This window comes from Microcebus murinus, chromosome 10 (genome assembly GCF_040939455.1).
Source record: "Microcebus murinus isolate Inina chromosome 10, M.murinus_Inina_mat1.0, whole genome shotgun sequence".
NCBI lineage: Eukaryota > Metazoa > Chordata > Mammalia > Primates > Cheirogaleidae > Microcebus > Microcebus murinus.
The window spans coordinates 69539610-69611698 of record NC_134113.1 but is presented as its reverse complement, the minus strand read 5'-3'; the positions used below and the strand labels follow the sequence as shown (position 1 = coordinate 69611698).

Here is a 72089-nt window from a genome sequence, read left to right as displayed (position 1 = left end):
AAGCAGAAAGCTTAGGAGAAAATTAACATACTTCACCTTACCTCTACCCCTGAGAATTTCCATAGAAAGTAGCAAAGTATTCTGAGTTCCTCTTTTACATGTTCAAGAGGATCACGAGCCTTTTTTTTTTTTTTCTAATGAGACAGGGCCTTGCTCTGTCACCCCAGCTAGAGTGCAGTGGCGTCATCATAGCTCACAGCAACCTCAAATTCCTGGGCTCAAGGGATCCTTCTGCTCCAGCCTCCTGAGTAGCTGGGACTACAGGCACACACCACCATGCCCGGCTAATTTTTCTATTTTTTGTAGAGATGAGGATCTTACTCTTGGTCAGGCTGGTCTTAAACTTCTAACCTCAAATGATCCTCCAACCTCAGCCTCCCAGAGTGCTGGTTTAAGCACTGGATTACAGGCTTTAAGGTGTTGGATTACAGATGTGAGCCACAGAACCTGGACTCAAGCCATTTTTCTTTGAATACTAATGGTTGGGGTGATCGATAAGACTAGCAGAATTGGGGAACACCCAGAGAGAAGACATCTGGATTATATTAAATAAATGTCATCTCCTCTGCTGCAAAAATTTGCTCTTATTAAAGATTAGGTAGCATCACTACCTTTCCTGAAGCTGTGCCATCATCAACACATTCTAATATTCATTAGGAAAACAGCTGGTGAAATTCAAATATAGCCTTTACACCTAGAAAAAAATGGTTTTATCTCAAAAGTGATTACTCAAGAATGCAGCTTCCAAAGTGTGAGTTCCTCTTTTATATATGGAGAAAACTTTCCAGCTGGGCGCGGTGGCTCACGCCTGTGATCCTAGCACTCTGGGAGGCCGAGGCGGGCGGATTGCTCGAGGTCAGGAGTTCGAAACCAGCCTGAGCAAGAGCAAGACCCCGTCTCTACTCTAAATAGAAAGAAATTAATTGGCCAACTAATATATATAGAAAAAATTAGCCGGGCATGGTGGCGCATGCCTGTAGTCACAGCTACTCGGGAGGCTGAGGCAGCAGGATTGCTTGAGCCTAGGAGATTGAGGTTGCTGTGAGCTAGGGGTGCCGTACGCCACAGCACTCACTCTAGCCTGGGCAACAAAGCGAGACTCTGTCTCAAAAAAAAAAAAAAAGAAAGAAAGAAAAGAAAACTTTCCTATGAGCTTTTGCAGTGGCAATGGAAAGAGGAGTGAATCTACAAGTCCTGGAAGTCTGCATGATTTTGACAACGACATGATTTTAAGGGGATAGCTGAGTTGCTCTTCACACCCACCTTGATACTCTGGAAGTGACGCCCTTTGACATCAGTGGGTTGTAAAGGTTCAAACTCTACTCAAGGCACCTGGCTGCAGGGCTGAGATTGCTGAGAACAATTGTTTCCTTAGGATTTCTGCAGATGTGATGGAGGAACTATTACCCAAAGTTCTGACAGCAACGGTGTGTCCAACTGTTTAGCCACAGTCTCTTGTAGACAGTTGTAAAGAATAGTTTTTCAATATGCACCTGGGCCAAGTTCTGAGCCAGTCCTCCAGGAAGCCTTCCTTAACCCTCCCCAATAGGAAGTAGGGTCCCCTCTGTGCTTAACATAATCCTGCAGATGACTGGATAAGAGGGCTAGTGAAACAAACCTCTCACACACACACCTCAGAAATTAGAATCGAACATGATAACCGCGGGGGCTGCAGTCTCAGCAGGGCCAATCTGGAAATTGGGAGGGGTTCCGTGGGCGTGGCTTCGTAGAGTCCCCAATATCCCATGAGAGGCCTACTCAGGTCGGGGGTATTGGTGTTTGCCTGTCCAGCATGAGGTCTGTTAAAAGGCAAACTTAAGGCACATTAAAATTTAAAGGGTTTACCTAAGCAGACAGCAATTCCTGAACCAGGCAGCTCCAAACCAGAAGTGGTTCAGGACTCACCCAAAGAAGTGTGAGGGAGAAGCTTTTATAGAGTGAATGAAAAAGGGAGGCAAAGAATATATTTAATTGGTGAAGATCAGATGGTTGTCTTATTTGGATTATCTCAGCAGAAAACCCCTGGTAGTACAACCAATGCTCAGTTGGCTTGTAATGGCCGAGCTTAAGTTTCAATCTGTTTACACAAGAACCCAGGGCAATGGCACCATCTCAGCCTGATGGCCTCTCCTTAAGTTGTTTTACTGGTTCCCACAAGTGACGGTGAGATATGGGTGGGGCCCTACCAGCCTCTTCTAACCCAACCACATCACTCTGAAAATCCAGCACAGTTAATTTACGTTGTTCACAAAGCAGCCTCCTGCATGTGTCTCCCTTGTTCTTGCTGGTCTTGCCACCTTCCATCACCTGTGGCCGTGGTGTTGCAGCCGGGTGAGGGTGACCACTCTGTGGATATGCAGGGTCAGCTCCCCCTCCACTGTCATGGGAGCAGCACTGCAGGCTGGCAGGGGCTATGGCAGCGTTCCCACAGAACCCTAATTATTCTAATGCATGAGATACACGCTAATCTGTTACAGCATTGAGTCATAATGGCCTGAGAGTTGCATTACTTTTATTTCTTGTCCATCAGTTCCTTGAAAGCGGAAGCCATGTTTCAGTCAACTTTGTATCTTAATGAATTTTGCTTGATAAGCATCCAATAAACTTTCGGCAAAGGCATGAATGAAACTTGAAGGGGATCAGAATATGCCACCCCCAAATATGCCACTTTGGCATAAAGATTACTTTGAGCTGAAGACATTTGAGATTCTACAGATGCAGAAAGAAGCCTTGCCAAAGCTTCCCTTATCTGACTAAAAGCAGAAACTCCTGAGAAATGAGGACTGCCATAAATTCCCTCTCCCAGCCAAGTCTGAAGGCCATGAAGAATTACTGAAAGTTGAAAACCAAGTTGGGCCTAAACAAGCAACCCTTGCCAAGACGGCTTTTGTCTTCTACTAGTTTTCCCATTGCTGCCCTTGGAAGCCCAAAACTCTTTTGTCTTATAATGTCTCCACAATTTATTGTTCTTTGTTAAAAATAGTACACAAGCTCTTGGGCCTATCTGCTTCTTTAGGTCTTCGCTTCTTTTCTAGAAAATTCCCAAGTTGTGTAAAAATTAAATTTGTATGCATTTTCTCCTATTAATATATGTTTTGTCAGTCTAATTTGTAGGGTCCTAGTCAATGAATCTAAAAGGGAAGAGGGAAAAGTGTTTTTTCTTCCCTTACAAACTGAACTATAAACTTCATTAGGACAGGATCCAGGTCTTTGTATATTTCCAGCACTTGACACAATGCCAAAGTTTAATAGGTCAGATGTGCCCAATTTAGGGTCTCCAAAGGCAGATCCTCCAAAAACAGACAGACACACACACACACACACACACATTGTTCATGTACAATATTTACAGTATATATAATATTGCAAAAATCCTAACAAACATTTATGATTCCTTAAGATAACATTACATTTAAGATTACTGCTTATAGCAGACATTATATCAATTCTGTGTAGAAATGCTGGTTTTAGCAAATCTTAAGCAGTTCTTATCAATTGCTTTGTTTGTATTTATTTACCTCCTGTGGTAAAAACAAATCCATAATTATTTAGAAAGTGTGGGTTTTGTAAATAAAACATTTCACATAGAAAATAAATAAAAGGTGTGTTTGGTGATGAATAGTTTGGGAACTAGTGCAGTGCAATTCAATTTCAAAAAATTAAGTATCTATTAATTGTTATTTTAATCAAAAGCTGTGGTCACGACAACTCTGTCCTCAGTTGTATAGATGTGGCCTACACCAAATGGCAGGAGAAGAATCAGGAGACTGACTAAGCAATTTTCAGTTACTTTGTGACAACTTCATATTGGCAAAAATCCACGAACAAAAATAAGTACTGATTCATTCATAATTGATACCAGGAGACCATTGACTGGCCCGCATGAGATCTTCCCTGGAAGAGGACCTATACGGAAGGTAAATGAATCCTATTTCACCACTTCCTATTTGTTCGACCAAAAATTTTGACCTATGTTGTTGTATTAGTCAAGACACTTTCAGATTCAGGTGACAAAACCCCAACTCAAACTTGTTTTGAGTCAAACAGGAATGTATTGGTTCTCATAACTGAAAAGTTAAAAAGTAGGTTTCCAGTTTAGGTATGGCTGGATCCAGGACATGGGATATTTCATTAAGATGCAATCATTCCACCTTCCTCTTCAGGCTCTGCTTTCCTCCTCCTCAAACAAGTTTCCTCCACCAGGCAGCACAAACTACCTTTGCAGCTTCAGATTTTAAGTGGTTCTTTGATCTTGCAGTCTTCAGAAGGGGGGAACGTCCCACTGCCAGCCCCACATCAATGCCCCTGCAAGGACTCTGAATGCTTCTGCTTGAGTTAGTTACCTACCACAGGACACATCACTGTGGTGGTGTTGGGCAGGGACCAAATCTGCAGGTGACAAGCGTAGGCCAGGAGGGCAGTTCCTAGGGGCGGAGACAGGAGGGAGGGGCCGGGAGGAGGGACTGCAGGATAACACAGTTAAGAAAAAATCAGGAATCTGTGGTTTTGAGGTTCACACACCTGTGGAGCATAGGCAGCTGCAACCTTGTTATATAAGAACACCTGTCAATCATTTGGTAATATTCTATACCTCCCATAATTCCTCCCCTGGACCAGGTTAATAAAAGGAAACCACTTGGGGGTCCTCAACATCTTCCCCAACTCATGGAGACTGACCTGCTCCTCTATCTGGAACGCATTTTCACTTTGTATAGCTATAGCTTCCTTCTTCACTTTCGCTTTGGATATCACTCCCTTTGTTTTCTGTAATAAGAGCTGTTGGTGTGGGATTGCTTCTTGTCTGTGGTCGCTCTGTCATACCGGTTCCGCTTGTGATTCTTCCAAGCAGACAGCCAAAGAACCAGGGCAATTGTCCACCAAAAGGCAGAGGATGGAGTTTGATTGTCCAGTCTGGCTCAAATGTCCAGCCGCCGGGAGGTGACCACATGTGTGGCAGCCCCACCAGACATGGGAGGGGATTTGCCAACAGAAGGATGCTCAGCAGACAGAAGAAGAGTTGTTTATGCACTAAGAGTAAGATCTCTTCCACAATTCAATCCACAAAGTCCCCATATATGGCCTAATTTTATCTTTTTGCTGAAAGGCCCCCAAAATTTCCTCCACTTCAAAAATGAAACAAAACAAAGCCCAAAAGACAAAACCTTGTCTCATGGTTCTCATGGTTGGAGAAGCCATGAGATTCCTAACACTGTATTAAGTTAAAAGGCTTCTGAATTGTCCAACTTCTAATGAATGACTCACTTAACCTCAATGCCTTTGTTTCAGCAAAAAGCACCAGTCCTTTAAAATATATTTACCTCTTCAGCTGAGGTGGAAATTCTAACGCAGTATAATTTAAGAGCAGGAAAGAGCCAAATAATGGTTTTCATCAAGAGAATGAAGTAGCGTCAATTCTCTGGTTTGGACACCATCCAAGAAAAGCCATTACCCAGCGGTGACATGTGAAATATCTGCTTTGATTTCATGTGGGAGATTATTTAGCAATGTTAAGACAAAACGTGTCAATTCCCATTGGTTGTCAAAATGTCATTATAAGTATAACCCTGACAAAAACCAATCCACTCCCTTGCAAATGTCACCAAGCTTCTGATGGAAAATGGATACGTTTGCTAGTTTAGGAAAATAAAGAAAGGCTGGAATAAAGAAAATAAAGGAAGAAAATAGAAGGAAAGGGAAGAAGGGAGAAAGAGAGAGGAGAGGGAAGGAAGGGAGAGTGACCTTTCAGCTCATGCCCTCCTTCAGAGTTATGCTGAAAAGTGTAACAGTAGAGAGTACAGGCTTTGGAATCAGGGAGATGTGAGACCAAGTCAGGCCCTGACACCTAACAGTTGCCTACCCTTGGTTACTTAACCTGGGTCTCAGATTCTTCATCTGAAAAACAAGGAAAAAAATCATAGCACCATCAATACTGATTAAAAGAAGCAACAGGTGTACAGCGCTAAGCCTGGTGCCACTGCCAGCCAGTAGTAAGTCCCCAATAAATGACACTATAGGCCTATGAAAAACAGTGTACCCTGGTGCTCCTTAGAAAACATTTCCTGCATTTAAATTCATCAAGCTAAAGATACCTAGACAGAAATCATAAAGAGGCTATGCCTCTTTATTTCACAGATGAATGGCAAACCTAGACTACAAGTACCCTCTTATTTGACAAATGGAAAATAGAAAGAGGCACTTTAAGAATGTCAGCATTGGCCGGGCGCGGTGGCTTACGCCTGTAATCCTAGCACTCTGGGAGGCCAAGGCGGGCGGATTGCTCGAGGTCAGGAGTTCGAAACCAGCCTGAGCAAGAGCGAGGCCCCGTCTCTACTATAAATAGAAAGAAATTAATTGGCCAACTAATACATACATAGAAAAAATTAGCCGGGCATGGTGGCACATGCCTGTAGTCCCAGCTACTTGGGAGGCTGAGTCAGGAGGATCGCTTGAGCCCAGGAGTTTGAGGTTGCAGTGAGCGAGGCTGACGCCACGGCACTCACTCTAGCCTGGGCAACAAAGTGAGACTCTGTCTCAAAAAAAAAAAATAAATAAATAAATAAAAAAAAATAAAAAAAAAAAAAAAGTCAGCATTACGGAGTCTGAAATGTTGCAGAACACTAGAGGTCCCTCTTGGCACTGAATCTTCAGCCCTGCTTCAGCAGCACTCAGAGCGACAATTTTCTGCCTCGGCCCCACTAGATGTCTCCTGGATAAAGTTCTGAGATGATCAGCGCCCTGGCATTGATTCAGGGTCTGGGAATCATCGCAGGGAAAGAACACAGTTTTAAATAACCAAACGGTTTTCCTGAGGGCTCACACATTCCAGAAGCACCTTCCCCTGCCGCACAGGCAGTGCTAACAGAAGATGTCTTTTGTTTTCCAGAACCAGTGCCCGGGATTAAGATGATAAGGGGGGAGGAGACAAAGGTGACAATGAAGGTATTTCAACTCATTGTGAACCACAGATGGTACCTGAAAGCCATGAGGGTGTCAATGGAAAAGAAGCCAAACTCTGTAAAATAATTTTTTTTGTTTTTGAGACAGAGTCTCGCTTTGTTGCCCAGGCTAGAGTGAGTGCCATGGCATCAGCCTAGCTCACAGCAACCTCAAACTCCTGGGCTCAAGCAATCCTCCTGCCTCAGCCTCCTGAGTAGCTGGGACTACAGGCATGCACCACTATGCCCAGCTAATTTTTTCTATATATATTGGTTGGCCAATTAATTTCTTTCTATTTATAGTAGAGATAGAGTCTCACTATTGCTCAGGCTGGGTTCGAACTCCTGACCTCAAGCAATCCGCCCGCCTCGGCCTCCCAGAGTGCTAGGATTACAGGCATGAGCCACCACGCCCAGCCTGTAAAATAATTTTAAAGAGATTTATCCCAAGTCAAATTTGAGGACCATGACCCAGAACCACACCCAGGAAGCCTTGAGAAAGTGGACTGTGTGGCTGGGTCACAGTTTGGTTTTATACATTTCAGGGAGACAGGGGTTACAAGTAAAGTCATAAATCAGTACATGGAAGGCATACATTGGTTTGGCCCAAAAAGGTGGGCTATCTTAAAACGTGGAAGTCCCAGGCTTACAGGTTATAGGTGGATTTAAAGATTCTTTGACTTGTAATTGGTTAAAGACATGAAGCTTTGTCTAAAGGCCTAGAATGTTTTAAGTAAGGAGGTCCCTTAATCAGAGACAAGCCACAGGACATAGATTTGTTGTGTAAATTGAGGACCTGCAGGTGTGTCTTGCATACCCTTAGGCCTGTTAATGGGTTACAAAGGATGTCCCCAAGAAGGGAGGGGGACATGATGAGCCATGTCTGACCTCCTTCCTCCTCCTCGTGGCAGGCAATTTATTTTAAGGACATCCCCTTGGCCAAGAGGGGGTCCATTCAGTCAGCCGGGTGCGGAAACCTTAAGATTTTATTTTAGTTCACAGGGGAGATGTTCTCTAAGAATTTAAAAATAAGGTTGCTCCCTCAGAGTTAAATCACCAAATCAACCGAGGTGTTAGAGATGTACGGTTATCTTAATGAAATAAAGCAGCTCGCAGGCTGGAGCAAGACTTGGCTCAGTGTTGTTGGGAGGAATTGATCCATCAACAGAAAAACACAGTTTCTGCTGGCAGCTGTCACTAGGGAGAGTGGGAGAAGGCAGAGTGACAAAGGCACACATGGGCTGTGCTCAGCCAGCAGGGAAAGGGCTTCCCGGCCCTGGTGCTGTGGCAGATAAACCCACATCCTGGGGATCACACTAAGGGAGCCTAAATGCCTGAGTGGTCACATCACCAGATTCCATCCTCACCCACAAGGCTTCTGAAACATCTCACCAAAGCAATTCTATCTGTGAGATGTTTCTGTAGGCTGTGAGCTAGCCCTTGGGAATCCCTCCTGCAAATACATGGCTTCTGTATTTTGGTTTCCAATTTACCTGGAGTCCTGCATCGTGTTTTGCTGTTAAAGCGAATTGTTTCTCAGTGTAACTAAACCTTGTACATTGTTGAGTGCTCAGCACTGCCCATGCATGCCATCCAGGACTGTGTTGAGCGAGGAGATTTCCTAGAAAAAAAGGCTAAAGAATTGTATAAGATATGCATTCTCGGGGCCTTTCTTATTGACAGAGGATAATAACTCTAATACACTCTTGGCTAGCACCAACAGTTAAATAACAGTGACTGGAAATGTATTCATTCATTAAGCATGCGCTTGCTCCATGATAGATGTGGTCCTGAACTAGGCATGCAGCAGTGAGTTAGACCAAAATGCCTGCCTTTGGGGAACCCACAGGAAGTAAACAAATACATAACTGAAGTGTAGAACACGCCCCACAGTGACGGGTGCAGTGGAGAAAAGCCATGCAAGGAAGGAGCCCCAGAATTGCAGGGCATTGATGAGAGTGACCACTGAGAAGCTGCACTGCGGAGGTGACAGTTGGGTTAGCAGTGGCAGGAGGTGAGGGAGTCAGCCACATGGTTCCCTGGGAGAAGACTGCTCCAGGCAGAGGGAACAGCAATGCCAGAGCCCTGGGGTGAAAGCGTGTCTGGAGAGTTGGGGGAACACCAAGGAGTCCAGTGTGGCCGGAGCGGAACAAATGACAGGGACAAGTTAATGTCACAGACGTAAGGTTGGGAATTGATCAAGATGGCATTTTGGAAATGTAAACTTAATCCTAAGTAAAGAAGATACTAATCCTTTTTCTTACTTCATAATCAAGCCTAGATTTGTCACGTGCACACGCACACATGGAGAAAGTGTGTGGTTACCATGTTTCAATGGAATATTCAGGACTGTCATCAGCCCACGGAGGAACGCCAGTGTGCAGGTAGGTGTCTGGAGTGAGGGTCTCTTCTCTGTGGCTCCTCCCCACTCAGCCCAGGATGCTTCATGTCCATGGCGTGGCTCTCTTCACATTGTCATTCAATTACTTGTCTGCTGGTCTGTCTTGCCCTTCACCTGTGAGTGCTTTTGGGGCAAGGACTTCGCTCATTTTTGCAATTCCAAGTCAAGCACAGCGTAAGCCACAAAACAGAAACTCAATAAACTTCTTCTCACTTTAAACTGAACTCAGTGGTTTTTTTACATTTGGTCCAATATCTACACACTTTCCTCGAAGCCCTTAGTATACCAAAAATTTCTTTAAGAAATTCTTTTTAATCTATAACTACTCCTAGAAGCAAAAGTATGAATAACACAATGAATCACTTTAACAAGCTCAACACACTTTATTTTAATGAGGTCATGGGGGGAGCAGAATTTGGATCAATGAACCGACCAAAATGTTGAAAACTGAAGTTAGAATACAGAGATAATATGATTATGTTTTAAGATAGCAAATTACAGTTCAAGACATCGGTTGATTTCTTTAGATTAACTACACATACAAGCACAATCAACAGAAAGCTCCACCTACTTTGCATGGACCCTGTGGCCTAAGGACTTAAGGCTCACTGGAGCCAGACAGACCTGGATTCCACTCTTAGCTCTATCATTTATTATCCAGGTAACCTTGGGCAAGTTACTTACCTCCTCTGAGCCTCAGTTTCCTCACCTATAAAAAGGGATAATAACAGTACCCTCGTAAGCACCCTTGTAAGCTCCTTGAGTGCAATAAATTACATAATTGATGGAAACTGCCTAGCATGATTCCTCACAAAGTTCACCGCCAAGATGCTGTCTGTTGTAATAGGATAAGTCAGTGTTACGTATTTTATTACACTCCCCTCACTGTGCAACTTTGATCCCCAACTTTCCCTCGGCTTTCTGAATTTTCATAACTATAACTCTTCTTTGAAAAACTGTGTTACGGAGCAATACAGACTAAAATCCACTGTAGAAGACACTTGGAGAGGTCCATAATGCCTCCTCTGCAATTCCAGAAATACAGAAAGCCTTGAAAATGTCCAAGTTTTTTCACAACTCCTTTGGAAGTCAAAATCGACTTGACCTAAATCTTGTGGCTGTAAACCCTAACCAGAACTCATGAGAGAATGTGTTTATTCTTTGTTTATCCCATTTGATTATGACTATTCATAGTTTTACTGCAGGAATATTAATGTATTTGACTATGCTGCGGTATAGCCCAAACTCTCCAGGGCTGTTGCAAATCACATGGCGTATGGTCTGTATTGCTTTTCTAAAATCCAGCAACGTGTGAGTCCTGAAACACATCTGGCCACAGAGTGTCAGGTAAGAACCCGTGGGCTCGCAGTCTAGAAGCCCTGAGACGCAGGTAGTGTGCACTGTGTGTGTGTGTGTATTAAGACTGACAAGAGCCTTCATTTATGTTGACAGTGGCTCTAATGTCCTAGATTCCAGTTTAGCAGGAGTCAGACTTCTAACCTCCAAGCAACCAATTTCCTCAAAACACAAGGAGAGAGAATGCCTTTCTGACCGAAGGCAGTTTCTGTCAGTTGCATCTAACCAACACTGCATTGTGTTGCCACGGGCTGCTGCTTTCCTAGGGCACATTGAGTTCTGGGATGGTGAGAACTTGATTCTCACCATCTACAGGCACCACCTCCTTCATTTCTGGGAGTATTTCTTGACACAAACCAATTCAGCAGTATTGCTGCAGGTAGTTTAAAAGGCGATATTTTGTCCCATGTTTAACAAGCTTAAAAGCCCACGTGGCATTTCTAAACAGCATTTATCCATTTGCCTGAAGGGATGATGTATTTCCTCAGAAGCACAATAACTAACTGTGGCTGCGTTGCCTGGCATGCCTGAGTATTCTGGTAGGGAAATGGGAGGCCTCAACCTGCAAGGACATGGTAGCAGCTATGGGCGAGGCAGAGAGAAGCTGAGGGTGGCTGTGTATGTGTGACTACAAAACAGGCTGGTACTGCAGGTTTATGACATTTCAGTTTAAATGTCTTCAGGCAGGTGGGCACTCACCCCAGGTAGCCACAACTCCCACCATCGTCCATTGTTTCCTACTGTCTTCGGCCTGGGTCATTTAATAAACATCTGGCCCCTTTAGCCTGAGCCAGAACGTCTTTCATTGAGGATGTGCTATAAAGGAAAAGACTGGGACAATTAGACAGATTTGAACAAGACCTGTAGATTAGATAACATGATTGTAACAAGGTTAATGTACTGACTTTGATCATTGTACTGTGATTAGGTAAGAGAATTGTCTTACTTTTAGGAAACAAGCACTGACCGTGTATAGGGGTAAAGGAGTAAAGATAAAAATAAGTCCAGATGACTCTGTCACCTTCCAGATCTGCTAAATAAGACTCTCTAGAAGTGAGGCCCAGAAATGCTCATGGACCAGGATCCCCCAGAGATTCCTATGAGCCTGACCCTAACACCTGCTGAGGAATGACACCTATCACCAAATAAAGACAAACGCTTCTCTTTGCTGCTGTCCGTGGTTGCTCTCCAGGCCAGGAAGAAGGGAGGGTAGGGAGGTCAGCCTCAGCGGACACACTGAGGTCATTCATAACCACCGTGGCTGCCTGGCCAGCTAAAGTGGGAAATGTACTGCTCTTGTACTGCTCTTGTTGTGTAGTCCATCAGGGCAGTACTCTATGTTCCTCCTTCCCGATTTATGGTGCGGGTGAAACCTATTGCCCCCAGACGGACACACAGGATGCTGCTGCCCCCAGACAGCCCCCTAGAGCTGGTGCGGCGGTCCCTACCACCAAGCTAGAACAGCATGTTCAGTCAGTACGGGGGGTGGGGGGGTCTGCTGCTGATTCTAAAAACTCACTTGGCCTTTCAGTAAAAGCATGTTATGAAACAAAACTAGATTATCCTATGGCCAAAAAACAAAACAAAACAACAACAACAACAACAAAACCCCAAAATCTACCCCTTCTTGCCTCAAAATATGTAAATAAGAACCAAATTTCAATGCTAAGGACAGGGCTGCCGTAGTCACGATGCAGCATCCTTTCCCAAAGAATGTGTCATAGAACACTAGCCTACTAGATGCTCCTGCCTAAAAGGACCCCAGGACTAAATAGCTTTAGAAAATGTCATGGTTTTGATCTCCCCTCTTGGAAACTGAAGATGCACATTAAAATAGTAAATGCTCTGAGAAGTCCTACATTGAAGAAGGAACAAGTCTGACTGTTATCTAGCCCAGTGTTTCCCTAATATATTCTCCAATGAGACTCCTTTCTCATCTAGTACATATTAATATTTTCTAGAATAAGTTTTAAGGGAAAAAACTGAGGAATCACTATAGAGGAAAATTTATACTCAAAAGGAGAACTCATTTAGTTCCATAAATGGAAAGTTAAATGGATAAAGAATGGCAGGTGTGAAGTGCATCTAAAAATATTGGCAGAGCCTCTGAAGGACTTGGAAAGTGGACCTCCCTTCCTTACCAGGAAAATTCCTTAGGGATAAAGAGACTCCTTTGGTACTGAACAGAAAAGAAACAATATTCTTTGTCTGCATTAGAGTGGAATGTTGGGATGATTAATAAGCTACCAGAAGAGTCATCTTTAATCTTTTCCATTTCTTCAATCCCATATCCACTCCACCAGAAACTCTACTCTCTAAATCTCCCCTTCTTACTTATCCACAGCCCCAACTCCAGGCTACTGCGATAGTCTATCAACCGGTTTCCCTACTTTCACTTTCATTCTCCTACTATGCCCTGAATGTTTGCATCCCTATAAAATCCATATGTTGAAATCCTAACACCCAAGGTGACAGCATAACGAGGTGGGGCCTTTGGGAAGTGATTAGATCATGAGGGTGACACCTTTGTGATTGGGATTAGTGCCTTTATAAAAGAGGCCCAAAAGAGATCCCTGGAGGACTCAGTGAGAAGACAGCCATGGTATGAACCATGAAACGGGCTTTCACCAGACATGGAATCTGCCTGTACCTTGATCTTGGGCTTCTTAGCCTCCAGAACTGTGAGAAATATGTTCTTGTGTATAAGCCACCCGGTATTTTGTTGTAGCAGCCCAAACAGACTGAGACACCCAGTGCATTGTCCACATTGCAGCAGGGTTATCTTAACACCTTGAATCTCATCAAATCACACTGTTCAGAGCATTCCAAAAGCTGTCCCTTGCCATGGAGAAAATATGAAGATAACATAGGCCTGGCACTGCATTTCCCATCTGACTCATCTTGATTCATCTCCCACTCATTTGCCTGCTCCAAACACACTGGTCTTCTGTATTCATTCATTCCTTCTACCTGGAATTCTCCTTCCCATCTCAATTTTGCCTAGCCATCTTTCAGATCACTATGCAAAAATCATTTCCTCCAGGAAGGCTTTCTTGATTGGACAGTCTAGGTCAGGAGTCCTCAAACTACGGCCCGAGGGCTGCCTAGCAGGTGTTTTTGCCACCACTGCCTGTCCTGCTTAGCAGCCGACTCGTCCCGGGCCCACAGTGCACACTCTCAACGGTCTGAGGGACAGTGAACTGGCCCCCTGTTTAAAAAGTTTGAGGACCCCTGGTCTAGGTCATAGCTATTCAAAATGCCATCCAGAGCTCAGTGCCAAGCCACAAACTGCTCTCAGTGTGATAAATGCTAAGATTGAGAAATAAGCATTTAGAAACATTTACAGTACTTTAATATTACCATGACACCCAAGCACATGATCAGTAGACTCCTCTGTTGAGCAGGGTAAAGAGCAGTTCAGGTGTTGTCAGACTCACGTGGTTAGTCACAAGTAGCATGATCCGTGTGCTAGTCCTGGTCCTCGGCAGGGGGATTGGGGGAGGGAAGTGGTCTTTCAAATTTGAGAAGCACTGGTCTAGGTCACATTGTCACCTTATACACACTCCCAGCACCATGTGCCGTCTTTTCAAAGCATTTACCACAATTGGTAATTTTATGTATATTTTTGTGATTTTTTTTTTCTTGCTGTCTGTCTCCCACACAAGAGTGCTAGCTTCCCCACGGCAGGGCCAGGCTTGTGCTACTCACTGTCATACCCTCCTACTCCTGCACAGTGCCCGGGACACAGCTGGTACTCAATAATTGTGTCTAATTAATAAGTGAAAGAGCATATGCAGTGAGCTTTGGGCCAATTGTAGTAATGTGTCTCCTCAACACAATTCTTAGTGTTTAGCCACTCACCTGTGGCTTGTACACGCGGACGGGGGTGCACATGGAGAGGGAGATGGGACAATAATCATTCTATTTCGTGAACTCAACCAGACCCTTTCAGATCATGTTTCAATGGCATAATGGGTGTAAAATGAAAAGTGGACAATGTTGTTCTAAGGGTACAAAGGAACACTGTGTCTTTGGTAACGCGTCTCTCTAACCTTCCTATTGTCACACATCACTGCTGTTTTGTTTTGCTTGATGTTTATATTTGACTCTAATTAAGCAACATCATAAAACATTATTGCCCTCACAGGCACAGAGCTCAGTACATGCCAGCTTCCTGTGGTGTTGTATTTCCTCACCCGGCTCTACCCTCCAAGCCTTTGTTCCCAGCTGTTTTGCTGATAAAATAGAGAGAAAGGGAGCTGGTAGTAAGCTGACAGCTTGCTTCTGGCAGCTGCTGGACCTCAGAGCATAATTTCCTCCCTGGTGGGTTATCAGAATCAAACACCCTCAACTAATCAGAATTTCAAAGGCAGCAGATACCCAGTTTAATTTAAGAGGATTATTCCGAAACAGCTCTGAGTAGGACATTTGGACTTTGGGCTCCCTAACTGTTGCTCAAACAGGCATCACAGGCAGCTGGAGTCTTGAATTTTTTCCAGGAAAGGGAAGACATTTTAATATTGTAAAATTTAAAATATTGTAAAATATTGTAAAAGGCACCTAATCTCCCTGGATTGATTTTCTCATATGTTGAAAAGGAGGATTTGACCAGATGATCTCTTAGATCTCTTCTAGCTCTGAAATTATGGGACTGAATGATTCACTTTTCTCTCGACCACAGGGTTCAAGAATACTAACAAACATGGTACCTGTTCCCAAGCCTCAATTGATTTGGTAGTGAAAGAAGTGGCAAAGGTTACAGTACTTAGATAAAGCACTTTCTATTTGCTACTCATCGAGTTTAATATTTCCTCTGAAAGAGTCTGTAATACAGTGTTCACCTCATACCTAGTATTGTGAAAATGAATTTGTTTACAAAATCCCATGACTCAGAGACCTAACTCTAATTCCATAAACATAAGGTGTAAATACTAATATTATTCCCAAAAACAACACATCTGGAACAAAAGTTCTAGGATCAAATAAATTTTTGAAACGTTGAATCCAATATCTTGTTATTAATGTTGCACTTTGCAGAAGGACACATTAAAGCCTAAAAGTCATGCACTAAAGAAAACCTACTTAACTTTGTTTGCCCTAGTATTGCTCAACATTTAACCATGGAAGTCTTTTTTTTCTCTGAAACGTTTATTACCACTTACTGAACAAACTTCGAAAATGCTCTAAGCGCGATCCATGTGCCCACTGGCATAATCCACTTTGTAGATGCTAGGAGTTCCTTAAAAAGGGCAAATTCTTCAGCCCCACGCCAGGCTTACTGAATCAGACTCTTTGGGGAAATCTGGAAATAATAGCTGTTTCAACAAGCCCTCCACAGTGGTGTGCCGGCGCTAGTAGGGACCAACTCCCAAGAACACATTATTAAAATTACAGGAATTTTAGGAATTTGTGAACCAGGTGACTTCACATTGGTAGGCTACAATTTGCTGTGATGGACATATTTACACCGTGAAAATTGTCAAATGCTATAATTCAGGGCTTTTTGTTCTCTCCCAGAGAGTTGGTTTTCAGACACTTATCCATAAACCACTGCATCCAGGTGATCCTTGTGTACACTCAAGTTTGAAAACCATTGAAAATGCAAGTACATGATAGTGTCAGAAAGTATTATTATATATTATGGATCAAAACCATGTTACAATTTTAATCACTAGTTTTACCATGTTTTGTTTTGTTTTTTGATACTCTAAGAAAAAGGTATGCAGGAAAAAATTGTGCATTTTCTTCTAAAAATTAGGTAGAAATTATCTAGGAATATATTAATAAATAATCAAGTAAGTAGAATCTCATTATGAAGAGAAAATTGTTGCCTTGTCAGAGTTTGGTTGTTTCTGTTTCATTTTTTACAATGTATTTTTTATTTTAGGTGCAGGCAAAATTAATTAGTTAATATTTTGTTTGGTCTGACAATTAAAAATTATATATATTTAAAGTATACGAATTGATGATTTGAAATGCGTATACATTGTATAATAATAATTAACATATATATCATCTCACACAGTTACCATCTTTTGTGTGTGTGTGTGTGTGTGTGTGTAGTGAGAACATTTAAGACTTACACTCTTAGCAAATTTCAAGTTTCCAGAACCTACATCTGTTCGATTCCACACTCATCATGAATTCCAAGTTTATCTTCAGAGGTGCAGAATAGAGACAATACAGGATCGGATATTCTTCCACCTACCCAGGGACATCTGCATAATTGATGCTTCCTTCACTCCCTTTTTCTCTTCTAACACTTGCCTTATCTTATGTAAAATGTAGATTTTTCCCTGGGTCACAAGAATGTAACCATTTTGTCTCACTTCCCACCCCACCCCTGCCTTTTTTCCTTTCTGTATGCCCTATCCCTCTTTAAAAACTGAAATGCCCAAGTTCCCCTTCGGAAAAACAGCCACAGATCTGTCCGTGGTTTGTGTTTTTCCAAGTTATGTCCTCAGCTTTGGCTTAATAAACCTTCACTGATTGAGATTTTTGCCCCAGTCACTTATTTTGTGTTGACTATATACCGTATTTTCATTAGTTACAGACTTTGTAAATTGAGATATATGTAAAGTCCTTGCTGACAGATAAAGCTTTATTATGGTCTATTCTTTCATAATCTGGAAAAAATCTAAAGGTATAAAAATACTCTCAGACTATTGATTGTCACATTTTCATTTTAATTTTATAAACTCCTCTTCACCACCACATTTCAGACTAAAAAGAAAACACATCCCATACCTGCTGAGATTTTAGCTGGTCTCCTCTGTCCCTGTGCTGCCTTTAGGGGGACTGATATGGTACATTATTTTTTTCTTAATGGGGACACCTTAGAGAGATCCAATTATAATCCTGATTTCACGTTTGATAGCAAACACAGCTCAGAGACATCTTTTTTTCATTTCTCTGGTTCAAACAAAGTGCAAAATCCAATGACAGAACCAGAAAATAGATTGTGAGACTGAAAAATTTGAGTTCCCACTTAACATTTGTCCTTCTATTCTCTCTAAACAACTTCAAGGTGACTGCAGGACTAAGCATAGTTTTGCTTGACCAGTTTATCTGACACAAACACATACCACTGAGTGTCATATCCCAGATCACTAGAGCCCTGGTCCACCACCAAGAAGTAGTTAATCTTTACGAATCCCCCAGTTAATTCTGACAGCCAAACACTATTATGTTGCCTATTTCTTCTGCAAAATGTCAGGTGGTATATGCTCACAGGCAAACATCTCTTCTCCCCCGTGCAAGCCTAAGGCTTCCTGACAGCCCTGAAATATTTACCTGAGGCCAAACAGTGACTATGAAAGGAGGGAGAAGATCTTACATTTATTGAACACTTAACACTTGCCAAGCTCTGCCCAAGCATTTTGCATATAATGTTAAGCAATCTTTAATAACAATCCTAAGAGATTATTTGCCCTGTCCACTTTTTTCCTATTTCGTTCAACTAAGAGTCAGAAATTAAATGCCTTTGGTACCAGACAAGTAAAATAAATGAGTGAAATAAGCAGGCTGAGGCAGGGATGCTATGATGTCATTGTTTGGTCCTCCCAAAATTCATATATTGAAACCTAATCCCAAAATTGGTGGTATTAAGAGGTAGAACCTTTGGGCATGGATTAGGTAATGAGGCTGCATCCTCATGAATGAGATTACTGCCCTTGAAAAAGAGGCCTGAGGGAGCTTGTTTACCTCTCTCACCATGTGAAAATGCCTTGAGAAGGCACCACCTGTGGAGCAGAGAGCCCTCACCAGACACTAACCTTGCTGGCGCCTTGATCTTGGACTTTCCAGCCTCCAGAACTATGAGCAATAAATTTCTATTGTTTATAAATTTCCCAGTCTATGATATTTTTATTATAGCAGTCCTGGCAGACTAAGGCAAGTAGAAACACAACTAGAACTAGTAACTCCTCAGTAGAGGGGAGACAGAGGAAACAGCAGGGTCAATGACAAAATAAAGCACATGTGACTCATCCAAAGAGAAGCCCAGCCCTTAGGCTCCTCCTTTTATGTGGAATTAAAGCTCCATTTGTCCATTTCTAAAAGAAGCTGGAAATCTGATGTTCATCATGATACTTTCAATTTTTAAACATAGCCAAGATATTCAGTTAAAAACAAAACTCTGTGGACTTAACAAAACATATAGTTGGCTGTATCTGGCCCATAGGTTACCATTTCGTATCATCAGCTTCAGACCTTGTCCACCCAGTTACCCACTGCCTCCCAGAGGCCTCAAATAACAAGCTGCAGACAGTGCTCTCCAACCCCTTGCATTTACACTGTATGCTATAGGTTTGCATTTTTATTTATTTCTGGTTTTCAGCCTTCAGAGCTGAGAAAGTTCTCTGGCTTCTGGACCCCTCTTTTTAGGAGCCCTCTCCTCTCCTCTTCTACCCTCCTGGACTTTGATTTCTTGATTCTCAGCTCAGTCCACCCTCTGGTACTACAATAATCCTATAATTAAGTGAAGAACTTTCTAACTCATCCCTAGACTTACAAACCCTACCCCTTAAGCTTGAAAATGGGCTGGCTTGGGGTGGGGATGGGAAGCCTTACCTGGACAAGAATGGGGTGATGCTCATTTACAAATGAGGAATCTAAGGTCTAGTTGGTTCAGGTAATTTTAAATAAATAATTCTTTTAAATTTTTTACCTTTAGAAAACCAACTGAAAGCCTCCAAATGTGAATTAGATAAGTTTTTGTTTGTTTATTTTTGATTAGATAAGTGAGATCAAGTCTTAGCCAATATTGCTGTGTTGTAAACAGAAAGCCAAACACCCCTAGCTACTATGGTGGATTTGACCACCATACAGTTTACATTGTGCTTACTCTTAATTAGGTAGTATTTATTTCATACACATAATAGATCATTGGTTAAAGATAAGCTATATTAATTCAGAAAATTCATCATAAAATTATTTTCATCGTATTTATAGATTGCACGCTTCTGATCAAAATGTTACATTGCATCAAATACCTCTAGTGTTTGTTTTAAAAAAAATCAGTGCTAAGAAAGAAAATATATTTTGAAGGGAATTAAGTCTTTGATTTGGTTCTCACTTTGACTGTTGTTGGCATATATGAATAAAACACTGAAGAAGGAAATAGCAGAGGATGTAAACAGGTAGAAGACCATACCATGCTCGTTGATTGGCAGAATCAACATTGTTAAAATATCTATACTCCCAAAATGATCTACAGAGTCAATGCAACCTCTATTAAAATACCACCATCATTTTTCACAGATATAGAAAAAATAATTTTATGCTTCATATGGAACCAGAGAAGACCCCATATAGCAAAATCACTCCTAGGCAATAAAAACAAAATGGGAGGTATCAATTTACCAGACTTCAAACTATACTACAAGGCTATAGCAATTAAAACAGGTTGGGACTGGCACAGAACCGGGACATTGACCACTGGAACAAAACAGAGAACCCAGATATAAAACCATCCATATATAGCCAACTTATCTTTGACAAAGCAGACAAAAGCATACACTGGGGAAAAGAATCCTTATTCAATAAATGGTGCTGGGAAAACTGGATAGCCACATGTAGAAGATTGAAACAGGACCCACACCTTTCACCTCTCACAAAATCAACTCACACTGGGTAACAAACCTGACGGGTGAAACTATTAGAATTCTAGAGGAAAACATTGGAAATACTCTCCTAGACATTGGCCTAGGCAAAGAATTTATGAAGAAAACCCCAAAGGCAATCACAGCAGCAACAAAAATAAATAAATGGAACCTGATCAAATTAAAAAGCTTCTGCACAGCCAAAGAAATTGTCAAGATAGCAAACAGACAACCCACAGAATGGGAGAGAATTTTTGCAATCTACACATCCAATAAAGGGCTGATAACTAGAATCTATTTAGAACTCAGGAAAATCAGCAAGGAAAAATCAAACAACCCTATCAAAAAGTGGGCAAAGGACATGAACAGAAACTTTTCAAAAGAAGACAGAATAATGGCCAACAAAGATAAGAAAAAATGCTCAACATCTCGAATCATCAGGGAAATGCAAAATCAAAACCACAATGAGATATCACTTATCTCTAGTGAGAATGGCCTTTATTAACAAGTCCCAAAACAATAAATGTTGGCATGGTTGTGGAGAGATAGGAACACTCCTACATTGCTGGTGGGACTGCAAACTAGTTCAACCTCTGTGGAAAGCAATATGGAGATACCGTAAAGCAATACAAGTGGATCTACCATTTGAACCAGCAATCCCATAAGCAGGCATCTACCCAAAAGAACAAAAGTCACTCTATGAAAAAGACTGCACTCGAATGTTTATAGCAGCACAATTCCAATTGCAAAGATGTGGAAATAACCCAAGTGCCCATCAATACATGAGTGTATTAATAAAATGTGGTATATGTATACCCTGGAGTACTATTCAGCTATAAGAAACAATGGTGATATAGCACCTCTTGTATTTTCCTGGATAGAGCTGGAATGCATTCTACTAAGTGAAGTATCCCAAGAATGGAGAAATAAGCACCACATGTACTCACCAGCAAATTAGTATTAACTGATCAACACCTAAGTGGACATATAGGAATAACATCTATCGGGTGTCAGGCAGGTGGAGGGGGGGAGAGGGTGGGTATCTACATACATAATGAGTGTGATGTGCACCAACTGGGGGATGGGCACACTTGAAGCTCTGACTCAAGTGGGGAGGGGGGGCAAGGGCAAGATATGTAACCTTAACATTTTTACCCCATAATATACTGAAAAAATAAAATTTCACTACAAAAATAAAATAAATAAAATAAAATATAGTGACTATTATACCCAATTTGGCTTTCAATTTAATGGAAATAAGGACCTTGCATACCTGATATATGTTATTTGCAGAGACATGCTTATAAATAACATCCTGAGACTTTCTGCATTATCAGATAATTTAACAGGCAGACAAACTTATTTTAAAGTTTACAATTTAATTTTGATAGCTCAAATTTTAAAAATCTAAATGCCAGATCTTTTTAAAAAATTAGATCTATTTTCATGTCATAATTTTAAATTTCAACCTACATTTTAAAAAGTATTTGATCCTTAAAACACGTCACTTTAAATATTAATATAGATCACATTATATTTTTATACATTAATACATAAAAAGAAATTAAACATGCTGTGTCACATATTAAATTGGAAAATAAAATCTATCTTTATATAGTTGAACATTATGAATAATTTAAAATTAACTTCAAAATACAATATCTAAAATGAAATCTTTATAAAAATTATTTCTTTATCATATGTTACAAAAAATAATTTCTTTTAGTTTTTAAAGAAAGTTCTCAAGACTACAAATTAATTTGAAAAATGTTTAGAACTTTTGCTTATTTTTTGCTCACATTTTGTCTTTGTGTAAATTCATGTGACTTGGAATATATGCTCTTAAAGTCTTGCTACATTGGAAAAAGAACTCAAAGAAATGATTCCTAAATGATAGAGTAGCCAACCCACAATAAGGAAATGTTTGGGGACATTCAAGTCCTTATCAAATTATTTTAAACTAACTACATGATTATCTACTTGCCCAGCAACATAGATTATCATGGGACATTAACATTGAAGATTGAACTGGGGTACACATATTATAGATATAGGATGCCAAAGTGAATAGGACACACTGAATGTGTATAAGATTTAAAAAGAAAATACCAAAAACCAGTTTTGATGGTCAAGTGCTCAACCAGATTAAGGATACGTAAAGGTGAAGGGCTTATAAAGAAAACATTTGCAGAGAGCTATTGCTAACCTTACCCTCGGGGCTCTGCTTAGAGCCTGACCCAAGTCCATGGTCATCTGTACTTCTACAGAGGAGCGAGGGACACACAAATGCTTCCCTTGGACGGCAGTGGCCATGGGAGAAAGCCAGTGGAAGGGCAGCCATTGGACTTCCTGCAGGGATAGAAGAAACCTAGTGACAAGAAGCTGGAGAGGGAAATTAGATGTCCACTGGTTCCAGAAGAAGTTGAAAATGACCATGCAGCATCTAGAAGAAGGATTGGCAAATTTTTTCTGGAAAGAACCAGACAGCAAATATTTTAGGCTTTGAGGGCTATATCGTCTGTGTCACAACTACTCAACTCTTTGATTATAGCACCAAAGCAGCCATAAACAACCTGTAAACAAATGGGATGTGTCTATATGCTGGTAAGACTTTGTTTCTAAAAACAGATGGCAGGCTGGAGGTGGCCTACAGGCCATACTTCAGCAACCCTGCTCAAGATGCATCAGCCTGTGGCCAATAAGGAGGAGGAGGCGAGCAGAGCCCTGCTGTGGAAAAACCCGACTTTATCATCCTGCCAGGCCTATGTGCTGCAAAGCCAGCTTGCACTGCCACCAATTCGTGGGAGAGCCTTCTTCACTCCTCACTCCTCCTGCCTCCCTGCCACTACTCTGGAGAGATAAGAAACTGGCCAGGAAGCTGGTGTGGGGCAGGAAGAAAAGCCAGAGAAGGAGAAATAAAGAGGCAGCAGCCAACCTGCCCCCCCACACACACACACACACACTCTCTCTTCAGCAAGATCACAGCCTGAGGATAACAGCTAGGAGAGGAGCAAATGTTTGACATTAAGTCAATGCAGAGATCCTGGACTGAATACATTTAATTTCCGAATTAAGACTGTATTTCTAACTTAAAATGACCACGGATAGAGCTGTTTATTACCTAGGAGTCAGTAGAAAAGTCATAGGGGAGGGAGAGAAAAATGAAGTTGTATTTTTATTAAATCACATTTGCCTTTTCAAAATACTGGTTACACACACAATCTCGGAGTCAGGTATTTTCTTATCTGAAGACCCCAGCTGTAATGGAGGAAAAAAAATATTGATCTCAACCACTTTTGGCAAATTCTTGACACAAGCAGCTAGTGTTAACAGGACTGACCCATTAGTCAGATCCAGTTTCTCAAACTGTCCACAATGGGTGTTTAATTATAGAGGACGATCAAGGATTCATTTGTCCTTCAGTAAATATCATGGCTAATGGTTGCCTTTGAGTAATGTGCACATACCCACTCCCATGCATTTAATTGTCCAGCAGGGAGAGGCACATGTCTAAGGGTCCTCCAGCCTTCCCAAGGGTTCTGTCCTAATGGGAGCAAAGGGAGGCAGGACACCCCACTGGAAAGCCTGCTTGTGGCTGGCACAGGTCAAAGCAAATGCCTAATTACAGGAGGCGCTGCTTAATTCATTAGCAGCTCTTGAACTACAGTGGGTTGAAGGTCAACTGAACCAGTAATTTCTCTCACTCTGTGCTGAACAGGGCCTGTGGAGCATTTTTTAGGGATCAACTGGGAGCACTCGAGTGGAAAGCCTTATTCATTCTCAGTTTTAAGACCAGCATAGCCAGCAGCATGGAAGTCTATCTGGCTATTGTTGAAGATGTAGAAGAAAGTTTTCTTGGTTTTATTCCCCATTTTCTAAGGTAAAAAGGGTTTTGGAGAAGGCTGAGGCAGAAAGACTGCTTGGGGCCAGGAGTTCGAGACCAACCTGAGCAATACAGTAATACCCCATCTCTACAAAAGAAATGGAAAAATTAGCCAGGTATGGTGGTTCACGCTTGCAGTCCCAGTTATTTGAGAGGCTGAGGCAAGAGCATGGCTTGAGCCCAGGAGTTCAAGGTTGCAGTAAGGTATGATGATACCACTGTACTCCAACCTGGGTGGCAGAGTGAGACCCTGTCTCAAAAAAAAAAAAAAAAAAATGAATAAAAGACTCTCTGAATCAAGGTTGGGTTTTATCTTCAAAAGGGTGGATTGTATGTAAGATTGTTAAGGGGCTATTTTCAGGTTTGGATTGTAAATATACCATTTTTAAAGAAAGAGAAATGAGGTAAGTATTCAGCCTCCCACAATATTTATTCAACATTTCTTTTCTCATTTTCACTCAACAAATACTTCCAGAGAGCCCACCATGTTCAAGACAATGTCCTGGTCACTGGGATTCAAGAGTAAAAGAGACAAGGCCTTGATCTCAAGCAGTTTATATCTGCTGCACAGAGACCCTCAAATGAGAACATTATCAACTGGTGCAAGGGTTATGCAGAGATGGAAAGTAGAAGGGCATAAGAGAGTGGCTTTGGGCTTGGTAGGAAATTTAAAGGAAAGGCCTCTCTGAGAAGTGAGTTAAAGTTGATCTAGATGATGAAAAAGAGCCGTGCAGAGGTCAAGAAGGAGCACATTCCAGACAGAGGAAAGTGTTCACGCAAAGGACCTCTGGTAGGAACAAAGGTCAGGGAGCAGAAAGCAGCTTAGTATGTCCAAAGCCCGTGGGTGACATGAAGATGCTAAGAGATGACCACAGAGAGGGAGGTGATGGTCATAGGACAAGGGCTTCCCAAGAGAGGACCTTGATGACTTTGGATTTTATTCTAAGGTTGACAGGAAGACAGATAATGAGAGGATTAAAGCAGGATAATAACGTACCCACGACATGACCTATGTTTTAGCTGCTCTAGGAAGATTGGAATGAATGAAAAATCCATACAGAAACTATCATAGTCCTTCAGGAAAGAGAGAGTGGTGACTTGGACTAGGACAGCAGTGAAGATGGAGAAAAGTGGAAGAATTCAGGAGAGACTTTGAAGCAGAATCAGTAGGACATGCTGAGGGAACAACACAGGAATAAGGGAAATAGAGGGAGCAAGAATAATATCCAGGTTGTCATCTAGAGCAACTGGCTGGGGGTGATGGTGCCACTTGCTGAATGGGATCTACAGAAGAGTAACAGAGAGTAAAAGTTTTTTAGTCACATTAGGGCTGAGATACCACTTGGACACCCAAGTGGAGATGTTAGGTAGGAAGATAGATTTGGGGAAGTCAGTGCTAGAAAAAAGTATTTGGGGGCTATCAATATAGAAATGGTATTGAATGCCATAAGACTAGATGAGGTCATTTAAGGAGAAAAAAACAGAAAGAAAATGGGGGGAAAGTTCAAGGTCAAAAGCCCTAGTGAGCAAGTCAATAACAGTCTCAACAGAGAGGTGGCATCAAACATTTGATAAAATGGAAATGAAGTCAGTTAGTATAGAAAAATTATTTTAGACATTTCACTGAGTCAAGAAGCAGAATAATAAGGAAGTAGCTGGAGGGTTGATTATTTTTCTCAAAAAAACATTTATTGGCCAAGCACTAAATGCAAGGCATTGTGCTAAGTACTATTGGGAAGTAGAAAGATAAACACTATGCATTGCATACTTCTAAAAAGCTCAGAGTTTGGGGAGACTAACAGTAGTCACATGTATTTGTTAGCTATTGCCATGCTGATGCTACATAACAAGTAGCCCCTAAACTCAAACACAATAAGGATTTGTTGTTGCTCACACACCAGGTGGGAGGTTCTGCCGATCAGAATCTGGTTTAGATAGTCTGAGCTGGGCTTGCTCAGGTGTCTGTGCTCAGAGTCCTTCCCAGTGTCAGGACCTTCCTGAGCGGAGGGTGGCATGTCCCTGAGGCTGGCACTCTCTCCCTGATTGGAAGAACATCATCTGCCAATGAAGAGAATGAGGCTGGCATATAAAGAGGGACAAAGATAATTATTAAGCAGTCTTAGCATCACTGAGCCCGAATTCAAGCCTGAATCAAGCCCGAAGGCTTGCATCCTGGGCTGCCCAGTAACTTAAACTAAAAACCTCCCATGATGTTAAATATCATCTGAATTGGGCTCTGCTGCTTGCAACCCAGAGAGTTCTGACTAATACATCCAAGTTAAGAATTCTGGACCTTTAAAAAAATAACTAACCATTGATGATTTAATCAGAGAAGTTTTTTTTTTTTTTTTTTTTAAGGAGGAATTTAGGAAGATTGGTTCTCACAAACTGGTCGGGAGAGATAATAACCTGCTGCAATGAAGTCCAGCTGGCAAGAAATTCATAATTTAGTTCCTGGGGGATAAAGAAAAGGTGAATCCCATTTCCCTGGGCTACAGCTGCCATTCAGATAGCACGCACCGGAACCGCCGTGCTGGATGTTCAATGCCAGCAGCCCTCGTGTTAAGTGATATCCCCAAATTCTGATTGTTGAGTATCTTGATTATCGCTCCTGCCCATACTGATGCTGCAATAAATTCTCAATAAAGTGAAATTGCCTAGAAATATTTTAGAATTCCGTCTTCTGTCTGCCTGTGATGTGTGACCTCAATTTCTTTCACCTTGGATAGCAAGATGCAACGGAATAAATTTGCCTGCGGCCTGGATGAACTTGCTCCCCAGGAGAGGGACTGACTTCACTCACTCTTCTCCTTTCCCCAGTCATGCTGGAATAATCCGAGCAGAAGCGGGCAGAATGCAAATAGCAATAACATCCGGACTGTCGCAGACACTGAGAGGAAGCTGACCTCTGGCCACAGGTGCCAGAAGCAAGTAGGCTGGCAGGGAAGGGGCCAGAAGATGCCCCAGAGAGAATGGAGATAGGATACAGTGTGAAAATTACGCTAGCGATGTGCAATGGACCACTGAGTCAACCTGTATTACCAACAAAATCCAGGAGGCTGGGCCTGCAGAACACACAGGCCAAAGTAATGGTGCCCCTCACCCCAAAACACCTCCCCTACCCTCTGGTCTTTGCTCAAATTTCCACCACACAAATTCATTTTTTTTTTTTTGTCTAAAGAAAGAAGCAAGCAGATGGATTGTGATTGAAATTAATTTTATAATAGCAATAATTCAAGAAAACCTTCATGTCCAAATTTAGCCAGCTTCCTCTTACCGGCTAAATACGTTATGATGTGCCCACACAATGGGATACAGTGATTCCACTGGGCCAGGTGCTGTCACATGCCACCCACCTACAAAGGAGTCTGGGATGCTGCTAGGGTTAGTTGAGAATATTGCTATCCTGAACAAAATCTGAGTTCTCCTCATCAGAAAGAAGTAGGAGCAGATATTTATAAGTCACTTGCTGCACCTGACACCCCACTTCAATATCCTGCAATATGAGATTATCTAAGTAATGAATGGTACAACCGCATGGTGAAATACTCTGCAGCTGTCTGTTGCTATTAGGAAGAACAAAGCAAGAAACTGTATGGTGAATGTATGGTAGACATTTTAAATGAAAAAAGCAAGTTAAAAAAATGTAAATAAGATCGTGTGTGTGTGTGTGTGTGTGTGTGTGTGTGTGTGTGTGTAACTCCTGGTACATGCAAAGGAAATTGTGGAAGAATGTATAGGAAAGCATTATCCATAATTATTTCTGGAAGACGACACTGAGAAGGAGCATGGCACTTACTTTTCACCTAAATCCCTAGTATGTCCTTTGTAATTGGAAACAGAATTTATTGGTATGAAAATAGTACGAAAATTGTTGATTTGTTTCCAGATGAGTCTAAATATAACAACATTCTGGACAAAGCTGCCTCAGTACTGTCCTCTGAGACCCTCAGCAAGTGTTCTGTTAACCATGACTCTCCTTTAGCAAAGAAGTAGCAGAAAGAAGCATGCACTCTGCCAGGACTCAACTCAGAGAGAAGCTGCCAAAGGTTTTAGAGGATAAATTACCATTTGCTCTCCATGGTACTTTTTTTCCCCCTAAGTTAATGGATAAACTCCTAAATGTTTCTAAACTTATTTTGCTAATCTGATTTATTTTTAATAACCTTCAATAAAAGTCCTTTTTGGTATTTAAGTTAAAACTCTCCATGTAGCCTATAATTCTAGCTCTAGCATGCTGGTAGAGAGTTGGTCACCAAACTCCCTATTGTAATTAAGAACTCAGATGCCTCCTGGTGGCTAAAGAAATTAAGCACATATATCTAGGACCCAGAAAGCTAAAACACAGCAGCTCAGACAAAAGCTTGAAATGTCTTTTAGTTTTATGTTTTAGTTTAACACTTTGTAAGAATTTTGCACTCTACTCCATGATATAGCTGTAACCGATTCCCATTAAAAAAAATCTCCTCCTCCACTTCACCAATATTTAAATAAATTGATGCTCCAGGAAGATGTGTCTCGTTTTTGCAAAGATCATCCTGGACACTATATTCTCTTGCATTATGTTTCCATATGACCTCACCTGCCCCCAGGCTTCTCTAGTTTTAAATCAAACATTTCCAATTCTCTTAACCCATAGACACTGGTCCCAATTATTCATTCCTTTAAATTTCTCCATCTTTTTCCTCCAAAGCCTATTCTAACTTACCATTAACCCTGAAGTCATGTGCTTAAAATTCACTGCAGTACTGCAGTGAGATGCTGTTGGAAAAGATCTGTATTTATGGACCCCTCTTCTCTCCCCTCTTACTTGTACGCCCACTACTTATTTGTGCCTCTGTACTTCCTGGAAGAAAGAACACATTTAATAGTCAAGTCAATTAGTATTACTGAGCCTTCCCACTAAAGACTCATATTTCATTGCAAAGAACACAGCAGGATTGATTAATATGCCAAGATGAAGACACTGGCAGAATAAACCAGAGAAATCCAAGGGAAGTTATAATAAAGTATGTGAGCTGGAGAATAGAAAATGGGTTCAGAAATCGTGAAGAGACGTAGGGAACCATGCAAGTACGTGCATGAAGGGAACAACCAAATGGTAAGTTTCACCTCGTCTAACACCCAGTGCCTGTCCAAACCTCAAGCCCTTACCTGTGAGCAGGCCAGCCCGCCCAGCACTGCACCGTAGCCTCAGTGACAGGCCACAGCAAGCGGTCTGCTGTGTTCCCCCCAGTGCTGGGCCACCCATACGTATTTCATTGCATTCACCCTACAAACTACATCTGCTTTTAGCTGCTCCAGAGAACACCCCAGTATAATCCAGCACATCCTCTGGAAAAAACCCAGGCTGGACATACCCAATAAGAGTGAAGTTGCTGCTGGGGTGGTTCTCAGTCCCTGAAGAAGAAAACTATATGTCTATGTGTGTGCTGAAAAAATATTTTCTTTATTAATATGAGGGAAAAAAATGTCCCAAACATTGTCTGGGACAAATCACTCTGTAAGACTATTTACAACCTTCTTCTGGGAAACAGAAGATTATTTACAGCCTTCCTCTGGGAAAATTCCTATTCAGGAATGACAATATTCCTAAATAGAAGTGCTTAAGCAATTTTAATGGTACACTTTAATTAGATTCAGACCTCTTCTGAGAGCTTACTTCCTATATCTTCAGCTGCCTGTTTGTCAGGAATCTAATGGCATTTAAGCAGACATAACATTTTATTACATCTAGTCAAACAAAGATTATCTAACCATAGCTAACCGTTCTCTTTTCCTCTAAAATGTCCTTATGAGAAGTAAACCTTTGAATTGTCCTGCAAGATCTATTTGCTTGCAGCAAGTGTGAAATAAAATTTTGACACAAGCTCATGACAAAATTCCCTGAAAAGTTTTCCTATTAACTAGTTGAGTCTTTATAAAGACAATTTTAGGGTCACTGCTGAAGATGCCATTAGCCAAATGGCCATGACTTTGCTTTAGACTGGGCAACACAGATTGTTGCTTTGTTCAAAAACACCCGGTTCAGTTTGGGGGCTACAGCCTTGGGTCTTCTAGATCCTTGAGTGCAGCCTTTTGACTGAATCCAAAATTTACAGAACAAATCAGTTTTAAAAAGGGATTTGTCCTGTGAAGTTTGGATTCAGCCGAGGGCCCACCCTCGGGGATCTGGAGGGCCACATGTGGCCTTGAGGCCCCTCTGTCGCTTCAGAGCTGTCCAAAGATCTTGTTCTTAGATCATTTGAAATGATTCAGTGTTGTGCTTAAACATTTTTTTCTTGCCAACAGTTCTCTGCCTTAACCTACAGTGTGGTTTGGCATCTGATATAACTCACTTGCTTCTTCCAGAAAAATCCTTTCATATTTTTTTTTTCTGGCATTACTTAGATCCTGATCGCTGGGCATATTCCAAAACAACATCTTTTGAAGAAAAGAACAACATTTTCTTTTGCCAACTAATGTCTGTGCATGTTCATCCATGAGTTCAAATCTTTATTAACATGCACTAAGTGCAAAGCATCCTTTACATTTCAGGTCCTCCAGAAATGTGTTAGAAATGGAATAGGTAAAAGAAAAACAAGCCCGGCAATGCAACAAATCCAGACCACCTCATGGTTCAGAATTATGGTGCATTTATACACACACCAGATGACATCAAAGACAATTTTTAAATATGGAAAAGGAATTTATAAATGTACTGAAATATTTCAAAGAAGCACTTAACAGATACTGCATTGTATGACTCAAAGTGGTTGTCCTAGGATCTTTTCTTCAAAGCATCTGCTTCCTGCACATCTATTTCCTTCCTATCCCAATGCCAGCAAGGAGTTGACCTTTTCTTTATGTCTCCCAACCCCCTTCCTTTAATCTAACATCCCAAACTAAACGTGATCTTTTAGGAGTAGCTCCAGGCCCTCTCCAGCCATTCCAGCCTCTGCAGCTCTATTACCGTGATCAGCAGGAGTCCAGGTCTGGACGCTGTTCCCCAGCCAAGTGTCCTCTGCTTTATTAGGGGGCCAAGGAAAGGGAGCAAACTGTTTATACTCATATAATAATAACTCTTTCTCCAGTATGGCTGAAACATGGGATAAGGGCCATATAAAGTTTTAAAGGCATCAAGGGCATCCAGAAGAGTGACAGCCCAGTTCTATTTGGGAGGATTAGCCAAGTTGCATGGGCCAATGGGTAGAAATGAACTCGAACTGATGCCTCAGCCATCTAGACCACATGAAGCCTGACTACCTTCTGGATGTAAGATGGGAAGATGCCACTCCAGGCCTCCCTTCTGGAGACAGTCTAGCCAAAGCCATTCTATCTGTACTCTTCTCCTTTCTCATGCTCAAATAAGCTAACTTCTTTTCTGCCTCAGGACCTTTGCACATACTACCCACTCTGCCTGGAATGCTCTTCCCTGTCTCTTTTCACGTCTCATCCTTCAGGCCTCAGTTTATACATAATCTCCTCAGAGCCCTTTCTTGACTACCACCAACTGAGTTATCATCTCTCACAAATGTTTACTTACTCTCTGCCAATCTTCAACCTATAATTGTCTTGTTTATTCACTTAAATACAATTAGGCTGGGACCTATCTGTCTTTCACACTATATCTTTAATACTTAGGGCACAGAAAGAATTCAACCTGTATCTGTTAATAAACTAAATGAATGAATCCCTACATTCAGATTAAAATATCCAAGGGGGAAAGAGGTCATCCTTAGAAATCTATTTCAGCATTTCCCATCCTTCTGGAAATCCATTTTACACCCAACAGAATTCCTTTTCAAAAAAAAAAGGAGAAGAAAAAGCTCTTGTTCTTTGTGTGTACAGGTGTCCTTTCACTCCTAATTTTAGCAGTTCTCATGAGATACTGCAAACATGTTAATCCCTGAGCAAACAGCTGGATATAATTGACCTGACCGTATGCTTCATTGTGCAACCCAGAAATTGGTAATGATCTTGCTTGCTTACCAGAACTCAAATTCTAGTGAAGCGATACTCTGTCAACATATCTCAGAAAGCTTACTCCCTAGTGACTTTCTCCTCTTTGCATTATTTACAGAAGTTATAAAAAAAATGCCTGGTCCTACGAAATAAAAATGTCTAGTCTAGATTTTGAAAATCAATTGCTTTACAAAAACGCAAAATAATGTTGCCAAAATATGAAACAAAAGGAAGTCTGAATAGTCTCTCTAAAGACTTCCTTTCTTCCAGTAGCTCTTGGATCATACAAAGGGCATGAACCTACATTCTGAAAACTGTCATTCTTAACTCTTGTCAAATGAAAACAGTGAAGAAGGTCAAAGACAAGGGACTCCCCTAGAATGCACTGCCATTTAACAAATCCTTCATGACCAGAGTCCAAAGCAAGAAGTCTTCAGTGAAGTACTTCAGTTTGTCTGGCTATTCGGGATAGTGTGCTGGTTTGCAAGGTGTATCATAGGGCTGGGGAAAAACCTGATCTTGCCTTACACTTGGCTGTCAGGGACGGGAAGAAATCTTCTGGAGCAACTGCACTTTGCCCTGGACATGCATGTCTTTGGCCTTAACCCGAACCACTCTGATCTTTCTGAGTTGTATCTTCTACCATTTCCCAGCATATACCTGAAGCTCACACCATATTGAAACCCTCACACTTACCTATATATGCTGCTCCTAGACATCTCTTTATACACAATCTTTCCTCTGTCTGTAATATACTTCCTTTTCTTTTTATACCTAGAAAAAAAAAACTACTCATTTTCCAAGAATCTGCTCAGGTATCACTTCCTTGGTGAAACCTTTTCATATTGCCCAGGAAATTAGTGGCTCCTTCCCCTATGTTCTTATTGCCCTTTCGGGAGACGTGCTTATAGCACTCAGGATTTATATGTGAATTATTTGTTGGTATGACTCCCTTCCTCCGGCCAGGATGCGAGTTCTTGAGGCAGCCAACTTTATCTTTGTATCTTTATAGCTTGATAGCTTCATAAATGCTGACCCACTGGCTGGAGAATCAGAATTGAGACTTCAGGTGTTTGACTCCAACTACGGACCTCTGGACTGTTAAGATAAAGAAAATTGAAAGTAAAATATATTGTTGCATGCTGGAGATTTTTTCACTTACAGCATTCTAAAAGGTTTGCTACAAAAATATCAAGGGAATTTTATACACCAAAGGAAGCATCAATGATCTTCCATTAAATACAGACAGGCTGTAAATCAAAATTTTCTTCCCTTCAAGGGTATGTGAGCTTGTATTCTAGAAATGAAATTCCAAACCCTCGGGAGCCCCACCCCCCACCCCACTTCCTCCAGCCTCTGTGCTCTGGGAGGTCCCTATGCACCATGGGAATGTTAATGCCCCAGCCTTATGGAAGAACAGCTGTGTAAAAATTAACTAAGAAACTCCACAATCATAGCAATTGAATTATGCTATGTGTGCTACTTAACTCCCTGAAGGTTTACTATTTAACCTGAAAAGACATGCTGCTGTGTGACAGGAATTTACTTACAGTTCAAGCCTGACCTTCTCCCTCCCATATTGAGAGAGTTGCATTACCCTGGTGGCTTGGAGATTTATTGTCCCTGTTTAGCAGCAGTGACATTTCCTGACTATGGGCTACAGAGACCCTTCTAAACTGAAGCACAGAAAATCCTGACCCTGAGGTCCTCTTCCACCTAGGAGCATATTTCTTGGGACAAAGTATTAATAGGTTTAAAGGACAAAGCTTATTGGAAGAGAGTGAGAACACAGGGGATGGCATGATGACAAAAACACACAGGCTGCCTTGTCACCTCCTATAGAAACCAAGGCAGATAAATTCAAGTAGATTTGAGACCCTAGAAACCCTGCAGTGTGAAAAGGCAGGTGGCAGATTCAAGAAGGTGAAACCACAGGGAAATGAAATAGGACACCCCTCTCCCCTGCGCTTTCCTTGTGTGTCCCTCTAGCTTAGATTTAGGTCATAGCACCAGTTTCCCAAAGCAGAGAAGGGAGTCTGAAACTGGCTTCTACAAAACCACTCCAATCTCAAGTAATCTTTGAGCATACACTGAATAAATCAGCTCTGAATATCCTGGGTGTATCTTAATATTTTTTTTGCTAAATCTTTATTTTTCTTTTTTTCCTTCACATTCATTATTTCTATAAACTATGCCATTTTCTTTTTAATATTTTTGTCTACAAATATCTACAAGGAAATTTAAAGTTTAGCAAATCTGACTAGGAAGACATTGTGTATTGGTAATTGTGATCACCAAAACCAAATGTTCCCAATTAAATTAGATAGTGAAATCAATTTAAGATATGTACATTTTAACTGCGAAACCTGTTTATATGCACCAAATTCAATATAAGTCACTTCAAGTGTAGCCTGTTTGGCTTCATTAGATTCACAGAGATATATATCATATACAGCAATTAGCCAAGAGAATGTCTATTTAACAATTAAATTACCTTCCCCCATCTGCTGTGTGCACCATTAATCATGAGCATATATAAAACTCCAAGACACAAATGGACAAGAATTGCTATGCTCTTCCAAAAGCATTTATTTTTAAAATTATACTCATTTTTAATTCATGTTGCAAATTCTTTCTATGGATTAAAATTATAAAATTAAAAGACTGGAAGAAACCTAGATATCATCTTGGATAGAGTTTTTCCAATCTTTGTTTTTTTTTAAGCAGAACCCTCCCCTAAAAAAAAAGATCCCCAATAAATAAAAAAAATAAGAGCAGAGTTTCTCACTCACTGGGAGGTTCCAGAGACCCATTTCTTTGGAGCCTCCTTCCCTTCTTGCTCTTATCCTGGCCCCCAGCACAGGAGCTCCTGGGCATCCAGTGGGATATGGAATTGCTGACTCTGCACTTGGGACAGCTTGAAAGCCACTAATCTGGAAAGAACCTCTCATTTTATAGTTGAGAAAACAAATCCAGGAGAGGTTAAATGATTTCCTTAAATTTACACAATTAGCTAGTTGCTAACCTGACACTGGAACACAAGTGTCTACGACGCCAAGCTGCTTCCAATCAATGCCCAGATCCCTTCCGGAGCAGAATGCTAGAAAACAAGCCTGGATTTACAAAAGAGAGTCAGCTGCATGCATCTTTTATTGCCCAAGATAGAAGTCACTTTTTATTACATAATTTGGTACGGCAGTTAATGAACATATGTTTCCTATCAAACACCACAATCATGGGGTTTCTCCTGTTCCAAACAGCACTGTTATTCTACATAAGCTATAATCAAGTACAACATTTTGGTTGTCAAATGTTGAACATGTCAATGTTCAACATGTCAATGTCAAACATGAACATGTCAATGTTCATGCTTATAACATGAACAACTAATAATGATTGCAAAGCATTTTAAAAATGTAAGATGCTGCATAATTTTTGAAAAAATAATACAAAAGTATTCTCTATAAGTAAACACACAATTCTGTGAAGCTTGCTGCCTTAACACGGTACACCTGTTTCTGCAACAATTGCCTATCTCAGAACCTCATTGATACAATGTCACAGGTGAAGTAAGGTAGCGATGATGCAAAAAAGACAACATGATCCAAAAGTGAAGTGGTCTATTCAGAGGTTCAAGAGCAGCTGGCTGCAAGTGCTCCTTGTTTGTTTTCTACAGGAAGCTTACTTTTCTCATCATTTACAACAGCCCTGAATTTAAGTGACTATTTCCTGTTACTGTTCATTTTACTTTGTCCTAGGGAAAAGAGAAAAGTTATTTCCAGTATAGTACAAAGTGATCCAGGCTAATGAAATGCAGTAAGAGCTAACTGATGGATTAGCCTTTCATTCCATTAGCCCACATGCACAAACCCAAGTCATAAACATTTACTAAGTTCTTTGTCATTTATTTTAATGCTTTTTAAATGTGCTAAGGAGAAAAAATTTATGATGTGTTGCTATAGCATTCTGGTTATGAAGGTTCTATTCATCAATAACTAATTTATTTCTATAATGGAATGCCAGTTTACAAAGAAAGCTTCACATAATAAATGTGAAGAATTAATGCAGAAGTCTCTAATTATTGAATAATATAGGCAAGATGATAAGTAGTTACTGAAAAAAATGTACTGAATCTGCAAAAAGCAATGTAAGGAGAAAAGATGTTTTAGGTATTTTAGGGAGAAAAAGATAAACAAAAATCACATAGATTCAAAATTTTACCATAAAGAAAAGAGTTCCAAAGCTTGGTTTACCACCCACTTATTAAAAATCTATATTCCAGTCCAAAGAATCTAGCCCCACCCTCACCAAGACTACTGTAGCAGGACTTAAAGGATTGTTAAAATACAGCTATTATGTAAAAATAACTGACTCCATTGCACACTTGCTTGAAGGTTTACCTTAAAAAATCTATTGAGTCAACCATAGTCACTTAAGTCTAATATTTATAGTCCCAATAAACCTGAATTTTCAATATCACCAGTAATTTGCCAAATTAGTAAGTTAGCCTGGCGTTCAATTACTTAAAATGCTTTAATGGAAGTAAAAATTTTAAATAATTTTCAATAATCTACCTCTTTTCCATGATTATATTGCTTCTGCTCTGTCCCAACTAAGCTTCACTGGATCTTATTCTATGACCCTGTTTGTATTTATAAGGGGGCTGAAATTGATGAACATTTTTCATTTCAGTCATGAACGGTAACTTTATAACTGACCACACAATTTTTTTTTTTTTTTTTTTTTTTTTTTTGCGACAGAGTCTCACTTTGTTGTCCAGGCTAGAGTGAGTGCCGTGGCGTCAGCCTAGCTCACAGCAACCTCAAACTCCTGGGCTTGAGCGATCCTTCTGCCTCAGCCTCCCGAGTAGCTGGGACTACAGGCATGCGCCACCATGCCCGGCTAATTTTTTATATATATATCAGTTGGCCAATTAATTTCTTTCTATTTATAGTAGAGACGGGGTCTCGCTCTTGCTCAGGCTGGTTTTGAACTCCTGACCTTGAGCAATCCGCCCGCCTCGGCCTCCCAAGAGCTAGGATTACAGGCGTGAGCCACAGCGCCCAGCCCACACAATTTTTTTGACATAACCGTCCACTTCGCTTTTATTTTAGGATTTATGTGGTCAGTGTATCCTGACCAAAGGGAAAAATGTAAAAGTGAAAAATACTTGATATGTACTGAGAATGTTAAAAGTATATATTAGTTCAGTTCTTAACATTCCTTTATGTTGCAACCACTCACCCCCAGGCACTGTAGAACATCCTAGAAATGACCACTGAGGATGGCACTTCTTTCTCAACATTTTCTAAAATGAATATACTAAAAGCTGCTTACTGCAAAATGTTTGATCACCTTAAACCACAGGCATAATATTCAAAGACCCTTTTGGTCTGCACTGCTTTGAAACAATTTAGTTCAAGTCTTCAAGTATGCCTTAATGGCAGTTATCTATGCCAAACACCTCAGAAAGAACAGAAGATGGTGTAAGATGCCATCTTCAAACTAAAGAATTCTACTGAGGAGACAAGACATGCCCAAGTAACCATGCACTTCAGCAGGCCATAAAGTGCTAAATAGAACACAACAAGGTACACGGCTCATGTGCACATGCTAGGGTATCAAGAAGGGAGGAAGTGGCCTCCTGAAAAAAGAGGGCTTGGCTGGCCCTTCAGGCATAGACTATTGGGCTAAAAATGGAGAAAACAGGGTGCATATTCTAAGATAGGAACCAACAATAGCAAATCTATAAGGTGGTGGTGACCAGGTCTCAGTCAGGAGATAATGGGAATTTTCCTAAAGAGTTTGATTATTATTCATCAAACATAATAAATGATCTTCATTGCCACAATGATGAATTTGAAACTCATTTGGTGGGGCAGCCCCTAAAATAAAAATATTAAATTATGTCAAATATTATCACATATAGGGTTGAAAAACAGCCACAGCTGCATATGTACCTGCATATTAAAATGCCCAGGCCGGGCGCGGTGGCTCAAGCCTGTAATCCTAGCACTCTGGGAGGCCGAGGTGGGCGGATTGCTCGAGGTCAGGAGTTCGAAACCAGCCTGAGCAAGAGCAAGACCCTGTCTCTACTATAAATAGAAAGAAATTAATTGGCCAACTAATATATATATATATAAAATTAGCCGGGCATGGTGGCGCATGCTTGTAGTCCCAGCTACTCGGGAGGCTGAGGCAGAAGGATTGCTTGAGCCCAGGAGTTTGAGGTTGCTGTGAGCTAGGCTGATGCCATGGCACTCACTCTAGCCTGTGCAACAAAGTGAGACTCTGTCTCAAAAAAAAAAAAAAAATGCCCAGAAAACAATCTGGAATGATATACCAAAACTATTACCAGTGGTTGCTTCTTGAGTGGGGAGGAGGTAACATTGAAATAGATTAACTTTTTATTGTGTACACTTCTGTGTTTAGTCATTTTTTAATAATAGGTTGTAATAATATATCATTTATGTACAGTTAAAAACAATTTCTTAGGAGAAAATTTTATGATAATTTGTTCAATTCTTAAAACCAAAATGTAATTAAAACCCAAAACTTAACTACTTTTTATGTAAAAGAAAAAAAATGGAATCCAGTATGAACTCATCCAGCATAGTCTTTGCTGATTGGAACCTCATCCTACTTAACTCTTCTTGGTGTTCTAAAAGGAAGTGCTTACTCGAAAAAAGTATATATTAAAACAAAAGGACATGAGTTTGGAGGATAGAACAGCAATTTACAAGAGCTAAGGAGTCTGAATTTCAGGTACAGTCTGCCATTTGCACCATCAACACAGGCACTTCAGAATTTGGCCCATGGTGGACTGGCCCAAAACATGAGCTTTGGGATGTTGGTTATAGATGACATTTATTGAGCACCTAACCTCAAACGTGGTAGGCATTATTGTCACCCTTTTTTTTTAACAGATGAGGAAACAGATGCACAAAGAGGTTGTATAACTTGCCCCAGATTATACAGTCATAAGCGGTGAACCCAAGTCGCTCAATTGCTGAGTTTGAGTCCTTAGCTCTTACAATATAGTCAGGCCTAGTGTCCAATCACAGCCTCCACCACCTCCACAACCCCGGGAGCATCATGTAACCTTTCTAAGCTTCAGGTTCCTCATCTATCAGACGAGAATGAAATGAGGTAACATATTAAAGGACTCAGCATACCGCCTGGCAAATACTAAATGCTCAACAAATTGTATTGTGTAGTTATATCACAGACTTCCTTTTCTGATTTGACCACAAGTTTCTGGTTCAAAAGATGGCCTTGAGCTTGCCACCTACTTGCCATGTTCTCTTTTTCTGTTGTTGTTTTCCCTATGGGCAAACATAAAGCACATGATTTTGGAAATTAATTAGAGAACAACAGAGTTAAAGCAGAGATGAAGAAGAGCAAAGGCTGAAAGGCAGGGGACTTCTCTACCTGTCCCCATCCACAGCAGGCCCTGCATCTCTCAACCAAAGAGAAGAGCTATAGAGCACCAGTCTCCAGAACACCTGCTTTCATGCACACCCACGGTTTTCTCCTGGGGGGGGGGGGCGGTGACTTCAGATCTCAAAAGGGAGCCAGATGTGGCTAGTCTATAACAGACACCCCTTGTCGTTAATCATCACTTTTGGAGGTTTCTTTTTTAAATTCAATTCAAGCCTTGATTATCAACATATTTTCTGTAATCAAAATTAAAATTAAGTATTAATATAATCATTTTGGCAGTTTCAAAAGCAATTTAAAAAAAAAAAACAGTTATAATGTTGTGGATTGAACTACCCAGAGAGACTGTGTGGGAGGCGAGCTGAATAGTTTTGTTTACAGCTTTTGCATTCTGGCCTTTCCAACCTCACTCTTTTCTTCTTGTCATAATTTTTTATGTCAATTGGCAAGCTTTAAAAGGATTTTTTAAAATATCTGTGGTGACAAGCTGTAATCTAACCTAAAAATGTCATGTTTTTCTTTTCTGTCTAGGTGTTTCTTATGCCTTTCTGAGAAAATGTCTTGACTATTTCATCAAGTGTGAGAAAAAAATTCCAGAAATATGAGCATATTTTTATTATAAACATCTTGATATGCAACTGTTATTGAATCCTTCAAATTGGGCAAGGTCCTCTGTGACTTTGGTTTTCACTGTTACTCAAATCCTTTGTGACTTTGGTTTTCACAAGCCCTCTGTCCCCAAATCCCTCCACAGGAGAAAAAAAACTTTAGTTTCCCAAAGTCCCTGTGGCTAAAGTCACAAGGTTTGAAGGTATAGAAGTATCTCTCATTTGCCTGCAACTGCTAGTTTCCTAAGTAACTCTTCGATGATTACTTGATCCCATCGTCATATAGTAACATTTCAGGGATACTTACTATTTCTCATTCCTGCAACTTACTATGTGCCTTGGGCAAATTACTTAACTTCTCTGTGTGCTTATCTGTCACAAGGTAATAATAATATCTACTTTGTGGTCATTGTGGAGATATATAATGATATATATAAAGTTTCAATCATACTACCAAGCACAGAGTAAGCCAATATATAATACCTATTATTATAATTATTCGCTTTAAACATATCTGACTACCCTACTTAACTAAAGGAAACAGGTGCTGTTGCAATGAATGGAACTGGAATGACCCTACTCTTTGGGCCTCCAGGTGAATTTGTCTGTTAGGCTAAAATGGTGGGGCTGCGTGGGCAGCCTCTTCTCGGCTTCCTTGGTACCTGCAGGAATGGCTCCCAGGGACAGCTGGTGGAAGCCTGCGCAGAGGCGCAGGCTTCTGTCAGAGACAGTATATGCTGGTGATCCCATGCTCAGAGTATGGATTGAAATTGAGACTTCAATGTTGGCTCTGACACTTATTAGCCATGTGATTGTAACAGTGACAAATCATTCAACCTCAGTTTCCTCTTCTGTAAACTGGAGGTGGATTATAGCATATCCACTTCCTGGGGTTATTTGGAGGATTGAATATGACAGTGGAGTGAAGCACATAGAAGAATTCAGTGATTTCTCAATGCATAATTAGTAAGCCTAGGGCCAGGCGGTGGTCACATGGATTAGAAGGCACATGGATCTGCTCTCCTTCCATCCCCAGCAACTGCACACACCTCTTAGGGGTCAAGACCATCCCACCATAGCTTTTCTTGTTTTGAAAAATTAAAATATTTCTATATTGAGTCTACTTAAATTAGAATTCTCCTATCCTCATTCTAACTGTTGTTTACTCACAAGTCTTTATAATACAAGCATCAAATGGATGGATTTGTATAATACTGTTAATAATAGTAGGGAAAACTTATTAATCGCTTGTCTTGCGTTACGTCATTTAATTTTCACATCAACCTTTTGAAGTACTATTCTCATTTTACAGATAAGCAAACTGAAGCTCGGAGAAGTAACTTACTCAGGTTTACAAAGCAAATAAGTGGTGGAGCTTGTGTTTGAACCTACCTATACAGTTTAAAACCAAAACTTATAGTACGATATACTTCCTACAGAATGCTTCATGTTTCAAACCACATTAAAAACTTTATAGACATAACTTTGATCCATGCGACAGCAGGCTTTTGGCTAGTTCTGTCGCCAGTTGCCTGCTGGTGCTTTGTGGTCACTGACACAGACCCCTGGGGACACAGATTGGGCAGGACCAAACGCTTCACTTTGCCATCTGATTGTTCTGAATCTTTGCACTGGGCCAAGTCAATGCTGGTTTTCATGAAAATCTTTCCATGGGGGATCCTGCAAAGAAAACAAAGAAGGAATGCTAAAAACCTGGTACTAATCTAGAGTTAACATACTATTTAGGGAATGGGGCATTCTGTCAATAAAACATTCTAGTTAAATCAGAGGTGTCTGTGTATGTATGGAACATTAAACACCAGTTCTACAAGAATCTGCATATAATTCCTAACACCAAAACTGGACATATTTTTGTCTTTCTTTGACAATTCAGAAGTCATGGGTTGTGTCTTGAGGTCATTATCAGGCATATCAATCACCACATTGTAAACTTCCAGTGAAGCAGAGAATTGCAGTTTAAACGGAACTTACTGGATTACAGAGAGTATATTGTATTTGTCTGTGGACTGAAAGAGTATCCTGGGCTTTTATTTCTATATTTCACGCTACTTGAACCTGAGTCCATGAAAGTGCTCACCTAAGTGACAATCACGTAAATATTTATTTGTGCAGAATAATTTAGGTCAAGTTCATTTTCAAATGTGCTATTTTTTATTATGTTGGCCCTTGCAACCTTCCTACAGCTTGATATATGGAATAACTGTGGATATATACTGCAGATTCAAGAACGAGAACTGTGAACATAGAGATGGGCAAATGGAAAAGTCACTGGGATCTGTGCAAAAAAAATGGCTCAAGAGTTCAAGGGAATATCAGAGAAACTTCCTCCCTCCCAGGGTCCTCCTTTCTTTTACCCTCTGCTAAGCTGAGAGAAACTCTCCCACTCCCAGTCCTTGGAGTTTTTCTCCACAATCCATTTCCTTCCCACCTTCTTGAGGTTGAACTTCAACTTGCCAGGAGAACTCAGATCTGGGCCATCACGTTCTCAATCCCATGGCCCGACATGAGTCGGGTAAAGCCTTCTTTACCCGACTTGGTAAAGCCTTCTCCAACACTGCCTCTATCCCCAGGGGACTGTGCCCAAGGAGAAAGTCAGTAGTTTGAAGGTTAAGGCAACACTGATCCTCTACAGGGGCCGTGATGGTACTGGCACGTATAGCAACATTGCAAAACAGAGCAAGATTTTATCTTTGAGTTATCCCATAACTCACACACCTAATGATTATACAAACAGAAAAGTGATTCTTCATGTCAGTAAATGTGTAAGCTTCATCTGGTGACAGTATTAAAATCTGTGTCTGTGTGCTGGCCATGCAGCTTACTGATCATATAATGGTCTTCTTCTCACAAATTAAAACTATTAGAGGCAGCAGCGATGTGAAATTCTGAATCAAACCTTGCTGCCCATCCACCTCCAGCCAAAGAGTTCCTCATGGGTGGCTCTGCCATATTCATTTCCAGGGTAAACAGAATTCTAGAGATGTCCCTCTGAGATTATTCAATGAATAGGAATCTAGCTACCGCTGTGGAGGAATTTTGCAGATGTAATTAATGTGACAGATCTTAAAATAGGGAGATTATCTTGGATTATCTGGCTGCACACAGTCTAATCATTTGAGCCTTTAGAGCAGAGGTATTTCTCCAGCTGCAGGCAGAGAGATGCAGCAGAAGGGAGAAAGGTGAGACAGGAAGGAAAGGGCATCAGGGTGGTGTGAAGTGAGCCAGGTACTGGGCCCGCCTTTGCTGGCTGTGAAGCTCCATGAAAGAAGCCATGAGACGAGGACTTGAGTAGCCTCTAGGAGGTGAGCACAGCGTCCTATGGACAGCCAGCGGGAAAATAAGGACCTCATTTCTACAACTAAAAGGAACTAAATTCAGTCACCGTCCTGAACAAGCCCGGGGGTGGGGAGGCTTCTCCCCAAGAACACAACCCTGCTGGCATCTTGATTTCAGCCCCGGGAGACCCTGCGCTGAGCCTGCCAGATTTCTAACCCTACAAAACTGGGAGAAAACAAATGGATATTGTTTTACACTGCTGTGATAGGAGTAATTTCTCAAAGCAGCAATAGAAAAATTAATACAATTTTCCAAATAAAAATGTACTAATCTCCAATGAGAACTTATTTTTTTCCAAATTCTGTACCATATTTGGCTTTCTTACCAAAATTTTATCTTTGATTCAATTTCTCGCTTTTTCACTCCCCTTCACTGTGATGCAGAGATGAATCTAAAAAGTCCATATTTGCTCTGAAATAGGAATCAGTATTTATTATAGGGTAGGGCTCACATTGAGCTTCTAAATTATGTGAAGCCTTTTCGTCATTTATACACACTATTAGGGTACCAAGAGGTCATTCTGTAACGAAAAAAATATCTGTTCATTTAACATAAAGCCAGTCAGTTTTGTGAGGCAAAAGAAAAGTTTTGAAATCCTACTAAATGCATTTCACTCCCAGATTAGGTCTAGCTTTCATAGCCAACAAAGTCAGCTCTATCCGTGACCTTAAGTTACCTCAGGTACCTTAATGCTGGAAAGTCTCAAACGCCTGGTTAAAGTCTCAGGAATGGGTGCAATACCATTTTTTATAAAACCCTGTGCTGATAACTCAGTACAATTCAGTCAGAAATGCCAACCCACAGCTAGAATAGAGCTTAAGAAAGTCGCGGTTCGTTTTTCTCAGCCATGGGGGGGAACGATTTTTTTTAACGAGTTTAATGTCTCCCGAGCGTGTTTCCTCAGCGCAGGCTGAAAGCGCGGGCGCGGCAGCGGCGCAGTCCAACAGGACTCGGGTGACCGGCCCGGCCTGCACTCCTGCTGAGGTTGCCGTTCGTGGTGAAGCCAGTGACCAGCAAAGAGGGAGGCTTCCGCGGCTCAGGGCCGCCCCCTGTGTGCCAACGTGGCACTGCCGCTAGGCGAAGACAGTCTGAGGGCGCCCAGCCCTGGGTTTGGGCGCTCTCCGTTTCTGTTCACTGGAGTGGACTATAAAGTAAACAAATGCACAGTTTTCAGGGCCAGTCTTAAAAAATAATTTCTGTTGCCATATGTTTGACTTCAAATTCTATTTTCTGAAACAGTGAAAAGAAAAATGATTCCAAAGAAGCAAAATCAGCCCGGCTCGGTGGCTCACGCCTGAAATCCTAGCATTCTGGGAGGTCGAGGAGGGAGGATTGCTCGAGGTCAGGAGTTCGAAACCAGCCTGAGCAAGAGCGAGATTCTGTCTCTACTATAAACAGAAAGAAATTAATTGGCCAACTGACATATATATATATATATATAGAAAAAGTTAGCCGGGCATGGTGGCGCATGCCTGTAGTCCCAGCTACATGGGAGGCTGAGGCAGGAGGATTGCTTGAGCCCAGGAGTTTGAGGTTGCTGTGAGCTAGGCTGATGCCATGGCACTCACTCTAGCCTGGGCAACAAAGTGAGACTCTGTCTCAAAAAAAAAAAAAAAAAAAGAAGAAGCAAAATCAGCCAATCAGTTTTGAGGGTTTTTTTGTTGTTGTTTTGTTTTGTTTTGTTTTTGAGACAGAGTCTTGCTTTGTTGCCCAGGCTAGAGGGCTGTGGTGTCAGCCTAGCTCACAGCAACCTCAAACTCCTGGGCTCAAGTGATCCTCCTGCCTCAGCCTCCCCAGTAGCTGGGACTACAGGTATGCGCCACCATGCCCGGCTAACTTTTTCTATATATTTTTTTAGTTGTCCAGCTAATTTCTTTCTATTTTTAGTAGAGACGGGGGTCTCGCTGTTGCTCAGGCTGGTCTCAAACTCCGGAGCTCAAACGATCCGCCCGCCTCCACCCACCTCAGCCTCCCAGAGTGTTCGGATTATAGATGTGAGCCACTCGCCCGGCCCCAATCAGCTTTTAATGAATGAAAATTTTAAATTCTGGATTTCATTTCTGGTTCTACCAATGAACTTAGAAGGTGAAAATGAACAGGTTTGGGGGGCCTCAGTTTACGCTCTCCTTCTACCATAAAATGGCAGGTAAATAATGTGGTGCTTGAGGCTCAGACTCCCAAGTCAGACAGGCCCAGTGTCCAGTCGCAGCTCTGCCACTTAGTAGCTGTGTGCTTTTGCATTACTTAACCCCTCCAAATTTCAGGTTTTTTACCTTTAAAATGGGCATAACCATAGCTATCTCATAAAGATAGTGTAATAATTAAACAACATAATAAGTTAGCACAGTTAGTGCCTTGTACATAGTGAGCACTCATTATTTTTACAATTATTAAATGGTACTAGCAGGTACCTTTGTGTAACACATGCAACAGAACTTTCTCGGGCATTTCCAACTTCACATGTATCTACAGGTTTACATCTTCAGAACCAAATGATTACTAAATAAATTACCTTATATAATCTAGTTCCAAAGACATAAACCTCACTGGCCACACACATTCTACCTCCACAACTCTGTATTCCTGACATGCCCTCACCTGTAAAACTGTCTCTCACTGTATGAATTCAAATAACATTGCTTCACAAAGAAAAGAAAAGAGAGAGATAGAGACAGTGACACTGTGAGAAGGAAGCTATTAGTACAGGGCAAAGCCAACATGCAGAGGACAAACCAACCACATTTGTCTTTGTCATCACCACCTGGCCCCCTTTCCAAAGCTTAAAGACCATTTTTTGTACATTTAGTTTATTAATTGGGTTTCTGTCACCTACAAAGTCCACCACTGTTAGTCTGGAGCCAGGGTTGAGACCTGTAGTCTCAATGCTTCCTAAAAAGCAATAGTAGGCACAACTATATGGTGTCACTGCAATGTGACAGTCCCTCCCTGTGCCCGGTGAAAGGAGGAATGACACCTATTCTCAGAGGACCAAGGCATTCTGTTTAATTTAGTCAAGAAGCTTTAGTTTTCAACTGAACTTGTCAAACAAATGGAAATATCAAAAAAAGTGGGATTATAGGCTGGGTGCAGTGGCTCATATCTCTAATCACAGCACTTTGGGAGGCCGAGGCAGGAGGAACAGTTGAGGCCAGGAGTTGAAAACCAGCATGGGCAACGGAGGGAAACCGTGTCTCCACACAAAAAAAATTTAAAAATTAGCATGGCATGGTGGCAGGCACCTGTAATCCCAGCTACCTGGGAGGCTGAGGCATGAGGATTCCCTGAGCCCAGGAGTTTGAGGCTGCAGTGAGCTGAGACTGCACCACTGCACTCGAGCCTGGGTGACAGAGCAAAATCTTGTCTCAGAAACAAAAACAAACCACAGTGGGGTAACCACATTCGGGTTCATCACTGGTGAGTGTAATCTTACACATATGTTGGCAATAACAATGCATTAAATAAGAAGCAAGATTTGCTTCTTTGCCCCATTCTATGACTATAAGAAGCTAGACATAAGTATGGTCTATAGTCAGATGAACCTTTGACTTTGGCTCCTTGTGACCTTGACCTAGGCAATTAAATTGCCTTGAATTTCAGTTTCCTTATCTCTAAATTAATGATTAAATATATATACATATGCATATCACTGGACAGTGGTAAAGAATTAAGTAAGATATCACATGCGAAGGCCCCTAGATTTAGCATGTTCTTAATAAATCTTCATGTCCTGCTTCATGTCCCTCCCTGCCCTCTACCTGCTCTTAATTCCTCTTCAGCTGATTTTATTGGTCCAGATCATTACACAGATCTTTTCTTTTCTCTCTCTTCCTCTTCCTTTTCTGCATTTCCATGGCTGCTAGGCTCTTCATTTAAGGTTACCCCTGACCAGAAGGTGAAACCAAACTGGCGGCTTGCCAAGTATTCTTTCTGAATATTATGAAGCAAGTTATTGGTATGAGGCTTAAATAAAATTTGTGAATTTCATTTCTCTAGATTTCCTTGAACCCTATTAAAAGCCCACTCAAGTTTGTATTAGCAATATAGATAGAAGGCCAATATTATTCCTTTAGGAAGGATTCACTTGGCTTAAAAAGAGAAGAAAATTGGGATAGCATTGCAGTAGCAGGATCATTTTAAGTAACACTATTTGGGAATGGTCATTTTTAAGAAATATTTTCATGAAATCTGAATTTCTTCTTTAACCTTTTATAAAACATCATAATCACAAAATTTTCCTTCTACTTCTATGGCCTTGATAATTACTCAAATAACATTTTAGCTCACAGGAGAGAAGAAAATGGCTTCTGTCCAAGTGAGATATTATTCCAGTTAATTATTAACATTAAAATTCTAATTTAGTGTTGAGCACACTAATAGACAGATGCTGCCACTGCTATGGGTCAATGCTTTTATAAAAGACAATCTCATACTAGTCGGGTATGAAATTATCCTGAAAGGCTGAATAAGCTAATGGCAGGTGTGCTGTGAGGGCAGGCTCAGAACTCCTCACACAGAATCAGGCCCCCAGAGGCTGCTTGGGGGAAGTCTAGGACCTTAGAAAATGAAGTTCATTTACGTTCTTCAAATTGTTTCTATTGATGGCACTCATTGAACAAAATATAATAAAGGGTACTCTGGGGAATTTAAAAAGAGATAGAAGACCTCTGGGTTCAAGGAGGGCAATAAGGAATAGAAATATTAATCAAGTAGAGAACAGATTTACAGAGCAACATACCAACATGCCCAAGTTAAAACAGTTCCTTTGCATGCATAAGAATTTAGAAGGCTCCAGGTAAAAAGAAGGAAACAGAGATCAGAGGACTCAAGCAGGAAAGTCTTTGAGGTTTGGGTAAAAACTGAGAGGGAGTATTTCAGAAGCAGTAGTGGCAATGTTTGAGTCAGGAGCCAGCAACTTGTGAGGAAGAAGGCAACTAAGTGACTAGCTGCTATGGATGGTCTATGTGAGCATACTAACAAAGGGTAGAAATACTTGAAGGCATGGTCTATATCTTAACTGTGTGGATGGTTACCCAGGACTATATATTTATCAAAAGCTGATTGAAATATAAACATAAAATGGGTGTAAGTTTATAAGGTTATGCCTCAATAGATTGTCAAAAGATGAATGATATTTTTAAAAATTAAAGAAGCTAAATCAATAGGAGATTAATTTCTTCAAGGTTTATCTTTTTCTTTTTCTTTCCTTTTTTTATTTAATTTGAAATCTAGAGAATATGCTTCTCAAACATCTGTTTTTAAAATAAAGACACTCATAAGAATTACACTTTTGGAATTGGATACAGTTTGACTTAACTATATACACCTTTTTATGACCTCTAGTATACTGAATTTAGAATAGGATAATTTTTATTCTCAGCAACTGATTAAACAAGGATGATGTCTTCATGCACATTCTTCAGTGACATTTAAATCTTAAATCCTCCATTATAAGTTAATACAAAATGTATAGATTCCTAGCAAGCCCATTGCTTTTTCTGTTATAAATTGTAGCTCTAGGCCCAAGCATAGTAAAACCAGCATAGCCTTTGGTGTTCACACGGATTTGGCAGATTGAAAACTAGAGGAGACTCAAATGCAACACTGATTTTTACCATTGATAACTTGGTAAATTCTGGGACAGCTTGGGAGGCTGGAAACCTGAGGATGCTAGAATAGAAAAGCCAAGTGAAATCTCCCACAGATTCTTGTTGCCTTGAAGATAAATTCTTACTGGACAGAAGAGGACTACAATAATGCAACCAGTCTTTCTCCAAAGGCAGTTGCCATATTTTGAATTTTCATGGGGTGAGAAGTTTCTGAATCAGAACCTGGATAGACCATGGCTGAGGAATTATAATAATCAGAAGTAGATTGATTTTTACTAAACCCTGGCTCTGCTCCCTGGGTGCAAGGACAAACCACAAGCCCATGGCAAAGATGGGCAAAACTTGCTTGGTCTTAATTTTTATATGGTAGCACACCTTCATAAATCTCCTGACCTTTTGGATTTTAAATAAAGTTGTCAAAAAAGTTACCATAGAATAACCCATTCTATTTACCTAATAAATGAAAATGGAAAGTCTCTGGTAAAGACATCATGCATTGTGTCTAAGAGTCTTCACCATTCTCTTAGACACAGTGACCAGCATACAATCAAATATTAATAGACATATGAATAGGCAGAAAAATGTGACCAAAAATAAAAGAAAAATAAATAATAACATCTCCACAGATGTTACAGATATTGGATTTAGTAGACTAAGATGAAAATGATTTAAAAAAAAAAAGTGTGGATTGGGGTCAGTGATATCCAGAGGGCCGAGGCAATGTGTCTGTAGGAAGAGATATGGAATACAGTCCTTAAGAAATATGGCATAAAAATGGCTTCCAAAAGAACCCTTGTCATCCTGGCTAAATGAGCAAAGGAAATGGAGATAGTCAGCCCTGTAGATGTCATGAGATGAGCTGGAATTATGGTCACCATTGCAGGTCTGGATGGAAAAGACCCCGTACAGTGTAGCTGTGGTGTTGTCATTTGTCCTGATGCCAGTCTTGAAGATGCAAGAAAAGGAGGGACCATATGATGTGGGTTCCTATCGGGAGGGAACCTGGATACAGGCTCTGGTTCTGAGTCTGCTGCCATGAAAGAGATACTGAAGGAACAAGAAAAAAGGAAGGGCCCCATAGCTTCATCTCTGCAGGTCCTACTGCTCTGTTGGCTCATGAAATAGGTTCTGGAACAACCTACAGAATGGGAGAAAATTTTTGCATCCTATGCATCCGATAAGGGACTGATAACTAGAATATACTTAGAACTCACGAAAATTAGGAAGAAAAAATCAAATAACCCCATTAAAAAGTGGGCAAAGGACTTGAACAGAAATTTTTCTAAAGAAGACAGAAGAATGGCCAACAAACATATGAAAAAATGCTCAACATCTCTAATCATCAGGGAAATGCAAATCAAAACCACAATGAGATATCACTTAACCCCAGTGAGAATGGCCTTTATCAAAAAATCTCCAAACAGTAAATGCTGGCGTGGTTGCGGAGAGAGAGGAACACTCCTACACTGCTGGTGGGACTGCAAACTAGTTCAACCTCTGTGGAAAGCAATATGGAGATACCTTAAAGCGATACAAGTGAATCTACCATTTGATCCAGCAATCCCATTGCTGGGCATCTACCCAAATGATCCAGTGACACTCTACAAAAAAGACACCTGCACTCGAATGTTTATAGCAGCACAATTCATAATAGCAAGGCTGTGGAAACAGCCCAAGTGCCCATCAATCCAAGAATGGATTAATAAAATGTGGTATATGTATACCATGGAGTACTATTCAGCTCTAAGAAACAATGGTGATATAGCACATCTTATATTTTCCTGGTTAGAGCTGGAACCCATACTACTAAGTGAAGTATCCCAAGAATGGAAAAACAAGCACCAGATATATTCTCCAGCAAACTGGTATTAACTGAGTAGCACCTAAGTGGACACATAGGTACTACAGTAATAGGGTATTGGGCAGGTGGGAGGGGGAGGGGGGAGGGTATATACATACATAATGAGTGAGAGGTCCACCATCTTGGGGATGGTCATGATGGAGACTCAGACTTTTGGGGGGGGGGAAATGGGCATTTATTCAAACCTTAAAATCTGTACCCCCATAATATGCTGAAATAAAAAAAATATGAGGTAGGACACCTGGGAGGTAATTAGGTCATGAGGGCAAAGCCCTTGTGAATGGAATTAGTACCCTTATTAAAAAGGCCTAAGGCGGCTTGTTTGCCCTTTTGACCAGGTGAAGATGCAGCTAGAAGGCATGTCTATGAACCAGGAAATGGGCTCTCACCAGATACTAAATCTACCTGTATCCTGGTTTGGACTTTTCAGCCTCTAAAAACATGAGGAATAAATATCTGTTGTTTATAAGCTAAAAAAAAAAAAAGAAAGAAAGAAATAGGTTCTGGAAGTAAAGTTACAACACACCCGCTTGCTAAAGACAAAATGATGACTGGAAGTCCTTACAGCTACACTGAGAGTTGTATGGAAAAGGATGGCCTGATCCTCACAAGCCAAGATCCGGGGACCAGCTTCGAGTTTGCTCTTGCCACCGTGGAGGCGCTGAGTGGCAAGGAGGTGGCAGATCAAGTGAAGGCTCCACTTATTCTCAACAATTAGAGCAGAAAAATGTGACAGTCAGAGAAGTAGGTCATTTGTAATCCATTCTGACTGTGTTCTCTAAAAACATTGGTGGGTTAATGTGGCAAGAAGCCACCTTTCTTACTGCTTTTGGGAAGTACAAATGTGAAGTAACAGCTATACAGGGGTCTCTCAACCTACAAATTGTGTCTGTACATTTCTGAGCCTTGTTTGCACAACAAACAAGGCATTTAGCAAACTAAAAAAAAAAAAAAAGAACAAAGAAAAAATGGGCAAAGTGGATGAAAACATGGAAAATGTAGAAAAATTCAATAGAGAAGTGGATTTCATTCAAAAATAAAAGTATGGAATAAAAATGTATTCTATCTAAAATAAAAGACTATTGGATATGCTTAACAATAGGCTGGGCACAACAGAATACAAAATTAATGCACTTACAGACAGTATAAAATATCCAAACAGAACCACAGAGAGAATAGAAAGAACAAGAACAAAACAGAGCAAAAAAAAAAAAAAAAAAAAACTACAAGGAACATAATCAAAGATTTAACATGTGTTTAGAGTTCCAGAGGAAAGTAGAGAGAAATTGAGGCAGAGCAATATTTGAAGAAAAAATAGTTTTATATTTTCTAAAATTGATGAAAGACATCAATCTGCAGATTCAATAAGTTCAGTAAACACCAAGCAGGATTAAAACAAAGATAACCATGCTGACACATCTTAAAGTGCATAAAATCAAATCAAAAGAAAGAAAAAAAAATCTTAAAAACAACCAGAGGGGGGAAATACCTTACCTATAAAGGAAAAACAATTATATTGACAGCTGAATTCTCAAAGGAAACTGGAAGACAAAAAAATGAAGAAATAACATTTTTAATGTACTGGGCTTGTGGGGAGGTGGGTAAAAGAAAAACTGGCAATCTAAAATACTTTACCCAGTGACTCTATTCTTTAACAGTGAATTGAAGATGTTTTCAGACAAATAAATGTTGAAAGAATTCATCACCAATAACCTTGCACTATGAGGGAAGTTCTTCAGGCTATAGAGAAATGAGCCCAGGTGAAAGCTAGTAGAAATGGCAGGAAGAAAGGTAGAGCAATAAAAAAGGTAAATATAAACTTATGTTTACTGCTTTAAAGATAGTAATAATAATGTTTTGTGAAATTTACAACATATGTAAAAGTGAAAACATATGAATATATGACAATAGCATGAAGGGCAAGAGGCAGTAAGCGAGGTTAAGCCATTATAAGCTCTTTCATTTTTTGGGTAGAATTAAGGAAACTTTTATAATTAGTCAGGAATGCCTTTGAAATCTCTAGGGTAATCACTAAAAATGAATATAAAAATACATAATTAAAAAGCTAATTGAGCAGAAAAGCTTAATAAATATATCTGATTAATAATCCTATCCCAGACTACTGAATCAGACTCTATAATTGTTGCTCCTAGAACTTGAAATTCTGTCATGTTCCCCCCATGGTTCCTATACTCACTGGTTAGATAGCCATTCCAGCAGAACTTAGATGAACACTCATCAAATTCTTCTACAGACTGTTCATAGTTGCAATTATTAAGCGCTACACATTATAAAAATATGACTCTCTTTAGAGGCCACTGAAGAAAAATAAACAAGCATAAGTAAGATCCAGCAATAAATGCAAAATAAAAGTATAAAATTTTAGTATCCAATGCAATGGTCCCAAGAGGACCTTCTACCATAAAACAAAGTAGAGGCCAGTGAATAGAGAAGAGTTTTCTCATTATCTCAAGCTTTCCCTGAACAAGCCCATTAGTTCTTCCCAGTCACAGACTTCTTTAAGTGAAACATTGCTGATCAATGTTTCAAGAATGAGATGACCAGGAATGAGATCATCAGATTTCCTTTGTCAACGTTGCATTCTGACAACATCCCCCAGGCTCAGACAATAGGGAAAATGGTTCATTGCCATTTTGACAGGAGGTAAATACTGCTACTGCCACTGTTGCTCCTGCTATCTCTGTGTCCGCTGCAGATACTAATGCTTGTTTAGCACTTCAGTTTGTAAGCTATGTCCATACACATTGTTTCCTTACACATGTTCTAGGAGAAAGATATAACAATATCTCAATTATTATCATACATGTATTTCTATGTAATAAGGAAACTGAGGCTGTAAAGAAAGAGCCTCTGCGTTTTGGGGAACATGTCTGTTACAGTAGCTAGCATTACCTAACATAGCAACCAAAATTAATATTCTGCTGGTGCTACTACAAATATAAAACTGTTCAGGCAAGCAGTTGGCATTGTATCTCTAACCATCATCCATCTTGTTCAGTATCACAGACCGAAATCCAAATTTTGTCCTTCACAAGAAAACAAATACAATGAAAAATGAAAGCAAATGTTAATGAAAGGAATCAAAGGGGCTACATGCAATAAAGACCTCAGCTATTCATTTAATAAAGCTAGAACTATCTAAAATATACACAGTTTTAGAAAACAATGGGAACTGAATGTGATAAGAATTGATGCTATTCATTTTAGAGATATATTACCAAAAAAAGATCAACATCGAAAGGTGGGACATATAGAAGTGGTTAGAAAACAACACTGCAATAACACTCTTTATGGCTATTTAATGTCTGTTTCCAACTCCCCTCTTGCATTCAAACTTAATCCCCACTTTTACCCCTAGCACATAGCATCGCACCTGGTATATGGCAGGTTCTCAAAAGAATATCTTCTGAATAAGTAGACTTGCCTAACGTGCGGTGCTGCCTTAGCACTGTCTCATGGCTATTTCCCTATCTGTGTCATATCAGTTTCTCTGAAGACAACAAGATGCCTTGCCTGGTGCTCTCTCTGATTCCTCAACAGCAAGTATAACACACACAAAGCAAATACCGTAATGATTTGGGAGGCTCAAGAGTCGGGACTTTGCCTTGTTTTCAGCATCTGTTATCATTGGTAATACCAAGGTAAAGCGAAAATCATCTTCCAACAAAACTTTTCTTTCAAAGAACATATCTAACAACAAGGATCACGATGCCCAGCACTCTACTAGGTGCTACACATATATTATTTCTCATCCTCAAAACATCTTTCCAAACAAGACGAACCACAGACTGGGAGAAAATATTTGTCACACATATATCTGACAAAGGACTTGTTTCTAGAATATGTACAGAACTCTGACACCTCTATAATAAGAAAAGAACTCAATTTCTTAAGTAGGCAAGAGATTTGAACAGACTTCTCACCAAGGAAGATACACAGTTAATAAATAAACAAATGGAAAAGTATTCAACATCATTAGTCATTAGAGAAATGCACATTAAAACCACAACAAAATATCACTACACTCCCACTAAAATGATTAAAATTTAAAAGACTGTCCGCAAGTGTTGACAAGGAAATAGAGCAACTGGAACTCTTACATACTGCCAGTGGGAATGTAAAATGGTACAATCACTTTGAAAAACAGTTCGACAATTTTTAAACTAAACATATATCTACCATGACCCAGCCATTCCACTCCTAGAGAAAAATAAAGCATGTGTCCATACATGGCTTGTATGCAAATGTTCGTAGCAGTTTTATTTGTAATAGCTGAAAACTGGAACAAATGTCCATTGGAATAAAAAAAGATAAAACAGATTGTGATGTATTTATATAATGGAATATACTTGGCAATAAAAGTGTGAACCATTGATGCACACAACATGGATAAATCTCAAAATAATGACACTAAGAGAAACCAGACCAAAAAAATAGTATATACTGCGTGACTCAATTTATATAAAATTTTAAAATTCAGACTTACCTATAGTGACAGAAAGCAGAGCAGTGGTGGCCTGGGGGTGGGTGTAGGCAAGGAAGCAGGGACAGGGAGGGACAGGTGGGAGGAATTACAAAGGGGCAACAGAAGGTTTTGAGGAGTGCTGGAAATTAACTTTTGGTTCTGTATTCTCCAACTCTTCCACAGTGCCTGGCACATAGCAGACAATCAATGTTTGTTGAGTGAATAAATTTATAAATAAGCAAATACAGGCTATTTTTTCCTGGAGGTTGGTTGAGAAGTTAAAGTTAAATACGTCTGTGTGTGTGTGTTTAAAGATCATAAATGTTTCATAGGTTTCCAAATAATAGAGCAGGCAGAAGTAAAGAAGTCGAAAATAAAAGGGACAATAAAATAGAATAAAAACTTTAGAATCCTGAGTTGGAGACAGCCACAATAAAAGGATTTTTTAGACAAATGAGGAAAGATGAAGATGAACAAGATATTCAACAATATCAAGCAATTGTTACCAATTTCATTAGTTATGATAATGGCATTGTGACTCTATAAGAATATGTCCGTTTTTTTAAAGACATAAAAACAAAATCATATGTAAGATGAAAAGACATGAAACCTGAGGTTTACTTATAGATGAGGCCAAATCTAGTAATTGCTGAATCTGGATTATAGATACGTGAGTTCATTATTCTACTCTTTATATTTTTGCACAGGTATGTACAGTTTTATAATAAAGAGTTTTAAAAACACTAGCAGTCCTTCACATTTCACAATGAGTAGATTCCAACAAAGAGACAGTAGACGAAATAATGAGTGTAAAGTCACAAGAATAAGATTCGAGATCAAAATCTAGCACCTTAGAAAAATGAATCTCAAGAATCTCACTTTCCTCATCCGCACAGTGAGATAAATAGTCCCTGACCCATTTTTGTCACTAGGCTATTGTCATTTTCATATGAGATAATGCATATAAGGGGATTTTGAAATAAAAGCTCCAAAGGACTGTCACTGCAATAATGATTGAGGCGGAGCCACTGCCAGCTCCATGTTATCTGTGCAGACCAAGAAGGGAGACGCCCTCCAGGTGGGCAGAGACATAAGGCCTCCTGTGGACTAACACAGTCCCCACAGTGTGCTAGGAGGTGGGAGTGTAGCTCAGAAAGAGCAAAGAGAAGGGCTCAACACCGTGATGGCTACCTTCTGCCATCAGTCTTGCCTTGGGCTGGCTCAAGCTCTTACCCCGTTCCCTGCAGAGCTGCCTGACACTTGAAAGGTACATAAACCATGTGAACTATCAGACCTGAACCAGAAACAAGAGAGACAGTCAGTCCTGGGTCAGCTTCTGTTTCCCATTCTAAATTAGCTTGCCCCAAATTACTAAACCAAAGGCCATTATCTCAACATCATAAACCTTATTTCTAATTAAGATGATCTATGTCTCTTTCAGAATTACACATTCCAATTAGCAAGGAATAAAGTTATTCTTATTGTGCACTGGCTTGCTAAAATTATCATGAAAAAGTAAAAAATTACTTCAATTACATGAAAGTATTAGTCTTCTTTCAGTCTTATTCTGAAATATGGGCTCTTCGTATTCCACTTAATGGAATTACAGCTTCATTAAATATATCTGCTTGTAAAATAATATATTCTTCAATATTTTAACAAAATGCCTCTCAATGTTTTTAAATAGCAGCATGTATGTACATCAGCTGTGAGATCTGCAATCTCTCACATCTCATGTGCTTGTTATTTGCATCTAAAAAATCCTCGTGACCTTATTACAGAAGATAATTTTACCCAAGGGAGATACACGAGACCCGGCATCAGATTTTTCTTTGATATTTCCCCATCATGTAAATACTCAGTGCTTTTTTTAAAAAGCTGTGCTCTACGGAAAGATGATCCTGTTGCACCATGGTATTAGCTCTCTTCTAAACATACAGACCAAATCAAAACTCAGAAACAGGGTATCTAAAGATACAGGGCTTATGGAAGACATGTAGAACTAGAATTAAATCCCAGGTCTGCCAATCCCTACCTAGTGACTTAACTTCTGTTGAAAGAAAAACTTTAGACAAATTATTTGTAACAGGGTTTCAATGAGCAAAGAATGATTCCTGAATCAGGCAGTCCCCCAAACCAAAATAGGTTCAGAGTGGCTCTAGCACCCTTGCACTGGCAGAGGGGATTTATGGACAGGAGAGGGAAAGTGACCTACAGAAAACAGAAGTGAGGTTCAGAAACAGGCCACTGGGTTACAGCTGGGCAGTTGCCTTATTTGAACATGATTTAAATAGTTGACTGCCTGTGATTGGCTGAAACTAGGCGATTGGTAAAAGAGTAGGTTACGGTCTATTTATACATCCTGTTAGTCTAGAGTTCATTATGTAGGAAGAAACCTTTAGGCTGAACTTAAAATATATTGGAGGTACCTTTAGGCTAACCTTAATTTAACACTTCTCTGGGTTTAGGTTCTATGACCTGAAAAATGGGTTGACGAGGAGATGAAGTAAAATAATGTATGCAACACTTAGGTCACATGATAGGTGCTCAGTAAATGCCAACACTGCCTTACTTACTATCTGGCCCATGATAGTGGCTTAATAAATACCCATTCAATTAATTGGAAATGGCATTCCAAAGACATTTTTACAAGAACTATAGACAAGTCTGCATTTTAAAATTCCTCATGTAGTATGGGGAATAGTCTTTCTAGAAATAGTTAAGGTTCATTCAGCAACTGGATAATTCTGGGCAAAATTTCCAATAAGCCAGGTTGGCCCTGGTGCCCGCCTTGCTATTGCATGCTGCTTGCGTGTGTCTTGGCACAGCCCCCTGCCACGCCATGGAGGCTGCCCTTTGTAGTCATGCACTATAATCGCCAGGAAGCCTTAGAGTTACCAGAAAGCAATCTGGTTGAATCAATTCCCATTTGGCAATGACTGTCCAACTCACCCAGAGAGATACATTTGCATTTTAACAGAATGTTAATTCAAAAGAAGAACAAATTAGCAGAATTTCAGGCGGCAAATCAAATGGAAGAAATTCTTTTGTGTGTGAGAGGCATCTAGAGGCAAGGACAGGTTTAGGACCAGAACCCCTTAAATTATGGCATTTAGGCTGTTTGCGGGGCCCTCGTTGGCCCAATGAGCAAAGTGCTCGCTCCTCACTGTGGCTTCGTCCATGGGGAGGAAGGTTCCCATACTCGGCTGCCCTTTCTTCCTTTGTCCCTTTCTCTCCCCCAGCACCATCACTCTGATGCTAAGAAATGTCACTCAAAACTGCCAAAATCAAAGTTTCATCTCACAGAAAAATCTAAATAACTTCAATTATGTTTTTGTCCCGAAGTGGGAATTTGTGACAAGGAATTTGTGATAAAAGGACATCTTTCTTCATACTAAAAAAATTATAGGATGACAGAAGTGATTGAATTTCCAGAGCTGGGGATGGTTTGCATGACGGCCATAGATGCTTATTAATAGACACTGGAGAATAGGACAGGTCCAGAGTAATGAAATCCACAAGTGATCACTGGAGTTTACTTTTTGTCATCTTTTTCAACCTGTCTTACCTCGAGTATTTTAGCGAAGATGTTCATTAGTAAGAAAGCCAACCGATCTCACAGATACCACCACATAATACCCCCTGCCAAGTGCATTATTATATCACCAACACTGGTGGAGAAGTTAACAAGGAAAGGAAAAGTATAAGCAGAGAAAGGGAGGATATCAAAAGATCTAGATAATCTGCTAACTGAATTATTTCTGAATAATTAAGGGTTTATAATTTTTCCCTAAAATAAAATCCTTGACCCTGCCTCTTACAGTGCAGGAAAAAGTATTCACACCAATGCTGTAGGAGAATCCATAACCATTTATAAAGCTATTATTTCCTTTTTTTCCCTCTTGTCTCTAGTGATTTTTTCAAGCAGAAAATAAAATGTTGGAAAAGTTTCCCCAAAAAAGTACCAGAAGACATTTGTGCAGACTTGTTGTCCCTTTAGATGAGGTTAGCTGAGGATGTCAGGGGAAACTAGAACCTTTTCTCATCATCGTACAGCATTTCTTCTTGAACTCCCAGAACATAAGCATTAACTCCTCTGAAGCACAGTGAGAATTTTTCCTCAAAGCCTCTTTGCACCCTGCCTCAATTACAGCTTCACTGATGCTCTATGGGAAAAAGTGTTTTGGAAGACTGAGAATTGCCAACATTAACAGTGCCACCAGAAGCGCTACTGCCAGCCCCCCAGGTGGTTTGAATGTCAAGAATGGCCTCCCAGAGAGCTCGGTCTCCTAGAAATGTAAATAAACACAGCTGGTTCTCCTTTGCACTTGAGGTAAGCCAAGGAGCTGAGCCCAAGTCCTCACCTCCCTGGGGGTGGAGACCGCCTCAGGTGGCCACGCCCCCTTGGCAGCCGTTCTCAAAGTGTCTTCCCTGAATTAATTAAGAGGTCAAACCTTACATACACTCTCACTTCTTTTATCAAACTTCTTTATTCCCCAGCTACCTCCATTCTCTTTTATATGCTGCGTTCAGACCAGAGCTTTCGAGAAGTACTGTGTAGTTGGGTGGAAACATGTTGCCATGAGGAGTGAGCAAAGTCCTAGGAGCAGTGGTGGCTTCCTGCCTTTATTAAGCTTGGGGTGGCCTCACCGTTTCCCATTTTCTGTCTTTCAACACCTAAGTGGTGTCCATAATAAACACCCTCTACTGCCTGGCATGGTTCTGATGTTTGGACTAGACCATGAGGAATGCAAATAAGCCCCAGCAATCATTATCTGCATATGCTCCAGACCAGGGGTCCTCAAACTTTTTAAACAGGGAGCCAGTTCACTGTCCCTCAGATCATTAGAGGGCCAGACTATAGTTTAAAAAAAAAAAAACTATGAACAAATTCCTATGCACACTGCACATATCTTATTTTGAAGTAAAAACACAAACGGGCAAAAACACCCGCATGTGGCCCTCGGGCCATAGTTTGAGGACAACTGCTCCAGACTCTTGCTGATGTTGAAGAATAGAGGTTCAGGGCACACCTCCCCAAAATATGGCTGTGGAAGACTAAAATATACCACACTGAAATGTGCCTGTTTAGCATATTGATTATTTTGAGCTGGTTATTTTGAGCAACTGCAGACACAGAAGCTCTGAAAAGGTACCCTGACTTCTAGAGAGTGGAGAGGAGAGAGGGGCTGAAGACTGAGTCAATAACCAGTGGCCAATGATTTAATCAACCAACAGTGATTAGCTGGATCTCTAGCTCCTCTTCCTTCTCAGGAAGTCAGGAGATGAGGCTGAAAGTTTCAACCTTCTCATTGTCCTTGGTTTTTCTGGTAACCAGCTCCTCCTGAAACTTTCTAGGCTACCCCAGCCACCAATCATCTCATTAGTATACAAAAAACACTCTTCTCTGGGGATTCTAAGGATCTTAGAAGCTCTTGTGTCAGGGACCTAGGACTAAGATCAAATATTGTAATAAAAGATGTCCCTGGCACCCCTATCAGTCAAGAAATTACCAGGATTTTAGCTCTGTGCCAGAAACTGGGGATTAAATCCAAATATATATTCTTTACTGTATATATCACACTGAGCTGACATCTGCTACTTCAGTCTGTAATCTCTGTTTGCCTACATTTTTGACAGGTCCTCAAATTCTTTACTTATTTCTTCTGATACCAAGCCCTTGGTGGTACTCTGACCTCTGAGAGTCTCCAGATCCTTTCTCTAGGACACACAGGGACTCTGTAATCTCCTGCCAGATGTGGTTGCCCACAACCTCAGGCCCATCTCTCTTTCCTTCTCTCTCTCTCTCTCTCTCTCTCTCTCTCTCTCTCTCTGTGTGTGTGTGTTTGTGTGTGTGTGTGTCACCCTCTCTCTGCACCCCCCTTTACCCCTTCCACTCTATTGCCCTTTCACCTTTGGGGATATGGTGCCAGTTTAAATGCAGAACGTCTAGAAGCTTGCTGCCTTCCCAAGGCTATTATAGATGTAGAGGTGGAAGGAAAGCTTCCCCTTCACCATCAGAAGGTTCATTGAAAAATCAACTCACGAAAGGCAGATTAATAGTAGAAAAAGGCATACAAATGTATTTGATCATAGTTTTACATGACACAGGAGCCTTTGTAATGAAGACCCAACCTCCCAATGGGGTGCAGATGCTTATAAACCATCGTAAAGCAAAATAGAAATCTCAACACACCCCCCAACTCCTTATTGCAAAAGGCAAGGTCAAGCCTAGAGGCTGAGTCATGCAACACCTGCTTCCAAATGAAGAGCTGTTACTAACATTATGCAACCCCCAGATCTCCACAGAAAGGTAAAAGCCTCAGGCATCTACAAGGAACACCCCCATAGATCACTCACAGGGAAAATCCTTGCTAGCTTTCCATAAGTGAGGACATGCAAATTGTAACTTTGGGGGTGCAGGCTATGTCTAGCTCCTAAAACTAAAGACTGCTGGACTCCACACTAACAATGTTGATTAAAAGTTTATCTTCCCAGGTGCAGAGCAAAGATAAGATCATTTTTCCACCTACACAGGGACATCTAGATAATTGATGTGTCCTTCACTCCCTTTTTTCTCTTCTAACATTCACTTTATTTTATATAAAATACAGATTTCCTAGGCCTCACAAGAATGTAACCATTTGCCTCACTGCCCACCCCCCTCCTCCTTTTTTTTTTTTTTTCTGTATGTCCTATCCCTTTTAAAAAGTGAGTTCCCAAATCCCACGTTAGAAAAACAGGCAACTGTTTTTCTAGGCAACTAGGGCTTGTGTTTTTCCAGGGCACGTCTTCAAACTTTGGCTTAATAAGCCTCCATTGATTGAGATCTTTGCCTAGGTTGCTTATTTTGGATTGTCACCATCTTGAGGTTAGAGAAAGAATGGGGACATAAGCATGGCCCAAAACAGGTTAAAGCAGTAAATCAGGTTTCAGTGGCAAGACAGGTTATGGGAGGGGGGAGAAGAGGAGGCTTGGCTAGCAAAGGTGGTCTTGTTATGTTATGTTATGAAACCCCACAAGTAGCAGCCCTCAGAGAGAATAGATGATAAATGTGTCTTTCAGATCTTTACAGATGTCAGACTCTCAGTTAATCTTTCCTAGATCTGGGACAAGGGAAGGCCCTCGGAGGAAGCTTGGCTGCATCAATGCAGATTTTTTCTGCAGAAACAAATCTCTCCCAAAAAAGACAGCTTTGCAGGGCCACTTTTGTTTGCTGGCCCTCTGATAGCCATCTCAAAAGATGTCAACGAAATAAATTTGGGGGTAAAATATTTTGATTTCCTTCATAGCGGAGAAGAAGAAAACTTTTTTTTTTTTTTTTTTTTTTGCCCTACACATCTTAGGTTCTTTGGCTGGGGCCCTGCAAATTAGTCTTGCAAAAGATCAAGAGAGAAAAACAAATAGAAGTTTATTAACGTGTGCACGGTGCATGTACACATGGAATCACCCAGTGATGAGTAGCCCAAAGGGGTCGTTAGAACTTGTGCTTGTATAACGTCTTAGGCCACACCAAAGAAAGGAGGTGGTAAGCTTCCTGATGAAGGAGGTAAATCATGGAAGGTGACCAGAGAAAGTTTGGTAACCAAGGGTTGTTTAGTAAGGTTTATTATGAAGATTTAAGTCTGTGCTTTCTCCACTGATAGGAGTTGTTAAAAGTCCTCCTCTTCCTGCTATGGGAGAGGGAGATATGTTTTACAAATAAAAATTTCCTTTACAAAAGGAAAACTCACACCCTGTTTTTAAAGTTTGCATCTGCTGGCTCTCAATGGCCTTCAGCTCAAAGTGATTCATATGCCAAAGGGGCATATTTTGGGGTGGCATATTCTGGCGCCTTTCACTATGCTATGGAAGTGGCCACTACCACCAATTTTGTTACTTTCTCCCATGGCTCACACCTGTTTCTATACCTCGCCTTTCATTGCAGTTCAACTATAAGACAGTAGGAGAAAGCAAGGACTTAGCATCTCATTCTCCCCATTCCTACTTCTCTCTCTCCCTCCCACCTGTCTATCCACCTCCTCATATCAGAAGAATTTTCTTTTACTTTTTATCGTCTTTGGCAGGGACTTGCCCCATATTATTTCCTTTTCTCCAAAGTGTTATCTATACTCACCACTTTTCTGGGAGTCATACTGACAGAGGGGATGCAGGAAAACATGATTTCAAGTTAGGATGAAAGGGAATGAAAAATACATGTATTTAACATTTGAACATATTCCTCCCACTCTATGATCCCTCTACTACATCTCTGAGTCCCTCAAAGGGCACTTGCTCTTACCTAGGTCTCTTCTCTTTCTAAGAAAGTTGTTACTGAACCAAAGTGGGGTCTGCTCGCCTGCTGCAGCAAAGCCAGATAACTGAAGCTGAGGTTGCAGCTGGAAGAAAAGGCTTTAATGCAGGGCCCCAGCAAGGAGGACTACTGGCAGCTAACGCTGAAGACCAGACTCTTCCATGGCTTAGAGGTCAGGGTTTTAAAAGGCAGAGGTTCACTTCAGGAAGGCAAAATTGTAAACCAATACATGGAGGTTATACATTGGCCTGGCCCCAAAAGGCAGGATATCTTGAGGCTGGGGTTGGCGAGTGAGGGGAGTGGGTAATAGGTCCTAGATGCGTAGGTGGATTCAGAGATTCTCGGATGAGTGGAAAGGAATGTTAAGATGGGTATGATTCCCTCCAGGCCCCACAGGGGAAAACCGAGAACAAAAAACAGAGGTCAGAGTTCAACTCAAGAACATATGTGAAGACACCATCTTTTAGTCTCTATAGGGAACTAATACACCTTGTGACTCTGGCTCACTTGGATGGCCATTGTTCTCATCAGGCTGCCCATTCACTTTTCAAGGCTAGCCAGGTGCCTAGAATTTCCAATGAAAGGACTCTTCGTTTCCATGCTTACTTTGGGGGGAGAGGAATCGGCAGGCTCCTAACAGGGATCCCTGCTACGTCTCATGGTGAGAGCTACGTCTCCATTCTCCATTCATCCAGTAGGGTTCCGCTGTCCAATGTGGTAGCGGAGTCATGTGCGACTATTGAGTCCTGGAAATGTGGCTCGTCTGTTAAGATGCACTGCAAATGTGTTAAAATACATACCGGATTTTGAAGACTTAGTATAAAAGTAGAATGTAATATACTGGATTATTAATTTTTATATTAATTGTGTGTTGAAGTGATAGATATATTGGGATAAATAAATATATTATTAAAATTAATTTCACTGGTTTCTTTTTACTTTTTAATGTGGCTATTAAAAAACTTGAAATTACACCTGTGTACACATATTTCTATTAGCCAGCTGCCAGCTTTGTTAGACTCAGGACTATTGCTGGTTTTTAAGTATTATACTCATGGCTGCTATCTAGTGCATTTGCACCAAGGTAGCCATAGCAGCTGTTTATGTTGTTGATATATATATGTATTTTTTTTTTTTTGAGACAGAGTCTCACTTTGTTGCCCAGGCTAGAGTGAGTACTGTGGCATCAGCCTAGCTCACAGCAACCTCAGACTCCTGGGCTCAAGCAATCCTCCTGCCTCAGCCTCCCAAGTGGCTGGGACTACCAGCATGTGCCACCATGCCCGGCTAATTTTTTCTATATATATATTAGTTGGCCAATTAATTTCTTTCTATTTATAGCAGAGACGGGGGTCTCGCTCTTGCTCAGCCTGGTTTCGAACTCCTGACCTTGAGCAATCCGCCTGCCTCGGCCTCCCAGAGTGCTAGGATTACAGGCGTGAGCCACCTCGCCCAGCCTGTGTTGTTGATATTGGTCAGTGCCTGGCCATTATGAGTGATCTAACACTTTTCCTATTGCATTAGCTACCACACTGTCAGCACAAAGCACTGGATGAATGGATGGATACATGCATGGATGGATAGATGCAAACACAGAAACTACTTCCTCAATATCTAAAATTTCCATGCAATTCTGACATGACAGATGATTACATAAATCTAGCACGCTAACCAGATTTCCATTCCCTGTCCTGTGACCTGGAAGACTAAACTAGAGTGATCATCACATTAATGTCAAAGCACAAGAAATAAAAAAAGCTTCCTGCCCGATCTCTTTTGTGGGAGACTTAATTTCCACTTTCATTTGTGGTATCAGATGAATGACAAGAGACGCACAATCCATGTGAGTTTTCCTGTCTCCATTCCCAGCCTAAGCTACAGTGACAGGGTCAACTCCACACAGGGATGAGCAACAGCTGTTGTGATTCCACCCCTAAAATATCTCCCTTTCTTTTCTTCCTGGTAGAGCTCTTCCCTATTAGTTCCCCATTATGGATTGAATTGTGTCCCTCCAGAATTGGTATGTTGAAGTCTTAATCCCCAGTACTTTAGAATGTAAACTTGTGTGGAAATAGAGTTGTTGCAGATATAATTAGATGAGCCCTTGCTGGAGTAGGGCAGGCCTCTATTCCAACAGGACTGATGATGTCCTTATAAAAAGGGATAATTTGGAGTCAGACATGCACCCAGGAGAATGGCATGTGAAGATGAAGGCAGAGATGGGTGATGCGGCAAAAGCCACGGAACACCAAAGGCTGCCAGCAAACCCCAGAAGCGAGGAGGGAGGCACGAAACAGATTCTCTTTCACAGCCCTTGGGGGAACTCACCCTGCCAACATCTTTATCTCAGATATCTGGTCTCCAGAACTATGAGACAATACATTTCTGTTGTTAAAGCCACCCAGCTCGTGGCACTATGTTAAAGCGGCCCTTGCAAATTAATATATTCTCTCGATCTAAATCAGATTCCCAGTTCTCATACCACTTCCTTGTGCTACTGATCAAATCTGTAAATATTTTGTCCTGTGTGTCTGTTTGTGTAACGTGCATGTCCCCATTTTTCTCCAAGCTCGATGAGATATCAGTGTCTGTTTTGTCTACCACTGTCCACCCAACATCTAGAAATGAAAAGTCACTACATAAATACTTTTTGATGAATATCTGGGCTGTCCTGCCATTAGAACCAAAAATGCACCTGTTACAGGACCACAGGCGCCACTCCTCAGGGAAAAAAGTTGGAATGCCTGAGGGCACACACTTACAGGCAGCCCTCCTTAAACAAGGACAAAGGTGAAGGTGATCCATGACCTTTTTGGCACAAGCTAGTCTATTGGGTAAGCTGGCTGGTATCAGGCAGAGATCAGGAGCCTAAGGTAAGTTCTAGAAACACAGCCCTACGCCTATGGAGACAGCAGGCCAAGAGGAGGCATCACAGTGTGCATGCATTGTTGAAGAGTCAGGGGACAAGGTTCCTCTAGGCCTAGAAATAAGCATTTCTCCTTTCTACTTTTTGGTTATGAAGTACTACAATATAGTTGTAGTACTACAATATAGTTATATTTTTTGTGAATTAAAAATCATTCAGTGCCACCCTATGGAAAGTTTTCATCCTTAGTTGCCAAGCTGCCCCTCTGCATGGGATTCCCTTTTGTATACCTATTCCAATTTTGCTTGGATCAGGAACTTTTTATTTTAATAAAACACCCGAGCTAACCAAACAACAAATATCTTGAAATTAGATCACTCTGAAAGGTAGCTAATCCTAGCAGCTGTTGATGATAAACATCAGAAGAACTTCCTCTCCCGGTTCATAAGGAAACCAGAAATCAACTAGTAGGAAAACAAGCAGAATACCAAATTCCCATTCCCCAGCCAAGGGCCTGTGAAATTGTCCCTTAGCAAATGTCCTTTTGTTTCTTTTACTTGACCTCATCCTAAGAGGAGGAAAAACTGCCAAATACCAACTTGAAGAACACTATGCTAAATGCTAAACACAGAGTGAGGAATATCTGGTAGTATTTTGAAAATCTGTCTCTAATAGAGCCTACAGAATCTTCAAATTTCCAGAAAACAGCAGAGTTACCATATTGGTTTACAGCAAAAGCAATAATTCCAGGTTGAAAAGCCTCACCTACAACTGAGCTAGTCAATCCCAAGCATCATTCAATTGGAGGCTGACCTATTTAATGTTTCCTACACTCAACAGCACAAACTCATAAAATGAGAAGCTACGTGGAAAAACAAGTGAGCAGCTGAGCTGCAAGTACTTTGTCCACTTTTCACCTGCAACGTGTGAGTCAAATGTTGCAATGAAAGAGCTCACCTGTGGCTCAAATCCTGAAAAGTAACCCACACGGGTCCTGAGCTACATAATGGGAGGCTTTGAGGGACAAAACTCTTGCACGCTGTACTTTGATATTTATGATGTTCTATCGCCCTCTCCTGGAAGAAAAGACCAAGAACACAAAACGGGGCGCTAGGCTCTTAGGTTTCGAGTAACCATACATTTCTTCAATTCTCAAGAAATGTAAAGACATTCTGCAGCCACTGACGATACATCCTTGCATCCCATTCCAGATGAATTAGCATAATGTTGGGCAAACAGAAAAGCTAAAAGACAAATGTTCAGGACTCTAGCGTCAGTTATTTGAGAGCAGAAGATAACATCAAACCTATGAGTAATGAGCCTTTAGAGTTGCCAATCCCCAGAGAAGCCTGCGTTCTCATTAGCAAAGAGATATGAGATCCCATTCTGCAAGAGTCAATAGCTCTGTAGGCGCACAGAGAGATATTGGGAGAGTAATTTCCACGCACGGTTTTGAAATAACCATCCTCATCTTTGCATTTTAAGTCTCAGAATTGGGCAAAAGAGTTCTAGGGATTTTAAAACGTCAGCAACAAACTAAGAGTTTTTTCAGATTAACTCCTATTTCCCAGACTAGCTTATTGGAGCTATTTACACATATGGCACAAATCCAAATGGAATATTTGACCTTCTCTACACAAGATCCCATCAGTCTTTGTTTCTCAAGGTTTGGTTTACACAACAACAAAGAAACAGAATGCAACACTTTAAAATATTATTTTAGAACACACTTTTATTTTAATCACCATATCTTTTCCATCAGTATCTTCATGCAACAAATGAAAAGAAAAATCATAAAACTTTATAGAGCAGGAAGCATTTTGGTCCAGCCACTTCACAGACACAAATCACAAGCTAGTCAGACAGAGGGGAACAAAAACCCTAAGGTCAACTCCCAGTAATCATCACCTGGGACAGTTTGAACCATCTGTCTGTCTGAACATTTTGCCCCCTCCTGACTTTTAAGTTTTACAGCTTATTCAACTCACCAGCATTCTAAAGTGGGCTGGGATTATGAATTTCCTTTCTGAATACCAAGTACCCTTATTCATAAAACATAGACCATGGAACATAGAATTTAAGATTTTAGAGCTTGAAGATACTTCCCTTTTATAACGAATAAAAGTGATTTGCTGCTGATACCTGATGGAAGGTTTGAACACACATTGAAATATGTCAGGCTTTTTTCTTTTTTTTCTCTCAATTTGTTCAGCTTCTCTTGAAGGCCTGCCCTTGTAAACACAGTATGAGAAACATCTGAGACACAATTCCTATCCCCACAAAGCCAACGATGTTGACTGAGTTTGGCTTCCCAGGCTAGCCACAAACTGAAAGGAAAAGCATGGTGGTCAAGTAATAAAGTTAATATCTACGCAGAAGGAATCTCTCTTCCTGGGTTCTGTTGTGTCTTTACAATGTAGCTCATGTAACACGATCCTTAGTAGAGCTTACTGGGTAAGTCAACCCCAACATGGGAACACTTTCCAGAGCTGATGGCCGGGAGGACAGCTAGCTTTTGTTACTGCCAAACCTCTTCTTGAGGCAAGAGCTCTGCCCACACAATAGCAAAAACGATATTTCAGTATCCCAACCTCCCCCTGAACCCACTTCTGGGGTCAGAAGTTCAGTTTACACAAATATCCAGAAAATTGAAATGTTTCACTGGCCCACAACCCAACTCCTGCGATCTTTCAAGTCTACCACCTCCTTTCCTTCATTCCCCTTGTTCCCTCACTGTGGAGACTTGTCGGCTTGACCCTTTTGCAGTTGTAGATGACTTCCTGTTTATCTTCCAGCTGTGTGATGGAGTTTCCTATTTTTAATTGGAGAAATTGGCATTCTGTTCCAGAATAGAATGGACAGAGTTGAGAAGTCTATACTTTTGCAAAACCTAAATTTGGTGGAATCTTCCAAACAATCATAAATAAAGACAACTTTTTTTGACAAGTTTTCTCTTATAAAAATGCATGCCAATGAAAGTATTCTGGATTGAAACAAAAATATCTGGGCTAAAATTTTTACCCATTTTAATATATTAAAAATTAGAATTGTGCCCAAGTGCAGAGGCATGCACCTATAGTCCCAGCTACTTGGAAGGCTGGAAGGCTGAGAGGCAGAAGGATCACTTGAGCCCAAGAGTTCAAGGCTGCAGTGAGCCATGATTCTGCCTGTGAATAGACAGTGCAGTGAATTCTAGCCTGAGCAACATTGACTTGTCTCTAAAAAACAATAATAATTATAATAATAGAATTGACAATATTGTCCATTTAGCACAATTTTCTCTGAGCTTACTAATCACTGTAGCACTCACAGACAGAATATATTTCCATTAAAAAAATAATTTTCAGAGAAAAAATCTATTAAGTATGGAAAATGTTTCCAATTTATATATTATAAAATCTAATTTTGAAAATTATGGGCAATTTTTTTTAAATTTTAGAATCATCCTGAAAAAAAAAATGCATTATTTACACAAAGAAAAAGGAAGGAGAAGGAGGACAAAAGGGGGAGGAGGAGGAAGAGAAAGTGTTATAGCTTAGAGACAGATCCAACTAAGAAACTAATTAATATTTAATACAATGTTCTATCATAATTATTATGCCTATATATTTATAAATTATCAATATATCTCCTTTAAAGTTTTTAGAAAGACTACTTAAAACATAGTTTTTAATGTTAACTGTTTTATATGCCCAATAATAATGTAAAACCAGGTTGTTGATCAATAAGTAAATATTTCAAAAATCATATGATTTTAATATTTGTAACAACTCTTCTTATTCTCAAAAATGTTCCAGTTAGGTCAATAAATTAGATTCTCGTCTAAGCTCAACCTAAGTGCAAATCGTGTGGCAACATATGGGTAGGAAAGAAGTCTTTCAGGCCATGCCGAGGAGTTCTGATTATATCCTAATGGTTTGGAGGATGGGACAAGGTGCAAGAGGAGAGGAGTAGGAAAAACTGGACAGACAGTTGTCAGTCCGTCACCCACACTTTACCTAGAGCAGCATAGCTTATACCTGGTTTACATGTAAGTTCTAATTTGAACAAATGGTTGCATGGCTGACAGTAAGCTTAAAAACACTGCTGTGGACAATGAAGAGTCAGGGAAGAAATTTAAGCAGCAGAGTAACCTGATCATATTTGCATTTTTAAAAATCACTCTGGATGACAGGAGGGAAGATGGACACTTATGAAAAATAAACACCTAGAATATGTGGATTTCACACACGCATACAGGACTTCACTGCACTAAGATTAAATGTCATGCTTACAAAGCCTCCTTTAAGGTTCTTAAGAAAGTACAAAAATTATTTCCAAAGCCCCCTTGTACAAGGATCTGCACATTAAATTATGTTTGGAATTCCATGAAAAGTTCTGTTTCTTTAGATGACCTGATTTGATTTCAATTACGAATCAACGAGAACTACCTTACATAATAGTGTTTCCTTTTTTGCCATAGCTGCCTAGATGCCCAGAACGAAATTTAATGTTTGCCTGTAGCAACTAATTTATTCTAGGTACTCACAATACAAATTTCTCCTCTATTTTGTTTTGCCTTTTTTTTAATTGCCATTTTGAATATCTCTTGGAAATAGTGAATCTAAATCACAAATAATAACTGTCATGATTAACATTTTATAGAGTTTACATGTGCCAGACAATGTTCTAAACTCTTTGTATATATGAACTCATTTAATCCTCACCACGCTAAATATGGAACTATCTCTGGCTTTGGAATTAGTGAATTTATTTATAAAACATAGGTGACATCAGAGGACATCTGTTTCACTTTATCATCTGTATACACTTACCTAACAATTTCTGTGCATAAAGCCCATCAAGCATTGAAATGGCCAATGTCAAAAAAATAGCTTTGCACCAACTTACTAAAAGTCAAAGCACTAGGAGTTACCTCTCTGATCGTCCACTCTGTCCTATGTAAAATAAGTAAAAATAATAATAATGATACATAACAAGGTTGTAGGGGGTTCTAATGAGAAAGCGAGTGTTTAATAATGTTGCAATTTTTAAGGTAGTACAGAAATATGAGTTATTGTTATTCTGAGAAGAGACAATAAGGAATTCCTTGTTTCCTTTTTTGCCATAGCTGCCTAGACTATCTCACGCCTCTCCTGCAATCCATGGGCAGGTCAATCTTCACAATACACCCAGAATTTGACCACTGCTCAGCACCTCCACCTCGACTACCCTGGTCCAGGGCACTGTCCTCTTTTACCAGGACCATTGTAACAGCCTCCTCAAGGGTCTCCTGCTTCAAATTCTTCTCCTCTACACAGCAGGTAGAGTGATTCTTTTAAAATGCAAGCCTAGCACAGTGGCGCTCGCCTGAAGTCCTAGCTGCTTAGGAGGCTGAGGCAAGAGGATTGTTTGAGCCCAGCAGTTCAAGGCTACAGTGAGCTATGATCACACCACTGCACTGCAGCCTGG

General features: G+C 40.5%; 1 pseudogene; it reads left to right on the top strand.

Annotated features, from left to right (window-relative positions):
* The first annotated feature begins 49906 nt into the window (after window positions 1–49906).
* On the top strand, window positions 49907–51711 carry LOC109730927 (Parkinson disease protein 7 homolog; annotated as a pseudogene).
* Window positions 51712–72089: the final 20378 nt, after the last annotated feature.